The 57,647-nt window shown below is 38.0% G+C and overlaps 3 protein-coding genes across 6 annotated transcripts; 2 read left to right on the forward strand and 1 right to left on the reverse strand.

Annotated features, from left to right (window-relative positions):
- Positions 1–10,221: 10,221 nt before the first annotated feature.
- On the reverse strand, positions 10,222–34,432 carry RAD1 (RAD1 checkpoint DNA exonuclease). Of its 3 annotated transcripts, XM_063086505.1 has the most exons (7): positions 34,210–34,432; positions 22,378–22,425; positions 17,195–17,472; positions 15,773–15,881; positions 13,815–14,073; positions 11,633–11,731; positions 10,222–11,293 (listed from the first exon to the last, which is right to left on the reverse strand). In XM_063086505.1, exons 3-7 carry the CDS (start codon positions 17,390–17,392, stop codon positions 11,116–11,118), a joined length of 843 nt encoding a protein of 280 aa, XP_062942575.1. In that variant the 5' UTR covers positions 17,393–17,472; positions 22,378–22,425; positions 34,210–34,432; the 3' UTR covers positions 10,222–11,115. The 3 variants fall into 3 exon arrangements, with proteins under 3 accessions (XP_062942575.1, XP_062942573.1, XP_062942574.1); XM_063086503.1 differs by lacking the exons at positions 22,378–22,425; positions 34,210–34,432 and adding an exon at positions 17,877–17,990; XM_063086504.1 differs by lacking the exons at positions 22,378–22,425; positions 34,210–34,432 and adding an exon at positions 17,847–17,990.
- On the forward strand, positions 18,111–29,411 carry BRIX1 (biogenesis of ribosomes BRX1). The gene is made up of 10 exons (XM_063086502.1): positions 18,111–18,298; positions 22,877–22,988; positions 24,269–24,312; positions 25,996–26,066; positions 26,335–26,384; positions 26,487–26,560; positions 26,722–26,772; positions 26,919–27,020; positions 28,287–28,415; positions 28,957–29,411. The coding sequence occupies exons 1-10, from the start codon at positions 18,140–18,142 to the stop codon at positions 29,224–29,226; spliced, it is 1,062 nt and encodes a 353-aa protein (XP_062942572.1). The 5' UTR covers positions 18,111–18,139; the 3' UTR covers positions 29,227–29,411.
- Positions 34,210–56,077, forward strand: DNAJC21 (DnaJ heat shock protein family (Hsp40) member C21). 2 transcript variants are annotated; one of them, XM_063086499.1, is made up of 12 exons: positions 34,210–34,469; positions 39,177–39,270; positions 40,691–40,814; positions 41,127–41,249; positions 41,684–41,988; positions 42,918–43,069; positions 44,919–45,006; positions 47,965–48,123; positions 48,553–48,592; positions 52,169–52,335; positions 54,949–55,024; positions 55,594–56,077. In XM_063086499.1, exons 1-12 carry the CDS (start codon positions 34,373–34,375, stop codon positions 55,756–55,758), a joined length of 1,590 nt encoding a protein of 529 aa, XP_062942569.1. In that variant the 5' UTR covers positions 34,210–34,372; the 3' UTR covers positions 55,759–56,077. The 2 variants fall into 2 exon arrangements, with proteins under 2 accessions (XP_062942569.1, XP_062942570.1); XM_063086500.1 differs by lacking the exon at positions 54,949–55,024 and having other exon boundaries at positions 55,594–55,759.
- The last annotated feature ends 1,570 nt before the right edge of the window (positions 56,078–57,647 follow it).

Consider the following 57,647-nt stretch of genomic DNA (forward strand, 5'->3'; position numbering starts at 1 on the left):
GGAAAGAATTTTTTGGAGAACACTTATACTTATTTTGGAGAGAATATAATGTGGTGATTTAATACCAGAACAGCTGGGGTTCAAATTTGAGTTTTCTCACTTACAGTGAGACTTCCTAAGTCTGGCTTTCTTCATCTGTAAGAGTGCAAATAAGAAGAGCACTCTATTTTAAGTTCTTTACTTGATGTATGGCACGTAGTAAGCTTCTGTGAAATGGTAAAATTATTGTAATTATTATTATTGTGTTATTTAGGGGTCATGCAGAAAGAAGAACTGAGGAGACTCAGAAAGAGTCCTTAGAGAATTAGGAGAGGAAGGAAAGAATAGAAAGGAAATCAAGAGAGGAGAAAGTTTCGGAGAAGGAGAGTCATTATCATTGTCACAAAAGACATGAAGGGACAGTTCAAAGAAGAGACAATGCAAATGGCCAATAAATACAAAAACAGATTTCTAGTTTCACACAGAATTAACAAATTGAAACATGAAATACCACTTTTAACCTGTCATGTTTGTGGTAATGAAAAGTATAGGTAATACAAACTCAGTTCTGTCAAAGGTATTAAGATCAGTCCTCTCAGTCCTCTGCAGACTGTTGCTTCTACCATTTTGGTGGACATTTGGGAAAAGTTAATAGAATGTTTAAAGCATTTATACTTTGACTCTAAAATACTGCTTCTAGGAGCTGTCTTTTGAAATCCTTGCACAAATGCACAGAATATATTATATACTATACATATATTTTATATATATATATATAAACATATATATATATATGTTTCTGCCTTCCTTGTAGGTTTGCTTATGATAACAAAAGGATGGGAGAAACTCAAATATCTACCAGTAGAAACACTGATACATGGTTATAGCCCTATAATATGGTCATTCAAAAGCATGAAGTAGAGCTTTGAAGAGTCATGAAAAAATATCCTAGATATATTGTTAGGGGTGAAAACATGAAAAAATGCGTATTAGTGAGCGATATACATAGTGTAACCCATAACAGTAATTATCTCTGGGATATAGGATTATGAGGGACTTTCAAATTCTGTTATATATTCTGTGTAACTTTACTTTTATTTTTACGACAAATCTATATTTTTTATAATAAAAATGATAATTTTTTAAAGACTATGTTATATGTGTCAAATATTAAGAGACAGTGCAATATAGTGGTAAGAGAATGGAGTAGAACCAGATGACCTGGGTTATAGTTACAGCTCTGTTGTGTATTAATTGTGTGACCCTGAACAAATCACTTTACTTCTCAGTTTCCTCATCCATAAAATGGGGATAATAGCATAATACCTACTTCGTAGGGTTGCTGTGAGTAAAAGAGTTAAATAAAACTGTTCAGAAAGATACCTGGCATGTATATGCTAATTGGAGGTGATGACTGCAGATGCGAAGACACTGATGACAAATAAGATGTCATTATATTGGCAAATAGAAAGTCATCACTGATGTCACTGACATAAGCATAACCTGTATTGGCAGAGCAGATTTTTGAGATGACTGTTTTTCCGGTAACTGATTAAACAGCTGCTATAATCAGAAATTCACTTATTACCTCTCAAAGTGGCCACTTCCATTACTGGACAGTGCTAATGGTTGGAAGAATGTAGTAGGTGAGGTTACAGACTAAATTTAGAGTCAGACTGATCTGTGCTTGAATCCAGGCTTCACCACTTTTTATGTGCCATTAAGCAAGTTCCCCTAAGCCTCAGTTTTCTCTAATGAGCATCGTAGTAATATCTATAATATGGAAACATAATCCTGAGTAAATGAGTTATTTACATAAAGCACTTAGCACAGTATCTGGTATATATAAGTGCTCGGTAAATATTAGCTATTTTTTACACTAGCTAGTTATCCACACTTATTGGTGGTATGAAAGCACAGAACATTAACTTCGTCTTTGTCCCTGTCAGATGTCTCTGGGACAGCTGCGTACTGAAGTTGTTTCGATCTAACTTTTGATGGGTCTTAAGCTGTAGAAGCCAAAAAGACCAAGGAGAACCATCCTTTTCTCTTCACTAGAAGGGAAAGAGGGAAGGTGTCTCGATGCCCATTACCACTACCATTAGCAGTGATCTACTGTCCTCTTGGTCATATGAACAAACTGGAACAGCCTCTTCTGGGCTGAGCGGCTAGGAAGGGAAAGCCAAAGGAAGGCAGGGTGGAAGTGGGGATTGGGAGCGGTTATCTCCAGAGAGAACTGCAGCAAGGAAAAAGAAAATAGGTGATATGTTCAGGGAGTTTTGGGTAGGCCAAATCGGTCTCGGGCAAGACTGTACTGATGAAATGTATGCTCCTAAGCTGGATTGTTTCCAGGCTGCTGCCTTCATATTCTTATCATTTATTAGTGAAATTCCAACACTGCCTGTAGGAAATGAAAAGAGAAAATAGTTGCCAAACCTTGGTATGAATGAATGAGGAACATAATCTGCTCCAGCATCCAGGTGCTAAGGGCAGCAGTTTTTCCAGCTCGAGATTCTAGGGGTAGCTGGAGGCACAGGGGACAGATGGAGAAGTGAAGACTCAGGAGCCTTTAGTCTGCTGCCTTAGGTTTCCCTTGTGGGGAACAGGGGCTGCTAAGCCACAAAGAGCCAGCCCAGGGTACCTTGTCTTTAGCAGAGAGTGGGGAGATCTACAGTCACCAGCCACTCTGCCATGCCCACAACATGGACTGACAGGAGGGTATATAGCATGCAACAGGGCAAGGAGAGCAAAAACAACTTTAGCTCATGGGCCTGTTCTGTTACTGGCTTCCTGGAGTGATGCTCGAGGTTCCAGAGCAAAAGGCTGGGTTTGGTGGAGCCTGATTTCTTAGTGTTCTCTGCCATGGGGTATGTGGGGGGGAATAACTGAACTTCTACCACAGACTCGCCATTCAAGTATAGAGAAGAGGGCACTGTACTCCAAGTTGAGGCACCTCCTGTGTGAATCCCAACTCTGCTATGAAATAGCTATGTGACCTTAAGTTGCTTAAACATTCTGAGCCTCAGTTTCCTCCTCATCATTCATTCCTTCAGCAAACATCTGTTGAGCACCTACTAAGTGCCAAGTGCAGTTAGAGTGGTAATAAAGATAAATAAAACATGGTCATTAATCTTAAGGGGACAGCAATCTAGTGCAAGAGACAACCATGAAGAAATAATGAAAACATGAAATGTAAGTTCTGGAATAGAGGCGTCAGTGTGATGACAGGAGAAAGGAGAGAGAATCTATGTGAGCTGGAAAAGACTTCCTAGGGTGACATTTGACCTGTTTCTTGAAGCGCGAGTGACAGTTCATCCAGATGGAGAAGAGAAGCCATTCAAGGAAGAAGAAACTCCATATGCAAAGGCACAGAGGCATGACGGAGGGCAGTGTACCGAAAGAATGGTAAGCACTTCATGGCTGTCGGACAGGGCAGCATTTCCTAAGGGGATCACAAGGAATGCTGATTCCAAGGGATGTGCACTGCTTATGATGGAGGGAGAAAGGCTCTGTAGCAGAAATCAGTTTAGAAAAAAAAAAAAAAGGGTAATACCAAGTGACACAAGTTACTCTCCTAAAGGACTTCTCAGGACTTTTAATATATTAAATTCCCTATTGGCATGTTGAGAACAAATTAATTTTTAAAAAACCACTATTTTTATATACTTGAATTCTTTTTGAAATGGTTACTGATTTAAATTTTGCCAAATAAAACCTTACACTGTCCTTACAACCAAAGTAGAGAAGCTATCTAAGGTTTGGTTTTGTTTAAACCAAAGGTTATAGCTTATGCTTGAATTAAAGGTACGTGAATGCTTTTGTAGTTTGGTAAAGAGTTTAGGCCCCACTTCAGGACATCATAAAGTCTTTACAAATAATGACTATCTTACCAATAAACAATTTTATCTGATCATGAAAACATGACTTCAACACATCTCCATGAATTAATTTTTCTTTATGATTCATGATGGTTAAGAGATGTGGTTCTGGAGACCGGCAAACCTGGGTTCAAACCCCAGAAGTACCACTTTCTAGCTGCATGTAATTCTGGTTTCCTCATCTGTAAAATGCGGATGGAAGTAGCACGTGTCTCTTAGTACTGCTGTGAGGATAAATGAGATAAGGTATGTAAAGTGAGTGTGCCTGGCCCCACAGTAATCATGTACTATGTAACAGCTATTTTTATTTTTACTGAAATCTGGGCTTTGACTTTGTTACCTTCTACTTACACCATTGGTGCGTGAAGCAAATGGAGATAGGGGCTGGTTACTTTGAAAAACTACCACCACGGGCCGGCCCGTGGCTCACTCGGGAGAGTGTGGTGCTGATAACACCAAGGCTGTGGGATCGGATCCCATATAGGGATGGCTGGTTAGCTCACTGGGTGAGTGTGGTGCTGACAACACCAACTCAAGGGTTAAGATCCCCTTACCGGTCATCTTAAAAAAAAAAGAAAAAAGAAAAACTACCACCATGCTGGTGTGGAAAACATTTTGCTGGTTAACATCTCAAACAGTTTATAAGCTCCTGGAAACTTAGACAATATTATAGACAAAGCAGTCTAGCACAGTCACTTAAATTGAAAGAAGATAACATATATGCTATGGAAATCAGTTCTTTTAGCAAAACTAAAGATTTCAGGCAGGGGGAATCCTGCCACCTTGTGGTGAGAGAGCAGTAGGCCTGTGGCGGATACTAAGTACTATCTCTAGCAGAGTTTCAGCCCGCTCCAATCTTTGCCCACCTCTGATTTTAGGAGACCCTGGGCAATTGACTTAATCTGTGTCTGTGTCTGAAGTTACAGTGCCAGATAGCTTTCTGTATTTTATAGTCCAGTGGTAGAAAGAGAATGAACCAGTCTCTAATGGGCTTTGCCTATTTAAAAACCCCCCAGTTACTCATAAAATTTTCTATCTCATATTTCTAGGGAACAAATATTTTGTTCGAATAATTAAGGGCTATGGAAACCACACTTTTTGTGGGCTTTAGGTATCAATAGGAGGCGACTGAGGAGTACTTAATGTAAAGTGTGTTTCTGGATCAGTCTTTTGGGCCACAGAACTTCTAACTCCTGCTCAAGTACCCCAGTATTAGAAATTCAGAGTATGGAAATCCTAATGGCTGGAAACGGGGAAGATAGGTCCCCTTTTTTGCACTAATAGGGCCTCTGGCCTTTTCAGAAGAAATCGCCTGAAAATCATGAAGTATATATATATATATATGGCCCTAAATTAGATTTTTCAGCTTGATTGAAAGTGATCCAGGTAGCTCGGATATCCTTGGTTTGCCATCGGAATCAAGGAAAGAGCTCTCTGCTGTTGAGAGAGAAAATCCAAGAATCTAGTCCCATTTTGGAGACCGATTAGAAGAGTCAGCATTTTGAGGGTATGGTGGTATGGTGAAATGACGAGGACACAGTCAGTTGCCAGTGCCAGAAGGTGCAGGGCCAGTCCTGGAGGAAGAGAAGGCAAGAACCAAGAAAAGTGCACAAATAGTTTTCTCCTTTCCTCTAGGTCTTCTGTTATCAGTAAAGGAAAACCTCTGTACAAGACAGCCAACAATAAAGGCAGCCTGCTGATAATAACAATTCTGGACCATAAAACAAAATGTTTATCAGCACTGATAGCAGTGGCAGATCAAAAGCAGAACAGTTTTTCCTTGAGACTCTGGAAAAAAAAAAAAGAGCCACTTAGCAGCAGCATTCCAGGTAAAATACCTAAGAGCAGTTAGAAACCAGGATCCTGATCTACAACTCGGGGGAAAGACATTTTCTTTTAGATACGTGCTTTGTTTAAGTTATCGTTTATGTCATGCAGATTTCATTACTTTCCATTTCCCTTTGTCTAACTCTCATTTCTTTCAGTTCTAGCTTTTGTTTTGTTTTTTTTTCCTGCAATACCTAAGCAATTATTGGTGAACATTTTCATACTCTGGAAATGTTTTTAGTCACAATCTATTTGAGGTCACTGAAACTGCTTTGTGAGGAATTTTTGATCCTTCTGAAACATTTGCCCTGATCTGATTTACTGAAGTCATAACACGCTAACATATTTGGACCTTTTTGTTTTACAAATGAAGAAACCAGGGACAAGAGAGATTAAGTAACTTGTTCAAGGTTAGCCTGGTAAGTATAGAGCAGCTTCCTGAATCACAGATGATTACCCTTTCCATCCTGCTACGCTGCCCCCACCAAACTGGATTTAAAAAGGCTTGTTTTAGGAAAGAAATTTTCACTGAGGTTGTTTAAGAAAATCCATAGCCCCTGAATAAGTGTATATCTAGGAAAAGAAATTGGCAATCTTGAGTTATATTCCTTACTTTCTCCTTCGTGTATTTAGGGACGAAGGAGAAATCTCATTCAAGTTTACAATATAAAAAAAACTTTTATTTTTTTCTCTCCATCCTCTCTTGGTTACCTGAGCTGATTTAATAGAGCTCAATGACCCCATGTCTTTGGAGATCCAAGTATCTCATTACCCACATCTGTATCACTCATTCACTGCTTATAGAACCACATTTTGGTTCTGCATTCAAGAATTATTTTATTCCAGTCATTTTTTCAGCTTGTAAAATCTAATCGTCAAGTAGTACCCAAGGTATAGTAGTGAAGAGTGTTCTGCTGTGGCAGAAGCACACACATACCAATTAATCCAAAGGCTTGTCCATAGACTGGTGGGCTTTCTCCAGGCAGCTGTCAGCTGACTCCCAGAATGCTTGAGGTTTGGCACTCAGAATGAAGGTCGCAAGGTGCACCCCTGGCTAAAGGCAGCTAACCTTCCATTGCCCTTCTCTGCGGTACTTATTAACTGGTCACTCAGCCTGTCATTGTTAATTTTAGCCCTGTCTGGAGATGGTTCTTATCCACAATATTCTGAATTGACCCAAGCAGCCTCAGAAGAGTTGTTTCCATTTTCACATTTCTTGTTGAAAATGTATTTTCAATAATGTGATGAAAACAAAGCACCAGAAAGAATGGCCATTCAGACTCCATTTTGGGTGGCACAAAAACTTTTTGAATTTTAAAAATTTTTACTATTTCAGGAGACCCCAAAATCTTAAGAACTCCAAACTGACCAACCTGTATCAATAAACAATAGCCTAAAGTGTACATTGTAGAATAAAATTTTACGGTGTTCCTGTTCTTGTATTTGCAATTTTTTTTAATATTTCTAGTTTTTCTTTGTTGTCAGTGTAAAGTTGCTATCTTCTGAGATTTTAATGTTAAAATGCTTTATGAAATGGTGGTGATAATGAATGGTAGTTATAGTTTTAATATTCCTTAATTCCTTATACCTGACAAAATACATTGGCATCTATGTTGCTCCCCCCGCCTTTTTTTTCAAAGAGTTTGTATTTTTAGAGCAGTTTTAGGTTCACAGCAAAATTGAAAAGTGATAGGTACAGAGATTTTCCATATGCTCCCTGCCTATGCATAGAACCCCCGCCACATCAACGTTCCTCACCAGAGTGGTTCATTTTTTACAATCAGTGAAGCTAAATCGATATATCATTACCACCAAAGTCCATAGTTTACGTTAGGGTTCACTGTAAGGTGCTGTACATTCTATGGGTCTGGACAAATATATGACGTGTCCATCATTACAGTATCATACAGAGTTGTTTCACTGCTTTAAAAATCCTCTGTGCTCTGCCTAAAAGTTTTTAAATTTTACTATTTTGGTGAAATCCCAGAGTCTTAAGAAACCACATTAGAAATGTTCAGCACAGTACAACTTAACATAAAGTTGCATTCGCACTTGAAAACTGTAGATATAGAAAGTAGAACCAAGCTACTTTCTAAGTTCAGTCAGTGAGCACCGGCAACCTAGATAACCCAAACCAGTCAAACATCTGATATTTCTAAAGGACCTGAGCTAATACACACAGCTCTTAAAATTCTTTTAATTTAGTACCTGGCACTGACGTTTTTGATATGGGTGAGGGTTAACTATTTCCCTACAATCTCTGTACCAAGTTGGGGGGGGGGGGAAATCAGGCCCCGATCAAACTGTCTCCCATACATATTTCAATAGACACTTATTAGGAAGCATGAAAAAAAGTTTATGCAACCTGTTTGGTAAGCCAAATGAAGCCCTACTTCTCTATTTTGGTAGTTCACTCACCTCTTTTGCATGAAAGGTCCACTTAAGGCAGGCTTGCCCATATTCCAGAGATAGGATTGTCCTAATCCTGCCAGCAACAGCAACCAGAAATCCTGCCACCATGCGTAAGGTACAGGCCACAGGACTTACTAGATTCTTATTTTTCATGCAAGGATGAAGAACTACTCTGAAATGATTTAGTCAATTCATATCCTGAATACCTCTAGTTTTACCAGTAAGAGCTATTATTAGTACATATTGATCAACAAGCTGTGATTTCAAAAAGAAAACCTACTTCAAACATTTACTCTGCAATATATCAAAACGTCTGGCAGTGACTGAGATACCAGAAGCAGTTACCTGTGGCATTTCTGATTAGAACACTAGCTGTCCACTCCTGGGGTGGGAAATGCATTAAAGCTACCCGCTGCTGGGGTGCACGTAACCTGACACATGAATGAATGCAACACTGACTAGTCTGAAGACAATGAAAGTAAATTACAAACAAAAAATAGAAAAAATACCACACAACTTCTCAAATTTCTCAGGCCCCAATAAATCTTATTTCAGGTGAGAATAAGGGACAGGCAATGTGAAGACAGAGAAGAGGAGGTGGGAGTCTACTTTGTTCTGAGAAACTCCCCACCCCAAACTGCTGAGAATGCCACACACTGCCCTTTCAGCAAGTGTAACTAAGTTTTACTAGGATTCCTTCATAACACCACAGAAATTCTGTGGCTTTGTAAAAGTGATTGTGTTACAAGCCTTATTTTATTAGAAAAATAAAATTTAAAATTTTATTTTGAAGCACTCTATCAACTCTAGGTAAAAAAATTACATCATCAAAAAATGGGAAAAAAATATTCCTACCCATTCATGGTAAGAAAAATTTCACTGAAAAGAAAATGAGATAAACTTTAAAAAGGTAAAACTAAAACTCTTAAAAATAAGGTTGTATACTTCTATATGCTACATATGAACTTGTGGTGGCAGCAAAGCATCGTCTGCTTTGCCTGAAAAAGCACTCCCCCTACTGGCCCTTCATAGGAGCTACAACAAAGTTAAAACAAGGAAAAACTCCTAGATCAAAAGGCACACGCATGAAGAGGAAACTGATGTCAGAATGATTTAGAAAGAATTCATTAGTTTCTGAATTCTACATAGCTGAAGATGTGTAGCTAAAATGGCCATTTTAAATGTGCAAAAAAATCCATCTTTATTAAATCAATTTATATTTTAAATTCTTCATGGGTTCAACTTTTTAAAATATTAGATCAAAATAAATTTAGAGCTAAATAATCAGAATTAAAGTGACTAATAAGATGCTGAAAGATAATTTGAAAGTGGATATCCTTTCACTTAACGGATTTACTGAATGCCTATTATATTCTAGGCAGTGTTCTAGGTATTAGACACACCAATGAACAAAAAACTACCTATTTTAAACTTAAAGAAAAATTGTAGTCCCTGAAATGTTGACGTTATTTCATAATTATCTTTTAGACTTGTTCTGTTCTTGGTGTTTATCTAAGCAAAAAGTATTTTGATTTAGTAGGTTTATCCATTTCTTTCTTAAACACATACTACACTTTCCAATATTCCAACTTCTGTCGCAGCTGAGCATCCTCAAATTGCTCAGGGGGTTTCTAGTTACCAAGTACTGACCCTGGGCTACATCCCAGAATTGCGCATGTGCCTGGGAACAGTGCCTACAGTTGACTAGAGAAGCCTCTCCCCTGAGGTGCTTTGCTCTCCAAACCAATGTCCTCTCATGCCATGTGGCCTATTTTAAGGTAGGGAATTCCAAATATACCCTCAAATGTTGGTGAATATCATTAAACGGTTCTCAACCATCGATACTTTGGGGCACTTTTACTTGGGGGAGGGGGTGATCACAATGACTGTTATTAGTAGGTAAGAACTAAATGAATCCTGCAATGGGATGACAATGTTTTCCCATGAAGAACTGTCCCACCCAAAAGCCCAGTAGTGCTCGTCATAGAGAGACACCAAGTTGTTGTCACCTGGTGCAGTAACAAAACAGAAACTTTTAGCCATATATTTCTTTCTACTAGAGAACAAGTCAGACAATTTAAGTATTATATTTTATTAAATACAAAAAAATATTTACATGCCACAAAATTATTTCAGTGAAAACTACTCAGGAAAGTACAAAATCATTTAATAACTGGTTTTCTACACTTTGATTTCATCAAGAAACTCTTATAGGCAAATGGAAGGTATCTAATAAGTACTTACTTAATTGAACAGTTTTGAGTACAAGAAAGAAATCTGTAACTCTGATGACTGTTCTATATCCTGTTTACAGATGTCTTTAAAAAGTATACTTTAAAAATAAATCATATAAAGAATTGTTCACAGTTATTTGGTGATACCTCAACTTCAGAGTGTTTGCAAAGAAGTCACATGTAAAAGCAATCACTTCAATGCAAGTAAATGCTATTTAAAAACAAACAAACAAAAAAAATGGTATCCTTTAAAACAATAGTTCCCAAACTTTAGCATACATAAGAAATTACTGGTGGAAGCTTGTTAAAATACAGGTTGCTGGACTCATTCCCAGAGCTTCTGACAACCCAGGTGATTCTAATGCTGTTGGTCTGGGCACGACACTAAACTAATAAGCAATGCCCATATGCCTTTGCTTTTTCTAATAGGAAATAAATAAAAGAATATTTCAGATATGGCTTCATCAAACTTTAAATCTTTAGACTCTTGAAATGTTCTCCTTAAACAGAATAGAACTTACAGTTTATTCATCTTGGCTCACAATGATTCCCATGAATTCAAGAGACAGAACCACAGGACAGTCCAATACTGGATAATCTCTGACTGCATGAAAACATATATTTACAAAGTACATAGCAACTATTAAGGTACAGGGACCTTGCTCCTAACTTCTCCATACTTCTTTATAGAAAATCCACTAAAAAATTATGAAGAGTACAGTACTCAGAATGAGAACTTAGCCTATCATAAATGTACATATAAATATCACAGTGAATTGTCACACTCAAGACTCAGAAACTTCTTCGTCAGGGCAGCAGTAATATTCCACAAAACATATTTGTCCATCTTCATTTCTAATCATGTACTGTAATGAGAGAAATCCTCGGTTATCCGTCCGAATCGATACCTTACAAGATAGGATTAATGCCTTTGTAGAGGGTTTTAGTAAAGAAATCTTGTATCTGTAGAAGAGTAAATAAAAAGCTGTTATTTCAATACACTTAATATACATAACTTAATGCTCATAACTCCAGGTAAAGGACAAAACTTAGCCAAGAACTACTAAGTAGCAAGTATAAGAATAAAATCAAATACTCATCCAATTTTCTAATATTTCCTCTTGATTCTTCTTATTCATCCACTATTACAAACCCAAATCCCCAAGTAAATCCAGCAACCTACTATTCATTCTTTAATAATACTATGCATTTTTATTAACAGATTGAAAATTTTATTTAATAGAAATCTGGTATTTAACCTCAACTTCATCACCAGTGGCAACCTTTATATTAAGAACTGACCTGTTGACCTGGGTTTGATTACAATGAAATGCTTCCATCAAATCAGAATCTTTAGGATAGTCAAGGTGGGAACTTCCTGCATTTCCAAAAGTAGATAACCTATAGTAGAAAATGAGCAATTCATTTATTCATTGGTCCAAAAATAAGCCACATTAGGATCCAAATAAAGAAAGCACTTCCTTAAGAAGCTCATTCTGGTGAGTGAAACAGATACGTAAAAAAATGTTTATAACAACATGATAACAAGCACCATAATAAAGGTTCCCAAGAGATGCTGTGGGAGTACAGGGCAACTAGCAACTAATCAACAGCTCTGCAGAAAATCAGTCACAAAAGGAGTGAGGGAGCTTGCCTCAATTTCATTACCGTACTTACTCTGATAACGATGCTTCCTCATCCTTAAGTTAGAAATATATAACAGGAAAGAGAATTAAGAAGCGATGGAAGACCCTGATCTAAGTCATATGCAAGTCTTAGGTCCTGTTCCCAATCTCTACTGCCAGATCAGGCAATTATGGCTTTTCTGTATCTTAGTTGGTCTGCTCTTAAAGCTGTTTTATGGTTTTTCTCACGAAGTAATATCAGCAGTTGTGTGGAGACAAATTTATAAATGTTGATGTGTTTGTTTAATCTGCAAGAACTTATTGAGCATTTGCTATGGGGTTAGCATGTTGACAAGTACTACATGAGCACAGTGATAAGAGCAGGTGTTGGTTTTTCCCAAGCTCCATCTCCATGCTCCATTTTCCATGTGTTGGTTTCCACAGGGTCTGCCATTTCTTCTTCTTCTAACATAACTCTTCTCTGAGCCATCTCATCCATGCCTAGCCATGGTGATGGTTCCCAAATCTAAATTTCCAGTCCAGAATGATCTTCTGAGTGCTATAACTATATATTCAATTTCTCCTCAGTGTCACAGTGACCTCAAATTTAATATATCCAGAAAAAGATTTCAACGCTCACCTCCCCACCACCAAATCATTCCCATCCTGGAATGAAAGACAGCATGACCCACCTAGTTACACATGCTGAGAGAGATCATTTAGGAGACCTTCTGAAATACCGCTTATGTGCCTGGAATTTTAATTCGCACCAGTGCTTAAGTAGAGTTTCATTGATTTCCATTTTGGTTAACATTTTAACAAACCTTGAGCTAAATTTTTAACTGCTTAATGCCATGAGAAGGGTCTGCAATTCTTTTAAGGTAGGAATAAAAAGAGCAACTTATACCTCTTATTTCCTATGTATTTAGCTCCTTTGCTCTTTAATATTCTGAAATATTTCAAAAGGCAATATGTAAATGTTTTCTCTTAATTGTTAGTATCAATAACTGATTCTAATCCTGAAAACAGATTTGCCATTTTATAATTTGTTGGGTCAAAATTGGAGCAGCTTGATAGTTTTTGACACTGGATTTCTGATGAAAATTGCCTACCAGTCTTCCCTAAGTACTCATGTACTGTTTCCAAAGTATCTATGTGTATTATTTTGGTACTTAATGGCTAGCAATTTTGTTCCTTCTCTGATTTTCACATAGCTCTTCATCTTGATTTTAAGCTGTTGCTCCCATGGTTCTTAATAAGATGGACATGCACTCAGTAGGTGATCAATAGATACTGAGTGAACGAACTACATAGAGCAAACATCTACTTCCTTTTGCTTCCTGAACTAACCTGAAAAAAATGAGAAAAAGATATCATATAATACAAACACCTTTTCCAAATATTTAAACCCAATTTTCCTCATGACGTAACCTGCTCTACAACAGTAAGTAGTACAACAATGAAAAGACCACTAGTTTATGAATTAGGAGACTGGGCTTCTCATCTAGAAACCAACACTACCTAACTATGAAATCCTATAGTTAATCTTCCTGGGTCTTAAGTTTCTTATAAGGTAAGAGTAAAAGCTCTGTCAAGTTCTGAAAATTCTAGGAACCTGAATAATAAAAATTCCACATCATAAGCAAATGTATAAGTGAGGAAATGGAGTACAAACCACATTAATATATATTAACATATATAAAAAATATTATATATATGTTAATATATTATAATATGTAATATATTAATATAATTAACATATTATATTATATATAATATATAATATGTTGATCATAATATATATTATAGATAATATATAATTAATTTATATTAACTGTAAATGCACTGCTCTCAGGTACCTGAAATAAGGCTTGTCAGGAGACATGGTAATCTGGAGGATCTCACTTGTCATATCCAACTCGGAAAATGCTTCACGGAGCCCCTCTGACTGCAGAATAATTTTATTAATTACATTGGTGCTGCAGAAATCAAAATCCAGAGTCTCCTCAGGCTCCTGAGTATTGATTTTGCAGACAGTCACCACTCCTCCTTCTTCCAGAAACAGCATCAAAGGGTAACCATAGCCTTGGTAACACATCCGAAGTGCAGTTAAAGTCCCTGCAATGGAAAGAAATCATACTTTGGGCTTAGACTTACAGCTCTGGGTTCAGCTTCTCCTCAAAATGGTAAATAAAATTCCTCAAGAATAATTCATCCTGCCCAATTTCTAGCATATATGTATCTCCTCAGAAGAACGTATTACATCTTCTCTGATAATGGTTGTGTGTAGATAATTCCAAAAATAAGTATAAGAAAATTGGGAACCAGAACAAAATGTAACTCTCTGAAATCATTTTCATCCTGCCAAAAACACCCCAGAAATAGCTTATTGATTTTATATACATGCAATTTCAGGATGGAGAATCTACATGAACCAACATGGCAAGTAAGAGAATTGTTGCAGAACAGGATATGCTATTTCTTAAAGATTCAATTTGTGCAACAGTGCATTGCTTTGATATTGTCTGTACTATAATCAGTGTATTTATTCACCGTGATCCTTCCAACCTTTCCTAATGGGAGATATTCTTTATATTTCCTCAAATTTTAAGATCAAAATGGGAGAAAAAGAGAGGGTGGTTAATGGTGGTGTGAATTTTAACACTGCAAACCACTAGAGGGAAGGAGGAACATGATAATATTCTAGCTCCTTCCACTTATGGGATAGAGAACCACAGTGAGGAATGGGGAAGGCATGCTTTCATCAAAAACCAGCTGGGGAACAGCACATTAGAAAATGTGTAATTAACTATAGTGGAATTGTCAGCGCAAAACTAAAATATATATTCTGGAGAACTGTACCTGAATTTTCCCTAGCTAATCTCCAGGTTACTTTCCTATGAACTAAAATCATTCTTCTGGGGATCCCCTGTAGTTTTATATCCACTGCAACTGAATTTCACCATTCTAAAAATTAACTCCCTAAAAATTTTTTAAAAATATTTTAAAGGAAGGTATTTTGGCAAATAGACATACAGTCATGTGTCGCTTAACGAAGGGGATATGTTATGAGTAATGCATCGTTAGGTGATTTTGTTGTGTGAACATCACAGAGTGTACTTACACAAACCTAGATGGTAAAGCCTAGTACATACCTAGGCTATAAGGTATAGCCTATTGCTTCTAGGCTACAAACCTATACAGCATGTTACTGTACTGAATACTACAGGCAACTGTAACACAATGGAGTATTTATGTATCTAAATATATCTGTTCATAGAGAAAGTACAATAAAAATACTGTATTATAATCTTATGAGACGAACTTCACATATATAATCCATTGCTGACTGAAAGTCCTTATATAGCACGACTGTAACTTATAAATGGGGCTTTAAAAAAAAAAGCAAACATTTTGAACACAATAAACTGGGAATCAGGAGAATTGGTTTCTGTTTTTCTCTGCCACTAACTAGCTGCATAATTCTGGACAAGTTAGGAAAAGAAGCAAGTAAAACATATTTCACAATGTTAAAGATGTTTAAGACATATTCAAAGTATTCTTTTGGCCAGTTCAAATTTAAAATCCCCAAAGCCTTGTAAACTAAAAAAAGATGAATGTAAATACTTTTACAAATATGACAATAACTGTAACTTTCTATTGACCTTGTGAAGTCAGAATCCATGGCTGTGACCATTAAAAAATGAACTGCCAATTAATATTCTAAAGAAATATTTATATTCTAAATAATTTTCTGTATTTTTCCGATCATTCTGTATAATGTTTTTGTCTTTATAATGATAATAAAATGGTTTACCTGGCATAGGATTTGATCCAAAAATAGATAAACAGTCTAGAAGGACAGTTAAATTAATTCGAAAAGTAACAGACTCTTCCTGAACCCTAAATTCTTGAAATATCCCAGCCTACAAAAAAATTAAACATGAAAATGTGATTATATAAAAGGAGGAAAACTCACATATAAAGTTCCAGATTCCACTCTATATGTTTTAAAAATAACAATACTGTGCAAACCCCATGAGAATAATTTCCGACTACCAATCAAACAGTTTTTTCAACCATTACCCATTAGAACAATATTACTGAATAGTTAAAAGTGTAACATTGATTTTGGCCCCATGTAAAACATTGTGGAGGATCCTTCTCTCCACTCCCAGATCTAAAGCTATCCCCCAAGTGACTCTCCCTTGTCTTCTTTTTGTGCCCATCAGTACTGCTAAAATCACTTGGAAAATAGGCAATCTGATAATACAAATTATCCATTTATTTTGAGGACAAGAACCATGTCTTATTTATACCTTCATCCCTGAGATCATACTGTGCACTTAGCTGTTAAAAAGGTGTTGAATTGAATTTGAAATACTATCCAAACCATACAAATATTACTTTGTAAGAGAATCTATTACAACCAAGAAAAGGAAATAATAGAATGGTAGTAATATTGTAGTAGTAAAGGGCATATACTCTGGAAACAAACATTCTGAGTTCTCATCCCAAGTCAGCCACTTCCCACCTGTGGGACTGTTAGCAAATCACTTAAGTTGTGCCTCAGTCCTGCATGTTGAATGGGAATAATAGCACAACCCACCTCAAAGGACTACTGTAAGAATTAAATATGTTAATTCTTACACAGAAGAGTGCCTGGCCTGTTACTCAAGCTTTTTTTAATTTTATTTTTTATTGATACTCAATAGCTGTACATATTTATGGGGTACAGAGTAATATTTAAATACATGTATACTATGTGATGATCAAATCCTGCTAATTAGTATATCCATCACCGAAAACATGTATTTCTTTGTGGAGAACATTTGAACTCCTTTCATGTACTGTATACTTGAAAATATACAATAAATGATTGTTAGTTATAGACACCTGGGACTACTATAAAATACTTGAACTTATTCTTCCTATCTAGTTGTAATTCTGTACCTACTAACCAACTTCTTCGTATCCCTTCCCAGCCTCTAGTAACCACGATTTCGCTCTCTACTTCTGTGAACCTATACGTTTAGCTTAATAAACTTTAGTCATTATTATGATTAATCATTATCTCTATAAAACAATATGGGAAACGAATTTGTTACCGGGAGAGAAACAGAATGCAAATAATGACATTTCGTTTTCTAATTTAAATCATGTCTGTTAAGAACGTTGAAATTAATTGAACTGGGTGAAGAATATCATGTCACAGGATGAAAGGTGCCTAATTCCATACCTGAATAAAAGCATTCGCTTGCACACACTTTGCGTTTTCCACTGTAACCTTGATTCCATTTTTAGTAGCGAAACACGTGGCATGATCTCGGAAATGAATGGCTTTCAGGACAGTGGAGAGATTCCTAACGTTGTCCAGGCTGGCCACTAAGCTGTACTGATCATTCTCATCTTGGAAGTGCTGGGTGAGAAGGGGCATCGTCCACCGCACGTCCGGTCCCGAGGGATGCTCCAGGGGCCAGCGCCTGCTCCCGCGGAACACGACACACCTGACGGGATCTGACAATAAAAAGTCCCATCAACGCTCCGGAGACCCCAACCAGCGCTGAGGAGGAGTGCAAGGGGCCTGACCGTTGACCTCGGCTGACCAGGCCGAACCCCGCCTCTACCACTGAACGACCTCTCTAAGCTACGGTTTCCCCGCCTTCCCTGTGAGAACAGCAATACGTGAAAATTCGTGAAGAATGAAAATACGTAACTGACACCGCAGTTCCCTTTAGGGCCAGGTTCGCCATTCCAAACTGGGGCTACGTCTCCCCACACAGTCGGTATGCGCGGCTCCGCGCCACCAACCTTGCCTATAAGAGAACAGGCGATGGGGGCGGGCCCGAGTCCTCAAAGATCTTCCAGGAGTCCCAGAAAACCTCATTCACCTGCCCGCCCGCGGGTCAGCCTCCGCTTACTAGTCTCGGGATCCTGGGGCGCGGAAACCCGACCTCTGCGGCGGAGTCCGGACGTCGGAGAGCCCTTCCCAGCCAACCCCCGGGAAACTGGGCAGGTAGCGCAGCCGCTCCCGCCACTCTTCAGAACGGCCTCCCACGTCGGCCACCGTCACCACAGAGTTGGAGGAGGCCTAGAGCGCCGTGCGTGCGGCGCCACCGAGACCGGAAAGAGGAGCGAGCGGCAGGACCGGAAGAACGGCGGAGAGCGAAGGTGGGGAAGCAAGATGGCTGCAACTAAGAGGAAACGGCGTGGAGGCTCGGCGGTTCAGGCGAAGAAGCCAAAAAGAAACGGGAAAGATGCCGGGCCGTCAGCTAAGCCGCGCGTCATGGTAGAGGAAGTGGAGGAGGAAGAGAGAGACCGTATCCCAGGCCCCGTTTGCAAGGTAGAAGGGCATACTCTCGGGCTCCATCCGCGGTGGCGGCTCCACGCGCCTTCCCTGGGTCTACCGACCCACTACAGCTCTGCTAATTTCGGGGTATTCTGGGTGTCACCGGAGATCTGTCTCAGCAGTCTTCCCGGCCGGACTGGGCACAGTGTTTACATCTAATCCTCGTGCACGTGGCCACCCTCCTGGAGGCGGCGGGCGTTAGAACCTTCACCCGGCTCACAGGAAGCGCCTTAGGGGTTACTCAGCTCCAGTGTCCCGTCTTCCAGATATTAATGGGCTTTTTTGTTTGTTTTCTGTTGGGGCGGGGAGGTTACGGCTAGTGAGTATATCTCTTCAGTTATTCAGCCATAGTCAGCCACTGACAGGGATCTTGAAGCTTATTATGCGAGCCTTTAAAAAGTTGCTGTGCTGGGGACTGTCACTCTGACGTGATGGGTCAGATCTTTAACTCAAGGGATAATGATGTGCTGGGGACTTTCACTCTGACGTGATGGGTCAGATCTTTAACTCAAGGGATAATGAAAACTAGACTAAATAGTATGAGCTTTACCTGTATGTACTCAACAGACTTTCAATGTGCTATACACTGTACCAAGTTAGGCTTCCTCTGGCTTTGGGATTGCAAAAGTGACTAGAACGTGACCTCTTTTTCCTGAAATGTTGGCGTTTAGAAGGAAGCTAAGAATTCATATATGTTGGTTTTTATTTACAAGAAGGTGAACACAAGTTGTTGGAGTTAATTTTCATTCAACTAAGAGGTGCTTAGGTTAGACAGAGTACTGTGGAGACAAAGATTGCTGTTGATTTATTAATTTCTATGTCCATTGCCCTTGGCAGTACTCTAGCGCGTTGTAAGCGATGAGTAAATGACCCTCTGTGGTGCGATGGCAAGCTCTAAGAAAGGAATGAGCGCTGAAGAATGAAAGATAAATGTAAATTCTAGCCCTGCTATTAACAGTGACATTCCGTGCTTTTTTTTCTCATCTGCAGATTAAGAGGAAGAAAATATATACTTTTTGTGAAAAAAAATCTGAACTTCTATTAGATTCTTAGTAAATGTTAGTGCTTTCTCTTCCTTTAAACAGCTAGAAAGAAGTATAGTATCTATAATGAGTCACACTATGATACTGTACATTCTGTAGAAGTGCAGGAAATAATTACTTTTACTCTAGAATAATAATTTAAGGAATTATGAAGGATTTAGCCTTTCAGCTGGATCTCACAGGGAACAGTCCGAGGGAGAGAAAAAAACGACTGATCAAAGGTGTCAAAGTGGAGAAATACTGAAAGTCTAAAAAGTGTAAAGTGTAGGGTTGGTTTGGGGCAATAGTGATGTAAAAATGAAAGTGTATTTTAGAATCCAACATTAAAGCCATGTCATTTCGGACTTTGCTCAGAACACCCTGGGAGGTAAAGTTGTGACTGGAGCAGTGCTTTAAAAAGATTAGATTGGTGCTGGTGTGCCATTGGGGCTGTTGGAGGACTTCATGTCTGGAGGTGGTAGCCATTTAGGAGATTTGCAGTTGATATAAGGTAAAAAATAAGGGAATGTGAATAAGGAAGGATTAAGAATTGTTGCAAAGAGTTCCAGTCAACATGGCGGAATAGACGGTTCCTAGTGTCACTCTCTCCCACAAATCAACCAATTTACAACTATAAAAATGTAACATCAGCCAAGCTGGGGCCGCTGGAGCTCACGGGAAGAGGAGGAGAGAGCTACAGAGTTCATGAAGGTGGGAGAAACCATGATGAGAGAGAGAAAAAACTGCTCTGAGTATTTTGGGCCACAGCCCCTTTAATGCTGAAACTGATGAGCACATGGAGCTCATCCATGGAGCTGGCAGAAGCTGCAGCTGTGCCCTTCAGATGGAGTTACTTGGAGGTGGCAGGGGAGAAGGGGGCCTTGGCAGCCCCCAGTATAGCAAGACCACTAATAGGTTTCCTAAAGACCCACGCAGGAGCAAGGAGCCAGAACAAATGAAAAAAGGGAGCCATTCAGAGGCCAGTGAGTCATCGCAAGGGACAGGACCTCTCAGAGGAGATTGGTCAGGAATGCAGAATTGCATGGGGTGCAATTTGATGAAAAAACTCAGGCCCAGATAGAGTTTCTACACAAACCAGATCCACCAGGTCTCTGGAGAGCCGGAAGTACGGATGAGGTTAACCATTAAACCCTAAGCTGCACAAAAAGCCTTCCCTAGGGAAACTGCAGCAAAGCGCAATTTAGCTCAAGCACACAGCTCAAGTACTGGTTCCCACAGGAAGTTCCCCCATTTTAGAAGTAAGCAAAGGGGCCGGCCCTGTGGTGCACTCAGGAGAGTGCAGCGCTTGGGAGCGCAGCGGCACTCCCGCTGTGGGTTCGGATCCTATATAGGAATGGCTGGTGCGCTCACTGGCTGAGCGCGGTGCGGGCGACACCACGCCAAGGGTTGCGATCCCCTTACCGGTCACAAAACGGCAAAAAAGAAAAGAAAAAGAAGTAAGCAAAGGACAAAAAATTAGTTCCGGCCCAGGCACACCACCAGCACCTTGGGGCCTGCCTGGGAACTGGAGGCTTGGAGCTGGGGACCAGACCCCCCTCCCACAACCAGGCACACCACGCCAGCACTTTGGAGTCCCTCTGGTGACCTGGGGCATGGAGAAGGGGACCAGACCCCCCTCCCACACCCAGGCATACCATGCCAGTGCCTCGGGGCCCACTCAGGACCCCCTCCCACAACCAGGCACACCACACCAGTGCCTCAGGGCCCTCTCACGCACACCGCACCAGTGCCTCGGGGCCCGCCTGGGGACCTGAGGCATGGGGAAGGGGACTGGAACCCCCACCCACAATCAGGCACACCACACCAGCACATGGGGCTCGCCCTGTGACTGGAGGCATGGAGTCAGAGACTGGACCTCCATTCTACAACCAGGCACACCATGCCAGCACCTCAGGGCCCGCCCAGGGACCCAAGTCATGAAGAAGGGGACCGGACCCCCCTCCCACAATGAGGCACATCGTGCCAGTGCCTCGGTGCCTGTCTAGGAACCCAAGGCATGGAGAAAGGGACTGGACCCCCTTCCCACAACCAGGCACACCATACCAGCACCTTGGGACCCACCTGGGTACCCAAGAAATGGAGAAGGCGACCAGACCCCCTTCCCACAACCAGGTACACCCTGCCAGTGCCTTGGGGCCTTCTGGTGACCCTAGTCATAGAGCTGGGGAGTGGTTCCCCCTCCCACAACCAGGCACACCACGCCAGTATTTCGGGGCCTGCCAAAAACATCACTATCATGTGGGTGGCCCACCACAGCCACCACAATAACCATGGCTGCTGTGAAAGCAGCTAGATGCCATAGCTACCACGCAGATGGTCTGCCAACCACTGCAGTGCATTCACACAGGAAGAGTCACCAGTGCATTCACACAAGAAGAGTCACCAGCAGAGACTAAGAAAAGAAGAGGATGTCTCTTTCCACAAAACACTCCAGAGTGACAGAAGCAGCATCTGCTCTATGATAATATTGGGGGACCTTATCACACCTCTCAGCATTGGACAGATCATCTAGGCAACAAATCAACAGAGTAACCATTATTCTTTCAGAAGGAGAGAAGAAATCTAGGGTAATTAGAGGGGGGAGGGGGAGGAACGGGGATGAGAAGAGATGGGACAAAGGGCATAAAGAATAATTATGATCTGTAACAATATATCTCCTAGTAATGTTGATCAACATATCTCAATGTTGAACCCCCAAAATATGTATAATCAATTTTGATTCAATTAAATAAAATTTTTAAAAAAAAGTCAGCTCATTAAAAAAAAGAATTGTTGCGAAGAGAAAATGAGAGTTATTGTAAAGGGAAATTGATAGCATTTAGTAGTGTTTATAATAAGGGCAAATGGAAGATCCAAAGCCTGGGAGACTGAAACAATGGTGACAGCATCAAAAAAAGGAAAATTGTCAGATATAAGGTGTAAGATAATGTTTAGTATTATGGAGTTGGGTTATGGAGTTGGAGTTTAGTATTATGGAGTTGAGGTGTTAGTCAAATACTTAGATTATTAGGGCCGGAGAGAATTCCTTACCTTTCTGTAGAGTTGACAGTTGAAGCTGTGGGAATGATAATGAGATCTCTGAAGTGGAGAGAACAGAAATAAAATTAGAAGGGTGAGAAAGAACTTTCAGGATTAGGAGGAGGAATTGGAGAGATTGCACATGAAAAACAAAAAAGGAAATCAAGAAGGGCATTTCTCGGTGGCAGATATGGTCTGTGAATGTTACTGAAGGATTGAATAAAAGGGATCAGAATTGTTTGACTTGCTACCTGGAAGCTTTGTAAACTATTTCTAAAAAAAATAAGGGCCAGCCCGTGGCTCACTTGGGAGAATGTGGTGCTGATAGCACCAGGGCCGTGGGTTCGGATCCCTGTGTAGGGATGGCTGGTTTGCTCACTTGGGAGAGCGTGGTGCTGACAACACCAAGTCAGGGGTTAAGATCCCCTTACTGGTCATCTTTTAAAAAACAAAAAAAAAACAAGATAGGCTTAATATGAGACTTAAAATTTTAATATTTTGTTTGTTTTAGGGCAAGTGGATAAATAAGGAACGGATTCTTATCTTTTCTTCCAGAGGAATAAATTTCAGAACAAGACATTTAATGCAGGACTTGAGAATGCTGATGCCTCATTCTAAAGCAGGTACCTTTATATTGTGTACTTTAAAAATTTGTGTTTATTAGAACTTGCCTATTTATATATTAATACTTATTCATATATTTACTCTTCATTGGTCAGTCTGTGATACCTTAGAAGTTTATCCTTTCAAGTGCCACTTGAAATTTCCAATTAGCATTTTGTTAGAAATTCTTTATAGAATTCATTAGACATTTTCTGTACTTTCTTAAACAGATATCCTAAATTATTGAAAAATTTCTCGAAGGTCCAGGAGTGACTTCATTATAATGCTTCCAGAAGTCATGAGATAGGTGGGACAGTTTATTTTTTTAAATGATTCAGAGCTGCTATGTGTTGCTCTCTAAGTTGTTTTTTTGTTTGTTTGTTTTTAACTGTTTTTATTAGAAAGTTAATGGACCTGGGGTAGGATTTGAAGCACCTTTAAGCCAAATTTTTTGGGTTTTTTTTAGCATTGGGGTGGCTTACCGGCAAGTGAAGAACACCTAGTCTTAGGTTTAGAGCCATGGCAGTTGCCATGTTTTTGTGCCTGTATTACAGGTACTTTTGGTTTTAATTTTAGGTAACTAGTTTTTTACACCAGTGCTTCTCAAACTGGGATCTTCTGTAATATCTTCAGATCTCTGAAAATAATAAGAGAAATTATAACTTATGTTTTCTTTTTTCATGATAATCCACAACCAATTTTTTAAATCAGTTGTCTTTGACAACTATGATTCAAAATTAAAAGATGTTTTTATTGATTAAGATTTTAGTTTCTTAGGGCTGGCTGGTAGCTCAAGTTCAAGGTTTCAGAGCCCCATACTGGCCAACCACCCCAAAAAAAGATTTTAGGTTCTTAAGTGAATGTTTTTTTAAACTGGGCTCCTTGAGAAATAGTCTTTGATTTGGAGAATTTTTCCATTTTTGAAAGGGATTTATAGATTACCTAGAATCTGAGAAACATTTACTTAAACCATAATTTACATTTCTTGAAGACTATTTTTTAATTATTCATTTTTTTCCATTTAAAAAATATCAAGGGTCGACCCATGGCTCACTTGGGAGAGTGTGGTGCTGACACCACCAAGTCAAGGGTTAAGATCTCCTTACTAGTTATCTTTAAAAAAAGAATCAAGTTTTTTGAAAAGATTGGGTGTTTTCAGGTCTCATCATTTTGAAAATTAATAAAATCTTTAAACTGTAGAGTAATAATACTTAATTTTCTAGATAGCATGTGTGATTTATTTGATTGAAGTAGCTTTGAAATCTGTTGTTTATTTGCTTTTTCTTTTTTCTCTTTATAGATACTAAAATGGATCGTAAAGATAAATTATTTGTGATTAATGAGGTAATTTTAGAGAGTAATTACAGTAAAATATTTTAAGAACACTAGAATTGCTCATTTAAAAAATCAGTCAGATATTAAGTGATTTTTAAAAATTGTTTTGTGACTTATTAACTCTTCAATAACCTATCTTCTAAGTTTTTGTAGTAGTAACTATATCAGTTTAGTGCTTTAGTATGCAATATTTCTAAATTATTTGTCTTGTCTCAAAATGCATATTGAAATTTCCTGAGGACAAGGATTATATCTCATTTTTTTCTCCCATGTTTCATATAGTGATAAATTCATATTAGGTACTCATATAGAACTATCAATTAGCATATATAAAATAAAATTTAAAACCTTTTAAATGTTTATAGGAAAACCACATTGTAAAATGCATTTTGCCAGTATTAACAGTGATGCATGTGGAATTTGCTCTTAAGGTATTAAAAACTAGTTATAGGTTAAATTTTCAAAGATACTAAACTTACATTCTAAACAAATTTTTCAAAATTTAGACAATTGTTTTAAGATAATTCTCTTTCACTACTAGAAATGCTTCTTATTCATTCAGCACAGATTTTTTAACTTCTGCTATAATATGGCATTAGAATACAGGCTGTGGAAAATGCATTTAACAGAACAATGACCCTGTTGTCATAGAGCTTATTTTCTAATGAGGGAGATGGGTCATAAACAAGATTTATAATTTCAAGTGAAGATAGGAGAAATAAAGCAGGGTAAGGGTTTCGACAACTGATTCTGGACTAGAAAGGCCTTTCCAAAGGGATGATGTTCAACTTAATATTTGAGCAGGGACTTAAGGAAGTGGAAGACCATTCTAGGTAGAGAAAACAGCAAGTATGAAGGTCCAGAACTTCATACAAATAGAAGTATGAACTTGCTATTCTCATGTTTATTTTACGAACAAAGAAACAAAAACATTGGACCTAAGATTTTTGTAAGTTGTTAGGTTTAAAGTCTCAAGTAGTTTAAAGTTTAGGAATACTTTATTAGGTAGTTTGAGTTATTGAATACTACAATGATACAAGCCTTCAGTCCTGTAGTTTCCATATATTTCTCAAGAATGACTTTGTAAATGTTCAAGACATTGAAGTTCAATTCAACTTGAAATATGTTTTGTGTACTTCTGCTTTTACCAATCCCTTAGTGATTTTACGGAACCATATCACCAGAAATGACAGTATAAATGAGGAAAAAAACTTAAATTTTGTGATTTTTAAAATCAAAAAGCTAAAAAGTTAAAAATCAAAATAACCATTACGAAGGATGGTTTTGGTTCTGTAAGGACTGTATTTTCATAAGATTGGTAAGGTTAATTATGGTATGACTTATTTCTAGGGCATCTGTTTTCAGTCTTTGTACACAGGACTATGGTCAGAAGAAGAGGTTCTTAAGTAATCAGAAGTGAGACCCATTACTTTAAAATGCTAGGCCAAGAAGAATAGGATAGATACTTCCACCAAAGAAGTAGGCAGAGCATCTAGTTTACCTTGGGTAGAATGTCAAAGAGGAACTTTAAATGTTTCTTTCTGTGATTAAGTAATTTACCTAGATTTAGACCTTTGTAGCCTATTAACCTGCATAAATATTTTTGGAGGAATTTAGATATTAATTACATTGAATTACTTTAGTTCTCATTTGTGTTACCTACTTCATGTTTCTCTATTTTGTTTTATTTAGGTCTGTGAAATGAAAAACTGCAATAAATGCATCTATTTTGAAGCCAAGAAAAAACAGGATCTGTATATGTGGTAAGAGAGTGTATTAAGATTTGGTTGAACCTCTTTGTTTAAATGGATTTATTTTTCGTTCTTGGGTTATAGACTTCTTTTGGTATTTTATATAAAGTGGGGAGAATAAAGCAAACTCATTTGATTTCACCAAGCTTGAAACCTTTAAAGAAAATTAAGTATATAACTATTATAACTATTTTATTTTTCCTTTTTACTTTGAATAGGTGGTAAGCTTTATTACATTCTAAGTTCTGATTAGTTGAAAAGCTTCCTTTGTATGTTTCAGGCTTTCAAATTCACCTCATGGGCCATCTGCCAAATTTCTTGTTCAAAATAGTAAGTTGACTCCACTTAAAATTTTTTTATGAGAAAATTTAGTCTTGCAGAATAATTGTGCTGAAGTTATAGCTATTTTTGTTTTTGTTATAATTTTTCTAGTTCATACCCTAGCTGAACTAAAGATGACTGGAAACTGTTTGAAAGGTTCTCGGCCACTTTTGTCTTTTGACCCTGTAAGTTTCTCATTCGGTGTATGAGGTCTAATTTTCTTATTCTGCATGGTTATGTTCTAGTGGATATAGTTCTGTACTTCAATTTAGTTAACATTAAGAAAACCAACAATTTTAAACATAGCATTCCACTGTTAAATAATATGTTTGCTTTATTTTTATAGGCTTTTGATGAATTACCACATTATGCTTTGTTAAAAGAACTCTTAATTCAGGTAAATATCTTTTCTAGAAAGTATTTTTAGTAATACATTATAAACGAGTGTCTTCCATTGGACTTTTTGTTAAAAGCTATCCAAAACATACACGATATGTCTTGGAATAAGGAACTAACATACCTTTTTTTTTTTTTTTAAACTAGATATTTAGCACGCCACGGTATCATCCCAAAAGCCAGCCATTTGTGGACCATGTGTTTACTTTTACCATTTTGGATAATAGGATATGGTTTCGGAACTTTCAGGTTAGCTTTACTTACTTTTTAATCATACTTTTAGATAAATTAGGATATACAGGGTTTGTAGACACAGAAAGTTCAGGTAATAAATCCTTTTGTTTTAAATAGTTCCTTTTTCCTGCAGAGATTTGCTGCAAATAACTACTATCTCATACCTTAAGTGATCTCTACCTAATTTTCGTGGCTATCAGTTAATAGGGAATATGGATTTTGTAACAAGCCACTTTATATTTCATTTTATAAAAAGGGAATAGTCAGAAGATCCACAAAGTAATTGGGAATAAGTGCTGTAAAAGACACAGTAAAACATAAATCTCTCTCCCAAGAGATTAGAATCTACCTGGGGGATTAAGACTTAGAAACACGTAACTGCTATAGAAAGCATTCACTGCATTATTAGATGAGTCATACACTGACTCATTCAGAGCAGGCGATTCTAGAAATCTTGAAACAGGAGTTCAGCAGGATAAGTCTATAGAAAGATGAAGAGGTGAAGAGAACAGGAAGAACAAAATTTCAGACAGCAGATGACACAACCTGGGCTCTTCTCTACATGTTTTATACTGGATTCTTTGCAGCATGAATTAAACATATCCCCTTCTTCACTTCTGAGGGCAGACATACCTGATCCAATAAACAGTGTTAATATTTGTAGTCCAGAGTTGTTGTTCCCTCCACCCCCCCCCCCCCCACACACACAATCAGTAGCTATTAAATGGAAAAAAAAAAAAAAAAACTTTTGGGCAGCTGGCCGATATGAGGGTCCAAACCCTTGACACCTTGACACCTCACTCTAACCAACTGAGCTAACTGGCCAGCCTTGCTTTTAAATAAATTTGGCCATTTATCCTTTTATATGCCTTTTAATCTAATTCAATTAGATTTATAAAAACAGTTCAGAGGTTGATTTAAGTTTCAGAGTTTTTCCTCAATAGTGTGCTTTAATACATTTTGTTAATAGTGGTCATAATTTTAAAAATTCATTTTAACCACAGTTTTTCAAAAATGCATGTGTTGTGAGAAGCAGGATATGAACTAAATTCAAATTACTCAATTTTAAAAGAACACACTGAAAAAACACTAATATTTTCCCATGACAACTTCGTATAATAGATTTCAGAAAATACGGATGATTTGGCATGTGCCAGGTTTCACTTCTACCTTAATTTTACTGATTATCAATTCTTTTTGGCACATTTGTAATAAGGTTATAGCCAGTATACCTTTTAGGAATATTATATCCAAACCAAAATGAAATGTTTCCTTTTAAAGATCATAGAAGAAGATGCTGCTCTTGTAGAAATAGGACCTCGTTTTGTCTTAAATCTCATAAAGATTTTCCAGGGAAGTTTTGGAGGACCAACTTTATATGAGAATCCTCACTACCAGTCGCCAAACATGGTAAGTTAATTTTATTGGTCTTTGGCCAGAATAATTCTGTGAAGTAAGTACTGTTATATTACCTGTGAAACTGAATTTAGTGTTTGCTACCTACAGACTTGCACATTACTGTAGTAGTCTCCCTCATCTGCAGTTTCGCTTTTCATGGTTTCAGTTACCCATGGTCAACTGCACTCTGAAAATATTACGTAAAGATATTTTGAGAGAGACCACATTCATATAACTTTATTATTACAGTGTATTGTTATTTTTCTATTTTATTATTGGTTATTGTTGTTAATTTCTTACTGTTCCTAATTTATAAATTAAACTTTATCATAGTATATATGTGGAGAGAAAAAACCTACTATATAGAGTTTGTACTATCCGAGCTTTCAGGGATCCACTGGGGGTCTTGGACCATACTCCCTACAGATAAGAGGGGAACCTATTGTACTTTTTTCATATACTGGGTGAAGGGAAATAGGGTTCATAAGTGAATGTCTTTGCCTTACATAAAATTTATGTTTACTCCAGAATCATCTAGTTTTTTTGTTTCTAGCATCGGCGTATCATAAGATCTATCACAGCTGCAAAATATAGAGAGAAACAGCAAGTGAAAGATGTGCAGAAATTGAGAAAGAAGGAGCCAAAGACAATTCTTCCACATGACCCCACTGAAGATGTTTTTGCTATACCAGCTGAGGAAAAGCCAATAGAAATACAGTGGGTAAAACCAGAGCCAAAAGTCGATTTGAAAGCTAGAAAGAAAAGGATTTACAAAAGGCAAAGAAAAATGAAACAGAAGATGGGTGCTAGGAATGCAAAATGAATCAATGCATAACTAACTTGCTTTTCAGTTATCTTATATTTATTTTGTATTCATTGTGTAAATACTTCTTTTATCCAGGATGATCTTATGTCTAATTAGTGGATCATTTAAAAGAAAGAAAAATTAAAATTCTTAAATCAGTGATGTATACCTTTTTCTAAATAAAGTATCACCAGAATCAATCAGTTAATTTGTTTTTCTTGTCATTTGGTATTACTAAAAATTTGGCACACTTAAAGTTAAGGACTGCTCTCTTGGATTAGAATATTTGGCTTAGCAAAGCTGGAATTCAAACAAATTTATTAGGTCATTATTACTTGTGAAACAGAATGAGGCACTTTGAGAGAATAGTTTGTGGATGATTAAGTGGGGGTAGACTGGTAGAAAAGAAAGCATCTTACTGAGGTTTGACTCCCTGTATCACCAGTTAATGAAACCTTAGAAAAGCCAACGTCTAATCTTTTCTCAGCTGAAAGAAGAGTACATCATTAATATTTTTAGGTTTTGAGAATCGAATGAGTTAATACCTGTGTTAAAAGCATTTTGTAAATGACAAATTTCTTTAGAAGCAGTGGGTATAGATTATGTATTTAAAAATCTAAAAGTAAAAGGAGGAAAAATAGGACAGTTTTTACAGGGGATACCAGAACATTTGAATTTCTCCCCTCAAGAAAGAGAACTGCTTGTTTAAAGCAATGGAAGCATTGATCCTAGAGGTAGAGTAGTAACGGGAAGAAAAGATCCTGGGTACGGTGACCATGGAGGTAGATGGCTGCTGAGATGGCCAGATATAAGTACAGTATATATAAAATATGCTAAATAAAGATAAAACAATCATGATGATTCATTGACCTTTCAAAAGGAGAACAGAACTGAGGCCACCAGAGATGGGAAAAGGAGAGGAGGGAGGTTAGCAAGAAATTAGTAAAAGGGCCACAAAAAATGGTTACACTGTATAATGTTGAATATACTAATTAACCTGACTTGAGCATCCCGTATTGCACACAGGTATTGATATTCACTGCTGCACCCACAGATATGTACAATCATCTGTTTCAATAAAAGTATGTATAATATATATATAATATATAATAAAATGAGATCATGCATATGTTGTTTTGTCACCTTTTTTGACTTCACATTGATCATTTTCCCATGTCATTGCTCTAAAACATGTTTACTAACTGCGCAGTATTCCACTTTGTACCATAGCTGTATAATCAATATAAGTCCCTTGTTGGATATTTCAGTTTTATCTTTTTTTTTTGCTCGTTATAGGTATATTTCTATACATAAACTTTTTGTTGTTTTTTTATTTCTAATGAAAGATTTTATTGAGTTGGTTGTATTAAAACAATTTTTTTATTAAAACGTGATTGTGCTTTTCAGTAGGGTATAGCATTGAATATCAATACTTGTGTACAGTACGTGATGCTCAAATCAGGATAATTAGTATATTCAGCATTATACAATGTAATCATTTTTTGTGGCCCTTTATCAATTTCTCAGTAACCTTCCTCCTCCCTCTTTCCCACTTCTGGTGGCCTCAGTTCTGTTTCCTACCTTTGAAAGTTCAACAGATTATTGTGATAGTTGCATCTCTGTTTATTCGTTTATTTTTTAGCTCCTACTTACAAGTGAGGACATGCAATATTTTTGTGACTGGCCTATTTCACTTAACATAATTTTCTCTAAGTTCATTCATGTTGCTGTGAATGGCAGAATTTAATTCTTTTTTTTTATGGCAGAGTAGTACTCCCTTGTGCATATTTTCTTTATTCAGTCATCCGCCGATGGACATTTAGGTTGGTTCCAACTCTTGGCTATTGTAAATAGAGCTGCAATAAACATGGGAGTGCAGGTATCCTTTCAACATGATGATTTCCATTCCCTTGAGTATATATAACCAGCAGTTCTATCTGTAGTTGAGGAACTTCCGTACTGCAGATCTTGTAAAACACTTGTGGATTCCTAGAAGTGGAACTCAGGTCAAAGGTTATGGACATTAAGAGGGCTGACCTGTTAGCTCAGTTGGTTAGAGCACAGCCTTGTAACACCAAGGTCAAGGGTTCAGATCCTGGTACTGGCCAGTCCAAGAAAAAAAAATTATTTTGAAGCAGGTCTGCAGGGGGCCTGCAAATGTACATTTCTGACAAGCTCCTGGGTGATGCTGATGCTGCTGGCACAAGGACCAAGATCAGTGTTTCTCAAACTGTGGCTCATCAGACTTACTGAGCCAGATATCCTGAGAATGGACTCAACAGTTTTGTGTTTAACAAGCCTCCAAGTGATTCTGATGCCTACTAAAAAAAAAAGGTTATAAACATTAAGGCTTTGTGCTTGCTCCCCCTAAAACTGTTCCTCACCAGAGGTTACAGTATTAATTTCCTTGTACCCTTGCCAATGGTTAAATAATCTGTTGATTTAGTAGGTAAAAAAAGGATACTTTTTTTTGGTTAGGTATTGGCTTTTCTTTTGTGACTGGACTAATCTTGTTTTTCTGCGGTAGAGTTATCTTCTACCGATTTGTAGGAGCTCTTCTATGTAGTAAAGTTATTCTAGATGTCTTTCCTAGGTCATTTACATTTTTATGTCTTTATTACTTTAAATCTTAATGTAGGCAGAACTATTGGTCTTTCATTATGATTTTTGCCCCACCCCCACCCCGCCCCACAATTTTTTATTAAGGAAGACTTCTGAGTGTATATTTAGTTAGGCTATTGTCTTGAAATAGTCTAAATTAGGATATTTGGGGGCTGGCCCATGGCTCACTTGGGAGAGCGTGGTGCTGACAACACCAAGTCAAGGGTTAAGATACCCTTACCGATCATCTTTAAAAAAAAAAATTAAGATATTTGAAATCTTGAAGTCATTTAAATTATGCAGGTAATTCAAGTCAGAGGTTCACTTGAAATACTTGCATGTGGCTAATTAGGACCAGATCTAGTTAAATGCAAAAAACAAAATGGCCCTTATTTGAACATAGCCTTGGATGAAAATAAGCCATATTCAGGATTTGTTTTTAAACATTCACATCTCAGGAAGAAGTTAGTTATAGGTAATAAACATAAACTGGATCAACAATTAAGTTGTAAGGTTGAGTGAAGACACAAACTTAACAATACTTTTTAATGTGTGCATTGTGGAGTTTTGGTAGAATTTACAAATTTATCGATTTCCATAGATAATTTTATGTCCCAAATTGCTTTCCTTTTACAAACATTTATATGGATACGTTATATGAATGAGAATTCCTCTGGAATGGGTTATCTCCCAAGTCCATATTCATTCAGAAGCCAACTTATTTAATAAAGATGTTCCTTGAGACTGAAATTTATAATCAGCATAATTATCTTTCTGTTTCTATGGAATGTAATAGAGAAAAATAGATCCCTCTTAGAAGGGAAAAGAGGCAGGTGACTCCCTGAGGTTGTAAACAAAACCAGATATAATTGGAGGAAGAAAACAGTACTTTGGTCACTTTTTGTCCCCCCTCCCAATTCTGTTCTCAGGAGGGGAAAGTTCCCGTTTTCCCCAAACCCAAATTTCTCAGTCTCTATCACCAATTTACCACCTAACTGAGGCCATATAGAACCTTTCTCTGGAAAAGGGGGAAGTATGAATTTTGAGTAGCAAGTTGGACAGTGGTGGGTGGAGAAACCTCATGAGGCTTGGAGTTGGTTTGTTTTGATTGTGCTGGCGGCAGGATATTAGGGAAGAGAGTGACAACCTTCCTGAACTGTTTGGGTACTTCAACCCTGTACAATAGGTGTTTGTTAGCAACAAAGCTAATAACCCTTCTCTCTTTAACCATACACGGTAGACAAATATAATCAACATCTAACTGACGTATGTAAACATTGCGCATTACAGTGAATAAATTGGTATATCAATGCATTTTAATGACAGTTAAGATACTATTTTGACACTTTATTGAATTATTTGATCTTCCATCCTATAATGATAGATCAACCAAAACCTACTGGTTAAATACTCTCCTGTAAATGCTTTATTAACCTAAGCAAATCTTGGAAAGGTAGGATAAGATCCCAGAAAGTTAGGATTAAAGAGTGATGGATGGATGGACAGTACAATTTCATCCATATTGGTGATAAAGCTTTTGGTATATTATTTTATTTTGTTTTATCTATGTATCTATGTATCTATGTATCTATGTATCTATGTATCTATGTATCTATGTATCTATGTATCTATCTATCTATCTATCTATCTATCTATCTATCTATCTATCTATCTATCTATCTATCTATCTATCTATCTATCTAATCTATCTATCTATCATTTTAAAAGATGACCGGTAAGGGGATCTTAACCCTTGACTTGGTGTTGTCAGCACCACGCTCTCCCAAGTGAGTCACGGGCCGGCCCTGGTATATTATTTTAAAACATGTTGGTTTTTCCCTCTTAAATTGTTTCAGTTTAAATCATCTTATTTACCGTCATTTCCCTTGCATATTGGTCAAGATGAGCAATATCAGAGATCTTAAGTCACAGCCGAAGAGAACAGAAGAGAAAAAGTCTGGTGTTGAGTCCATCTGAATCCTGCTACCTATTAGTTGAGGAGGCTTGAGCCAACCACTTGACTACTTGGAACCTGAGCTCAGCTGAGAACTTACAATCAAAACCCCAGAGATATTTTCCAGAATCCTCCCCACGCCAGCGCCTATCTTCCCCTTCAGCCCTCAGATCGGCTACCCAGTCGTTGCCACACACACCGACCGCCGTCTGTGGCCCTCACAATGACACCGTCGAGGCCCCGCCTCCAGCCCGCCCACCTCCCTGAGGAGGCCCCGCCTCCCGCCCGTGCGGCTCCGCCTCCCACCCTGTCGAGGCCCCGCCTCCCTCCCGCTGCTCTTTCCGGAGCAGGGCCCACCCCCAGCCCATGCGGAGCCGCCGCCGCTGGCGCCACCCCCTGAGCGCGTCCGCGTGCCGCAGCCCGCGTCGCCTGCCGCCGCCGCGCACCTCTGCCTCTCCGCGCCGCCGCAGCCGCCGGGGCCGCGCTCGCTGGCTGGCCCGGTGCGGGCGCCGGGCTCCCGCCGGAGGAGAGGACCACCAGCGCCGCCGCCGCGGCTTCGGCCCGGGCCTGGGCCCCGGCCCCAGTCCCAGCCCTCCGCCCGGCCCGGCGATGAAGTGTCACTACGAGGCGCTGGGGGTGCGGCGCGATGCCAGCGAGGAGGAGCTCAAGAAGGCCTATAGGAGGCTGGCCCTGAAGTGGCACCCGGGTAGGTCACCACCGCGCCGGCTCTCTGCCGCCTTTCTCATCCCTTCTCCTCGGACCACTCCTGGAAGCCGGCCGAGCCGTGGCCTGCCCGCCCTGTGGCTCCCGTCGCCTGGCCCGTGGCCCCCGCGCCGCCCTGCCCTCCTTCCACTGGGGGGATGCAGCCCTGCGCCCCAGGCTCCGCTCAAGCTTAGCACCCCACCTCTTTCCAGACGCGCCCCGCCCCCGGTTCCCCCATTTCCACTTTACGGGGCTTCACCTGCTCCTCTTACCCGGTCGCAGACACCACCGAGGGAGGACTCGGGGACTCGGAACTCACTTGCCCGAGCCCCCTGCCGCTCAGCTCCCCCGTGTTTTTCCTCGGCTACCCTTAACTTCATCGTGGAATCCCAGCTACTTAAACCCAATTTGTGACTCCTTTCTTATTGAGATTAAGATAAGGGAGCTAGTAAAATGTCTTTTAAATGGGGATGCCTTTTTTTTTTTTTTTTGCTTTTAGTAGGCTGGTTAAGCAGACCCTGTACTTCACTTTGGACTGATTCTGCAGATTAAATTTTAATTATATGACTTCCCTAGTGAGGGAGATGTTTACTTAACAGTGTGCTTCTTTTGGATGTTTCTTTTAGTTGTAATCAAGGCCTGTGTGACTTTTATGTAGTAATCTGATCTTCCAAACGGAGAAACTAAGACAGTAGTTGAATCTCAGCTTTTGAGGTTTTGTAGTAAGAGGCTTTCATATTGGCATTAATCAGTTAGCACGTCACTCCATGAGATGCAAGTCACTACACTGTACCGCTGTGTAGCTGCCGAAATGCTAAGACAGCGACCTCAGAGTTTTGTTGGAAAAACGCCTTCCACATACGAATACAAGTGCAAACAAAATAGCACAACATACACAGTTGGTAGTTGGATTAATAGAACAACTAATAAACGCCCCAGGAACTCAGGAAGGGAGTTATCACTGAGTACTGGGAGATGGTGACGCTTCCCTTCACAGAGGAGCTCGGATTGAATCCTCGAGGAATGGAATTTGGAGAAGTGAACTTAATAGTGTGGGGACAAGCACTGTGGTGGACAGAAGGTGTCCCAGGGGACAGTTTGACTGAAGGCAGTGTTTACTGGAAGTGTGAAAAATATGGGTTGGGAGAAGAGTTGAAGGAAAGGGCAGGGACCCAGAGTCAGAAGAGAATGTCTGTACTTGGTGGAACAAGAAATAGAGGTATGGGTCTGTTACTTCAAGTGGTAATAATTGCCAACAGAGGAACTAAAAAATGTGATTTAAATATGTTGGAAGTGCAGAGACAGATGAGCTAAATGTTCATCATAGCAGGAAGTCAGTGGATACAGCTAAAATGAGTAAATTTAGAAATAGTGTAAAAATAGTGTACAAGCGCATTCTTAGAGTAATAGGGGTAATTACCACTAGAAATTGAGTTAGGAATTAGAAGGAAGCTTGGAATTCCTTGACTTTCTGGATGGGAAAGGGCAAAGCAGAAGATTTCATTCTGTGCTTATGCAGTTTTGATAACAGTATTAAAATCTTTTCGAAAAGTAGTTTGAAATCATGTTGTAGAGAGCCTTGAGTGTTAGGCTGAGGACTGTGAAATTTGTATTGCCAATAATGGAGAATCATGGTTGGCTTTATTAAGCTGTCTTGGGAGAGTGCTGAGAAAGCAACTTCGTGGCTTGGAGACGGCTAGAGACAGAATTTGGGAAGAGTCCACAGTGAACAGGGAAGGGTCCAAGCCAGGCTTGGGGTCAGTAGGAGGCCGAGAGCCCAGGTGGAAGAGACATTGCAGAGGAAAAATTACCAGATTTGGTGGTTAATTGGATATCAGCACGAGGAAGAAAGGAAGAAGTATACAAATTCTATTAAAATATCAGTTACCTACTTTGAAACCAAATCTTGTCAGGAACCGAATGCAAATTTCTTCTCTAAATATCATCATAATTTATGGTATCCTAAATATCTTCTGGTTTGAAAATGCCTGTGTATTTCTACTCTCCCCGGAGACACATGATTTTGGTTTGCTTTGCTGTCTTATTAATTTGTTAATGTCTAATTTCATTCTATTTGCAAGGCATTGTGTTAGATATTTCTGGGGTTAAGCTTTGCTTCAAAGAATGTGTCCCTTAAATTAGAAAGGCTGTCTTTTTATGGTATTAACAAAAAAGGAAAAAGGAAATAAATTATTTTTATTTCTTTTATTGAGGAACTGAGAATAATTTCCAGTAGGGTCAACAGTCCTGCCTAGGGAGATCACTCCTCGTTAAGTGCAGGCCTTTAATAATTCATCCGATGGCTATTCCTTGAGCACTTTGCTATGAGAACAAGGTAGGAATAGTTCCTGTCCTGTTGGCTTGCGCAAGTCTGCAGAGAGAGACACATAGGAAAACGTGCAGTTTCAGTCTGCTGAGACAAGGGCTGTACGAGAGCAGATGCTAGGTGCCTATGAACTCATGTCCCAACCTGGTCTAGTTTATGTATGGGTGGGAGAGATGGGGAGAGCCGACCAGGAAATGAATCTCTGAAGTGACATCTAGATTAAGACCTAAAGTGGGAATGTAAGGAGTACAGGTAGAGGGAGGCAGGAGAAAATATGGCAAAGAAGGTGAGCATCACCAGGTAAGCAGGGGCCAGGTCAGGAAGGTGTGGTAAGCTGGGTTAGGATGCTAGCCTAAGCACATTGGGAAACATTGAGGAGCTGGAAGCAGGGAGTGGTAGATTTGTGTTTGTCATGGATCTCTCTAGCTATAGTGGGGAAAATGGATAGGAAAGAGCAAGAGTGGAAGTAGGGAGGCCAGGAGGACAAAGAACATTGAAGTCACCCTCGATGATGGATAGGACTTGGGGATGGAAACTGTGAGCCAAGTGCCAACATTTCCAGTGAGTCAGAGGGAGTGGCAGGGAGAGGAGTAGACATTGAGGAGGAGGAGAAGAAGGTGGTATTGCCACATGATCTGAATCTCGAAGGAATGTGTGGGTGAGTAAAGGATCAGTGACCAGAGAGATGCCAGCTCCACTTCCAGAACTGCAGTATGGAGTGGCAAGAGGAGCCAAGAGGCCTGCAGGGAAGTGGTCTTTTTAGGGAGCCTGGCTTCAGTTGAGCCCAGAGCTTGACAGGTTGATCCATGACATTTCAGGAAGCACTATAGAAAGGTTCAGGAGGCAGCAGGAGAGTGCGGGAGCATGTCAAGAGACAAGCACAAAGAGTAGTTGGAGGATGCGTTTTCAGCTTTTACTATTGGATTTGCAGTACCTGAGGCTTTTGCATTTGGCTAATGATAAATGTGGACTTTCCCTTTTTTTAAAAAAAATTATTGCTTTTTAACTTATTACACTTATACTTGTAGATCTCAGTTCAACCTTATAGTCAAATAGTTCAGGTGCATTTAGATGAAATAAAAAGCCATATGACAGGTCGAAAAGTTATTTAAGAAAGCAGCTCTAGTGAGAGATTAGATCTTATTTTCAGATGGTGCTTTAATGGGTTTGTGTGTCTAAAAGCTTTAGCTTTCTCCAAACTACTCCTTTGGGGGAGGAAAGAAGGGATTGGGAAGAAGCAGGACCACAAGGTACACTACTGCTTAAAAGGAAGAAAGACTATCCCCGCCCCCCCCAACTCCCAAACGGTCACCTTTTTTTGTTTTATGTAGGAAGTTTCAGTTGCTAGCTTTTTCTACTTCTAGGTCATTTAATTTAGACTATAGTTTTTATTATCTATCTGGCAAAAATTTTTGAAACATAATAGTTTCTCCCATTTTCCTAGGAGGCAAGAGAAGAAGTGTAGGCTGGTTGGGTTGATGACGCCACAGTTTCTGAGGATCAGAATCTGGGAATGGCTTAGCTGGGTGGTTTTGGCTCAAGGTTTCTTGCATGGTATATCATCACTGTCTGGGAGAACCACTTCCAGGCTCACTCACGTGGTGCTGGCAGGCCTCAGTTCTCTACCTCCTGTGAGCTGGGGCCTCCATTCTTCACCAGGTGAGCTTCTCCATAGGCTGTGTGAGTCCTCATGCTATGGCAGCTAGCTAATCCCAGAGTGATCTGAGAGAGAGCGAGAGCCGAAGATAGAAGCTGTGCATCTCAGAAGTGGTGTACCATTACTTCTGTGTTTGCTCTTGGTCACACAGACCAACCTTGCTGATATGGGAGGGGACCTCACGAAGGCACAAATGCAAGGGGGTGGGGATCATTGGGTACCATTTTGGAAGCTGGCTGTCACTCTGAGGCAAAGATGCTTTTTGAATTCCATGGTTAAGGAAGCACAGATAAGGAAACAATAATTAGTATATATTTTTTAAACTTTATGAGAATTATTTTAATATGTATCGATAAGAAAGAAAAACTTAAAGGCAATGTGAGCACTAAACATAATCTAGCACTAAATAAATAACTGATTTGATATATTTATTTTACTCCTCCTAAAAATAAAGTATATAGGACTCAGGATTTTCCATTTGTGCATATCCAGATTGAATGTTCAGTGATACACCAAGGCTTAGGGAAAAACCTGAAAGTTCCACTTAAGTAAATGCTTATAACAAATTCTAATGATCATCTGTCATCTGAGGTGTCTATTTTTCCCTGGTTGCTTTTCTTTATTTTGTACTCTCCTCATCTATTTATGGTACTTATGATGGAAGAGGTCTCATTTAGATTCTGTCCTCTACTTTTTTTATGACTAAATTTCTGTGATTATTTTAACAGATAAAAATCTGGATAATGCTGCAGAAGCAGCTGAACAATTTAAACTAATCCAAGCGGCATATGATGTGTTGAGTGACCCACAGGAAAGAGCATGGTGAGCATCACGCTGTCCTTCCCATCCCAGTTAATTTTGGGTGGGAGGAATTGTCAATATAGGGTCATTGGTTTTTTAAAATTTAATACAACTGTCTGATTTTATGAAACTGAAAGTTTGGTGATGTTATATAGTTTCAATTTTGATACTTCAGTTGACTTCCTCATTAAATGTGGTCCCTTTGGTGTATGATAAATTTACTGATATCAGACAGGAAGACTACTGACTTGTCTTTAAAAACAAGTACAGTGTTTTAATACAAGAATTGTAATGTTTTCCAAAGAACTACTTTATATGAAGAAACCGAGTTAAGCTTCTGCATCTATGATAGCTACTTTTACTAATGATAATCTGATAATTCAATGCCATTTCCAAAACAAAAATTTCTGTGTTTGAAGTAAGTTTTCAGATTCTCAGTTAACTTTTTGCTACAAAGGAACGTGTTTTAAGCCCTGACATAACAGTGCAAGATCATGCTGTTACAAGGAGTAGGCAAGTGCTCAGTGCTACCATGCAAGTTGTCTGTGTGTTAAACAGTGTACAGCACAGCTGGCTGTCAAGAGAAAGGCTGTAAAGAAAATTCCTATACAGTTATCTTCCATAGAAAATCAGAGAGAGAATGCTAAACTTTTTTCTCCCTGAGGAATTTGCAGATCTGGCCTTAGATATTCTTTTGCCTTCCTCTCAGAACTTTGAAATTCTTCCCTGACTTATTTTTGTCCAGCCTTTTCTCTTGATCGTAGGTTGTTTTCTTGTCTTGAGGATTCCCTTGTCTTTTTATTTAAAGCTCCTGCCTGGTAACTCTCCTGTTACCTGGAGGCAGTACCATGTGGCTCGGAGCCTGGTCATTCCAGTGCAGGATATCTGGTTTGGGATTCTGGCCTTGCTGTTTACTGGTGTATGATTATGGACAACAGGTTATTCAACATCGCTGAGCTTCAATTTCCTGTTATATCAAACAGGGATAATAGTAACCTTTACAGAGTTATTATGAAGAGTAATTGTGTGTGTGAAGCTCCTAGATTGTTCACATAAACATAGAAAGAGTCTTACTCTGGTGCATGTAAGTAAACTCCCAGATCACCAATGTATAATTAGTCTATGGACCAGATTATGTCCAGCATTGTCCATTTAGTAATGCAGCTACCTTTCCAGGAGAGTCATGGAAATTCCCTTGCTTTTTTAATTCCTGTGTTTATATGGGTTGGTACTGGATAATGTATTAGAAGTTGCAGGCATAGTTTTAATCAGCAGTTCCGTGAAAGATTATTAAGTGTTTTCATGTTGATATTTCTTTAAAATTTTTTGGTTGTAGATTGGACACATTGAAATGTACAATAATATTTTGGCTGATTCAGAGTAGGGAGTCCTTTTGAATTCTTATTTATTCTTTCTTCTCTGATGATGCTTTTTTTTTAAGGTATGATAATCATAGAGAGGCCCTGCTGAAAGGTGGGCTCGATGGTGAATATCAAGATGACAGCTTAGATTTGCTTCGTTATTTCACTGTTACCTGTTACTCTGGGTATGGAGATGATGAAAAGGTAAGATAAATGAACTCTTAATTCCTTACCAAGCACTTAAGGCTCAAATACAAAGAGAATTCTTAAAAATTGTTCTATAATAGAAAGTGAAGCAATGTTCATTTTGAAAACTGAAAATCTGTTGCCTTCATATGTAAACCATTGACACATAAAAACCATCAATTGAAACCTAAATGTACTTTCAGTGATAGAATTTGGTCCTGTAATTCTTCTATGTTAAAGTTTTCTCATTTTACATTTTTAAGTCTTATTTTGTGATTAAGCTACAAAAGTATTAATGATTTGTATTTCTGTTTTTTTTTTTTTTTTCAGGGCTTTTATACAGTGTATCGTAATGTTTTTGAAATGATTGCAAAAGAAGAACTAGAATCTGTATTAGAGGAGGATGTTGAAGATTTCCCAACTTTTGGAGACTCACATAGTGACTATGATACGGTAAAAGAAAAAATGCATTGCATTTTATAGTTAGCATTTATCACTGTGTCTTTTCCCCGTTTATTCATTTTTTAAAAAGTTGGTTCTGGTTTTCCCTCTATCCTGTGACCTCTCTTCCTCTCTCTCCCTTCCTGAAGGGGCATTCAGCTCTTTTGCAGCCTCCCCTCTTTACTTTTCCCTATTTATTGACTATGGTCGCATTCAGTGGTCAGTAAGGCTGTTTTTCTTTTTTTATTAAATTCATTTTGATGACTGTCTTAGTCTGGAAAGCCTTCAAAGGGCTGTCTTCTTCATTGGGTAAGAGGAATGTTATATATATGAAAAAAGAAAGTTAGAAGAAGTTTTGCATCACTAGCATATGCTGTCTTTCAAAAATAAATAAACAAATAAATAAATAAATAACCCAGAATTTTACTTACTTTTGTTGTCACTAGGTAGTCCACCCTTTCTACGCTTACTGGCAGAGTTTTTGCACTCAAAAGAATTTTGCTTGGAAGGAAGAATATGATACACGGCAAGCTTCAAACCGCTGGGAAAAACGAGCCATGGAGAAGGAAAACAGGAAGATTCGGGACAAAGCAAGGAAAGAGAAGAATGAGCTTGTCCGTCAGCTGGTAGCTTTCATTCGTAAACGAGACAGAAGAGTGCAGGCGCATCGGAAACTTCTGGAAGAACAGAATGCAGAGAAGGCGAGGAAAGCTGAAGAGATGAGGCGACAGCAGAAGCTAAAGCAGGCAAAGTACGTGATGTGGGGCCAGACCCTTTTCTCAGTGTAGGTGGGCTCAGAGGAAGCGTCAGGAGACACCTGATGGGAGCTTACATGCTGGGTTCAAGCATCTCATCAGCCTGGCTTCATCTTTTTTTTTTTTTTTAATTCTGGCATTAGATAGTATTTTTTCATCTACTGCATAAAAATTTTTATTAGGAATTGGATGTTTTCCTTTAGGGGCTTTTATACTTGAGACCCTTTACATATTCTTGTAAAATTTAATAACTAATGTTCATTGAATTCTTATTCCGTGCAAGGCCTTGTTTTGAGCACTTCCCTCACAGTAATTCTCTGAAGTAACTTCTGTTTTTATTCTCCCCTTTCTTTTGAGGAAGTGAGGTAGGCAGGTGCAAGCTCCCATAGCTAGTAAACCGCAGGGCCAGAATGAGACCCAAGCAGTGTGACTCCAGAGCCCCTGCTTTTAACCACCAAGTAGTACTGTCTCTTCATCCCCATACTCTAAGATACTCAGTTCGTTTCGTTTCCTTTAAACTTGTTGTTAGGAGTTACTATAAAAGCATTGTGTCCAAAGCATTATAGCATTCTTTTAAAAAATTATTCACTTATTAAAAATTCTACACATTTTACTCCACATCTTTGGAAAATTAGCACTTGACACTTAGGACTTAAAATCATCTGAAGACTTTTAATAAGCTGCTAAGAGTTATATGTTTTAAAACCCATCATCTAGTAGAGCAGTTAAAATCAAACCACATTACAGGTGACAGGTTTAAGTGACTTTGCCCAATTTTAACTAAGCACATATTTTAAGTTTGTAAGTATTGACAGCTTGTGAGGAAGAAGCTCTCTAGGGGATGGATTTTAAGTCTGAGAATTCAGTAAAAGCCATGCAGAGACGTGTCTGTCAGTGTCAGTCAGAGTGTGCTGTGTGTGTCCAGACTGGCAGAGCAGTACCGAGAACAGAGCTGGATGACCATGGCCAATTTGGAAAAGGAGCTCCAGGAGATGGAGGCACGCTACGAAAAGGAGTTTGGAGATGGATCCGATGAAAATGAAGTGGAGGAGCATGAACTCAAAGATGGACAGGATGGTAACTTTCTCCATTCATTAAGAAATCCTAGAAAAGAACTGTTATTGTCACAGGGTTATGCACTCAGATGCTTACAGGTGCCAGCAGTAAAGGGTCCCAGATATAAGATAACAGGAAATGGGAGAGCAAATGAAAACCTGGAAAGCACCTGAGGTCCAGCCAGTTGATGGACCATGCCAGAGTTTTTGGTTTTTTTGCTTGTTTTTTAAGTAAAGCTGGAAATCTGGATTTTTATATGACATCTCCTGATTTTTAAATGTGGCATATAATTAAAATTAAAAACAATAATGTATGGGCCAAACAAAGGTAGTCTATTAAATTAGTCTAATTTAGGTAATTTGATTAACAAACTCTTTTCTGACCATGTTCTAAACAATTGGTGCTTCTGGCTGTATAAATGTGATGACAAGTGGTCATATTGACAGGTGGACTGACTGGCTATAAAAGAAATGCAGTTAAGCAGTAAGTCATGTTTTAATAGCAGCTGTTTCCAGAAAACAGGATATTGTGCAGGTGTCTGTGAGGTATATATAAATTCTTCCTCTCCTGAGTGGCTGCTGTTGGTATGACAAAATGTTTCTTTTCTCTGCCTCTGTCATTAGAGCACAGGCATGTGACTACCCTAAAAGGCGAGGATGAGGCATTGTTGAGAATAGCTGGGTACTTGATTTTCCCCACTGCCTCTAGCTATTCCATGAGGAATATAATTGAATGATCTAAATATCAGTTTATCAGTTTTTCCTCATCTACAAATGTATTTTTCAGACTAATAGCCTAAATGATAAAATTACAAACTTTTATTTATTCAAAGTGATTAAGAAATGAAATATTTTATTAATGAATCAGAAGTAGTGCTTGTAAAAGTGCTTCGAAATTATAAAGCACTCCATAAATGTGAGATGGCCTAATTATATATAGTTTTACAATTTATAAAGTGCTTTCACATATCAGATCTTGCTTGATCCTCATATGATACCGAAGTGTAGGTTTTGCTTATGAGATTATCTCCATTTTATTGATTAAGAAACTAAGACTGAGAAGCTATGGTATATGCATGAGAACATGACCATTTTTAGATCCAAGTTTTGACTTCAAATCCAGTGTTTATTAACTATTTGATTTAATGCATACAATATCTTGAAAGTATACACTAATTGGAAAATAACACCATATATTAAACATTAACAGTAGATAGGATGTATTTGATTATGATTTCAATGAGAATTTCCTTCAAAATCATATTACCATCACTTATTATGAAGAACTAAAATGTAGAATATGAAAAGAGTTCATTGGGATTTTTATTGTCCTAAAAATAAATCCCAAATGGCAGTCAATTTACTTATTTTTTATAAAGGTAGAATATGGGATTGTGCAAAGAATTTCAATTGAGCTTTTTAGTTGCTTGGATTTTGTGGATTATGTGGATAGTAATTATTCCATTGTAATAAATTTTCAAACTTATTTTTAAAAAGTTGAGAAAGATGCTAAATTTTTGCTGAAAAAACTGTTTCATGGTAGAACTATTAAAGTGGCATTTGGTTTTCTAAACTTATCTCATACCCAGGACTTTGAGAATTTAAAAAATCTTTTTCTAAGTAGACTAATAAACAGACTTGAAAGATAACGTGATTTATTTGGAAGCCTTTTCTTATAATTCAGTGCTTCTTTTAAAAGCCAACTCAAATCCTGATAGCATTATTTTTTTGTTTGTTTTTTGTAAAGACATAACAAAAATCTTAGTTTCTAATTTGTACGCCACTTTAGATCGTTATTTAAGAGGTATAATTTTTTAACAGTTTAGATTTCTAACCAAACAGGATTCTTACTGTAGGTTTGCCTCTCCTAGGTAAAGACAGTGATGAGGCTGAGGAGACTGAGCCTTACGATGACCTTTACTGCCCTGCATGTGACAAGTCTTTCAAGACAGAAAAGGCGTAAGTTTAATGTTTTTGAACTCATCTTTTCATCTGTGGTGAAATTCAACACTTTGAAGGTCCTAAAAAGAATATGCTTGTAGCTGTTGATCACTAGCCCCCAGGTGTCATTTTGGGGGATTCCTGTCCAGCAGGGGAGGGAGAAGTATTTGCAGCAGTACTTAAGCCTGTTGTACAGATTCTCATACATCTCAGTATTCCTGTGGAATAGTTGCTTTTTAAACACGTTCACTGTTTCCTGAAAGACATGTTGCAAGTTTTGGCGAAGAAAGCCTCACGCAAGTGAGGAGGCTCGACCACGTCTAATCATCTCTCTGTTGTTGGCATCAGACTCATTTCCAGCCATCGTTGTCCCATGCAGGCTGTTGCTGCCCACCTAGGAACTTTAAACTTGTCTGCCTGGAGTATATTTGCTGAAGTGGAAGCACTTTATCTTATGGGAACAATGACAAAGAGAGAAATATTAAAAAGGATATATGAAGGAGGGGGTAAAGAACATGGGAGAAAATGAGAGTAGAATCAGCAAGAGAAAAGAAGCGAAACACACGCAGTCAGGGAGAACAGAGACCAAAGGGTACAAACGAAGATATAGGAGTCATAAGTAGTCTTACCCTATAACCCAAGGGAGAAATAACAGAGTGGTAAGAGAAGTGACAAGAAGCAGAAAAGTTAGAAACAAGCAAGAAAACAAAAAGCAACAATGAAGGAGATTTTAAAAATTATTATTTTATTTGGAAATAATGTCACAGCTAAAGAAAAGTTGCAAGAATAGAATATAGTGCACCTGATTTACCTGTTGCTAAGGTTTTGACTATTGGCATGTGCTCGCTCGCTCTCCCTGCACGCGGGCGCGCGCACGCACACGCGCGCGCGCACACACACACACACACACACACACACACACTCTCTCTCTCTCTCTCTCTCTCTCTCTCCCCCTCCCCCTCCCCCTCCCCCTCCCTCTCTCTCTCTCTCTGTTTTTTTCCTGAATAATTTGAAAGTAATAGATATAATGCTCCTTTACCTCTGAATACTTCACTATATATTTCTTAAGAATAAAGACAGACTAACAGTACAGCTCTCAACTTTAGGAAATTTATAACATCGATACAGTAATTTTATCTGATTTATTGCCCCTATTTCAGTTTTGTCAGTTGATCCTTCATTAATGTCCTGTATAGCATTTTCCTCACTTCAGTGCAGAATCCAGTATAGGATCATATTTTGCATTTACTTGTTTATTTGGTCTTGTTTAATCTGGAACAGTTCCCTTGTTTGTTGTGCCGTTTATATTTGGAAGTATGCTTGTCCTTTACAGTATTTTTTCATAGACTGTTTGTCATTTTAGGTGTGCCCATTTCTTCACGATTAGATTCAGGTTAGGCATCCCCAGGTGGATACCACACAGACTGTGTTGTGGCACTCTCAGCAGTTCATATCTGGGGGCACGGAAAGTCCTTCTGCCCTATTAGTGGTGATCATTTCGATCACCCAATCAAGGTGTTGTCCAGTTTTTCTACTGCAGAGTTAGTGTTTTTTCCTTTGCAACCAGTTGTCGTTTTCGACATGTCTAATGTGTGAGGAGACACTTTAAAACTATGCAAGTATCTTGTTCCTCATTAAAATTTCCCTCCTAGGTTTAGCGGTCATTGATGATTTTAGCTTGTACCAGTCTTTACTGTGATAATTGCCAAGTGATGCTTTCCCAGGGCCAGTGCTCCTCCTCATTCATCAGTCAGCATTTGGCCTTCTCCTGTTTCCCCATGTATCTCTTTGTCTGTTATCAGTATGAGTTTATGATTCCTTTTAATCTTTTATAATTCCTTACTGCCCCTTTCATGCTCAAATGTTTCCAGATTTGATTAATGAGAATCCCTTCAAAGTAGTTCTTATGTCCTTTTGACATGTCCCCATCATTTTTGAGCATTTACTTTCTGACACAAGATGTTCCAATTTCTCTAAGGGATCTGGGTCAGAAGGAGAATTTTAGTGGAAAGGAACAGTAGCAACGAAAACTAGATACCAGAAATCTGAATGGATGAGATAAAGTAGATAGTGACACAAGTTTCCTACTTTCTAGTTTACCTGACTCTCACAGCTTATGTTGTCAACTGTTTTGTGAAATGTTTTTTTGTTGCCCATAGACATACTTAAATAGACATTGCTGTCTAAAGTAAAATTTATGGTGGTGGGAGTGGGAAGGGAGACCCTTCCCGAGAAGTGAAAAACAGCTGTTGAAAAAAGCAAATGGAGCTAAACTACTCTTGTACTTCAAGCCTTCACATCACCATTTCTCCAGTCCAGTGGGTCTTTCTTTTATTTATTTATTTAATTTAATTTTATTTATTTTTGAGGGGGCAGCTGGTAGGTACAGGGATGGAACCCTGGACCTTGTTATCGGCTCCATGCTCTAACCAGCTGAGCTACTTGACCAGCCCTCTTTTAAAGTTAGAGGGTGTGTCTGTAATTTCCCAGTGATCCCTTGAAGCCCATAGCGTGGTCTGGAACATAGAAGCACTTAGCAAACACTTAGTGATTAAAAGGAAATTATAGAGAAGGCTTTACTTTTAAGAAAATCAAAATAATGAATAGAGAATTTGGCCAAAAAAAGTTTTTTTAAAAAGGGAAGAAAATGTATGTAGATAAAAGGACAGACGGGCTGGCCGGTTAGCTCACTTGGGAGAATGTGGTGATGATAACACCAAGGTCAAGGGTACTGCCAAAAAAAAAAAAGGACAGAGAAAGTGGGGCATACTGGGACATAGCAAGAAAGAGCTTCCAGTGTGCTTAATGCCTGACAGATCCTGACAGTGTTCTGTTTCTCTTTGTAAAATCACCAACATTTTGCTTAGTTAATGGGGGAAAGAGTAAATTTCAACTTGGTTGCAAGCATTCAGCAAGGTATTGGGGCACATATGAATTAATCCAAGTGCAGCTACTTACATCAGATTGTTCTTTCAGCATGAAGAATCATGAAAAGTCAAAGAAGCATAGAGAAATGGTTGCCTTATTGAAACAACAGTTGGAGGAGGAGGAAGAAAATTTTTCAGGACCTCAAACTGATGAATATTCATTAAATGCCATTTCTGAGGAAGAAATGGAAGATGCACCAAAACAAAAGTATTTCTTAATATTAAATGTCATTAGACATACTTATCACATTCAGAGATTGCATTTAAATGCTGTTTTATCCCAAGGAAGTTATTCTGTTGTGGTAATATTTTCTGCATCTCTTCTAGTTAATGGAACTTTATAGTGCTGAGCTGGGTAAAGACATGATGTCAAGTATAATTTTTACAGAATATATTTTGACTATATTAAAAGCAGTTTTTTACACCTATGCAACTGATACGTTATTTTCTATCCATTGAACCACTTATTATTCTCTGAAATGACAATGTGAATATTTCCTTTTCCTTTTAATGCTTTGATATTAAATTTTTTAGTATTTTATTTTTCTCTGTATCACTGTTTCAGTATCTTTTCTTTTTACTTAGTAAGTTTTCACAAAGTCAAGTATTTAACATTTTGATTTATATTTGCTCTTAGGCTTTCTAAAAAACAGAAGAAAAAGAAACAGATACCACAGGTATGTCAAAAAGGTTTTATTTACATTAAATACCAACTATAAAGTGCATTGCTCTTGTTTACTCATTATAGTCTGTATTAAGGAGAGGTACTTTCACTTTATAATTTTATATAGATTGTAAAATTAATACTAAAAGGAATTGAAAATATATTCCTTTTTCAGCACTTCCACCTTTATGTGTATTTAACTAACTTAATTACTGTTGTCAGTGTGTTTAAAAAATTTGCATATTGAATTTCCCTGGTGCGAACTAGTTGAATAACCACATTAAAAAAAAAATCTAGGTTTATTCTGCCAACAACATAAACGAAATATTGCAGAGGGAACACTTGGTTAGAAATTTGTAGTGATTGTGAGTCTTGAAAAAGTGTTTCTATTACTCAGAACTTCAAGTAGTTTAAATATTTCTCAACTGCAGTCCAAATTCAATCTCTATTTAAAGGATTATTTTTAAATAAAATGGAGTAACGTTGTTACAAATGTGTGACACGGTCTCATGGATGTCTCTGAACCTGTAAAAACAAAGTGAGCATCCTATTACTGTGGATGTTTGGTGGTTATAAAGAGAGTGGAAATGATTTTGTGCCATTTGGATACAATCTAGTTATATTAACTTAAGTATGAAATATTTTTCAGAAAACTTAGGTAGCACATTAATGATTTTTCATAAAATTTTATATTTGGCTTATTTATTCAATAGTCATATTAATACACTGATAGTTTTTGTCAGTTACCTGTTCTAAGTGATACATGGCATATGAGTTAATCACTGTTAAAATGGTGATTTGGAACTTTTTGCTTCAGTTATAAGACCACATAACAAGTTGTATGTTCCTTTTATAGACTGACTTGTACCATCATTCATCTAAAGACCCTGTAATCAGGGCTGGCCCGTGGCTCACTCGGGAGAGTGTGGTGCTGATAACACCAAGGCTACGGGTTTGGATCCCTGTATAGGGATGGCTGGTTAGCTCACTTGGGAGAGTGTGGAGCTGACAACACCAAGTCAAGGGTTAAGATCCCATTACCGGTCACCTTTTTTAAAAAAAATAAATAAATACCCTGTAATCATTAGTTTAGAACACTTTCTTTTTCCTTTGTGTGTGTCAGTACCACTAGAATAAGGACAAAATAAATTGGAGGGATTTGTACTTAATCCAAGCCTGTCTTACCTCAATTCATGGAGGATAGGTTCTGCTGATTGCAATAATAAGCAAATATATTAGTATTTTTTTACTGATGAAAATGTTTCCAATGATCATCTCATTTTTTCCCCTGCAAGGCTATATTCCTTTATAACACCTCTTGTTTACAATTTCTGATTATATTAGGTTCAGACTTAGTTTTATGTAGCATTTTCTAAGCTGTTTGTGACAGAAGCTAACATCTTCTAAGCTGTTTGTGAAGGGGAAGGCAGTGTGGAGACAGGTACTGTGATAGAACAAAGAGCAGGAAGCAGCAAATACTGAGAATCTTGAAACTTCAGATGAGACAGTTTTCTGTGTGGTCGAAAAAATATTGTGTAAAACAATTGTAAAAGAAAACTCAAAAAAACTTTAACTGAATGTAAACTGAGACAGATGACTCTGACAGAAAATAATTAAGTAACTTTTGAACACATTACCCTGACTGAACATCCTTCATGGGGTATAGTCAAAAGATGAAATCAGCTGCAGAAAAAGTAAATCTTGAACTTTTACTTAGGTTTTTTGGTGGTGTTGGTGTGGTATTTCTGAAACTATTTTGTATATAGCATAAGACAGAGCAAATGAGTAGATATATTAATGTTTGGGAACCAGATTCTCTAGGAGAAGGGAAATGCAAATATAGATTGAGGGAAAGAGGAAGAGACGGTAGTGTTGGATTAGAATTGGAGACACTGGTATTGAGCTCATGACTTAAAGAAAGTAAGTATATTAGCAGTGCATGCTGTGAGGGCCTACAGGTGGTGACACCCCCTAGCAGTGAGCATACGTGGGACACACATCTTGGTTTCTAAGTTTCCTTTCCCACCAAAAGGAAGCAGGGTTTGCTCCTTGAAGAAATGGCTGATTTCAGATGTGCGACAGGGAAAGTGGAAGGTGAGTCCAGAACATCTTATGCTAGATACTAAGGAAGTGCCCCCAAACTGGGATACATCAGAAGTACTCAGGACCCAGCTTACAAGGCCTGCCAATATGGGAAAATTTGAATCATTAAAAGGAATAATGGCGATATATTTCCATACATTGATTTTGTTAAAAAAAAAAAAAATTCTCTATATTGAGTTTTAAAAAATGAGAAGGCTTTATTACAGAAGAATATGAGTTAGTACAAATGGAGATGGCACAAGTAATAGAGGCAGGAAATCACTGTTTTCCAACCAGCAGTGTAATACATGGTTCAGGCAGGAGTCATCAATTGATGCCAAATGCATTGGATGAATGGTTATTGGGACAGGATATTCACACAAAGCCACACTCTGCAGATAATTTATTAATTAAAAAAGGAAATCAGTACTTTACAGTAGAAAAATCAGGAAATAACCAAATGATGAAACATCAATATCACTGAAAAATGGGACAAACTGACATTTGGCTTCCTGATGAAATATACTGAGAAGGACACAGCATTGTCTTTATGGTATTGGCTAGAAATGTTTAACGTAAATCTAATCATTTGGAAACAATCAGACAAAGCCAAATTTTGGGACATTTTACAAAACAATCTTCAAATGTCAACATCATGAAATACCAAAAAAAAAAAAAAAAAAAAGGAACTGTTCTAGAATAAAGGAGATTAAAGAGATATAACTAAATGCAACATGTGATCCTTGGTTATATCCCTTATCAGGAGGGACTGATTGTGGATTTGAATGTGGACTGTGTAACAGATTATATTGGTGTTAAATTCTTTAGTATGATGAATATCGTGAATCTGTCAGAGAATGTTTTTGTTCTTAGGAGATACATGGCAAATACTCATATCTGCCTGCAGCTTACTTACATATAGTTCGGGGAGAAAGTGTGTGTGCAGAGAGAGAGAGGAAGAGTGTGTGCAGATGTGGTAGAATGTTACTGAAAACCAAGACATATAGTTGCATTTAGTGAAGATTTGTGTGCCAGACATTTTTCTTTTATAATGCCTGGTGGTGGTTGTTATTGTTTTTCCTGACTATAAAAATAATAGTTACTCATTGCTGATTTTGGAATTTGGAAAATATGAAAAGTATAAATAATATCCCTAATTCTATCAATAGAGATACTTAATTTTAAGTTAAATTGTGATTGGACTGAATAATTTTCTCTCTTCCATTTTTGCTAATATGTTGTAAGTATTTTTTCATATAATTGAATGAATGTCTTTGGAAACATGATTTTTGAGAACTTCATAATTTTCCTTTATATGTTAAACCATTCACTTACTGAACATTTGGAGTTTCACATTTTTTCCTAATCTGGTATGTCTGTAATGAGCATACATTTTCTTAACTTACCTACTTCTCCTTTTTATTTCCCAAAGATAAACTTCTTTTAGAGTTTGGGGGACATTGTTATAGTATTTATTTTGTAGTGGCGTATATGCTTTATTACCTAGAATTATGATGACAATTTCAATGAAAATGGAATTGAAGGAGTGAATGTTGATCCAGAAGATACTAACTTAAATCAAGACAATGCCAAAGAACTGGAATATAGTCTTCAAGAAAATGTCATTGTCACAGAGACCATTGAACCATGTGATCAAAAAAGTGAAGCTAAAAGGTAAGTTAAAAGTTGAACACGATTTTCTAATTACTAAATATTGATAGTAAGGGTAGCTTTTTATATATCAAATAAAATCCCCTTTCCCGTGACTCACTAAGTTAGGTATATCTGTGCCTATATACAGACCTGAACATATATGTACACACGTGTGTATATAGATGAAGCATGTTGGAAACAGAATGCTAGAGGAATGTACTCACAGACATTTCAGCAACGTGGCCCGAATCAGAAAGAAAGCATTTTGAGCCAGTTTTTCTTTCCTTTACCCTGCTGTGGTTCCTTCTGAGTCCTGGGTCAGGAATTCTTGACACTCACATGAGCACAAAGCTACTGCTGAGTCTGTTTTTCTGCCCCACTCCCCTGGAGCACCACTAACCAGATCTCCATGCTCATGGCAGTCACCCTGTGTTCAGCACCACTGCCTAGTCAGGACACGCAGCAGCAGCTGCAGGCCTTCTGCTGGAAGCAGCCCTGGGATCCTGGTGCTGCACAAGACCGTGGTGGAGGGCGAGGGGAAGGTCTCGCACAGGGGAGATAACCAGTCTTTTTTCTCTCCTTCCTCTCCTTGTAGATTTTCTTGTCCCCATCTTCCTTTCTTCCTCTAGAATAGAGAATCATTTCTTATTTCTTGAGGAAACGTTCGAATAGTAAGTGGGCTCAGCTTCCTTTCATTATAGGACCGTGAAGGAGAGTTAAAGTGACAGAGTGACGTGGGAGCATGAGTTAAAGTGCTTACGGCTGGGGCAGTGGAGTGTGCTTAGGACTGTAAGGCATCTGGTGCTGTGAGGGAGGGACATGGATGTGCCCAGGCCTGCAGTAGAGCTCTAGCTGGAGAAAAGGAAGTCAGGGAGCAGCACGAACTGGTGATGCCGAAGCGTTGAAGAACTTTGAAGAGTGGAAGCTTGAAAGGGAAATTAACATTTGTTTCACTCTAATGCTGGCATTTGTTCCCATTTTACAAATGGGGAAACCGACTTGACCAAGGACAGGAGCTGGTGAGTGGAAAAGCTGGTACTTTAACTTCTGTCTGCCTGCCTACTTGAAGGCACCCAGATTATCTAGCTACACAGGGCCTAAGTATCCTGTGAGGGTCCCTTGGGCTGCTTGGTGGGCATGAGGGGTGGGCCAAGAGGTGGGGCTGTAGGCCCCTGATCCCCTTGTTCATCTAGAGCTAAAATGTTTTCATTTGCTTTCCATGTTACTTCTCCATGAAAATTAGGGAGGAAAAGGGGTTACAGACTTGTCAATCACTGACATAGTTCAGCTTTCTCATTTTATTGATGTGAGAAAAGGATTCAGAGAATTCAGGTGATTTCTTCACTGCTGAGGAATGGCAGGGCTGATATAGACACGTCACCACGCACCCCCGTCCCTCTCCCACCGGCCTCCTGACATTCAGTGCCTTTCTGCTGCTCCGCTGTAGTGAAGAAGACACTGTGGCTGCCAAGTGGGAAGTGCTTTATCAAAAAATGTATGCGCGTATGTGTGTGGTGTTCTTAAAAAATAAAGGTTTCAGATGTTACCTTCGAAGATGTGGCTTTCTAACAATATGATATTTTTCACAATATTCCACCAGGAATATTATCCCAAATTTTCTTAAACATATTTCTGGCATATCTGTGATGATATTTTGTAAATTGGTGTTATCCGTTGCCTTTCATGCTATTGCATTCTGCTCTTGATGCTTTCGAAGATGGTAAGTACTATGTAATTGTATAATGTTATGTTATACTCCTAATGAGCGTCTTTTAAATGTGTGAACCATTTAACTTAATACAGACCCTTGGTTTCTACTTGTAGAACAGTATGTCCACGAAGTAATTGGAAACATGATCATAACTCATTCACTATAACCCATCCTATCTGTTCTGTAAATGTAACTGCACCCAGATTTTTATGCTAACAATTTGGTTAGCATAAATTAGGGAAAGTATAAAGTAACTAAGGAAAATTAAAATTCATATAGGAGCTTAATTGGAGGAATGTTCATAGTTTAAGCAGAATAGGAAGAAGCTGACTACACTGGCAGGAAGCTTCTGGTTTAAAGGGTTCAAGGGGGGAAACTCACCAGCTCAGCATAATGGACATAATTTTAATAGAAGTAAATTTCCTACGTTGAGTAAATTTAATTTTATGAGAAATTCATTACAAGATCTTTGTTTTTCTCATTTTGCCGTTGAAATGTTTGTCACAGACTGGATCAGATTCAAGAAGTTAATGTTTTGTGGGGACCACACTTAATGTCATGTATTGTTTGTGATTACTGCTGGTTGGTTCTGAAAATGGAGTGCTTCAACAAATAGAGTATTAAATGCTTTGCCTTTTATAAAAACACTGTAGAAATATTCAGAGATATTTTAGGGGTCTTGTTTTAGCTTTCGTTTCAACTATTTTAAATAAATTCCTTTATTTTTGTGCCAAATTTCGTATTTAATTTGATCTTTAAAACTGTTCATTTGACATGTGAAGATTAATTAAATTAGCCATTAAAATTAACGAATTAGCCTTTAAAGTACTTTTCATGCTTTTGAGTGTTCTTGAGACCAAAATGACAGTTAAAAGAGGCACATTATTTTTGGAGTGTACAGCATTCTTTAATTTATTTTCCAGTGTTCCTAAACCTAAAGGAAAGAAAACCAAAGATACGAAAAAATCTGTCAAAGTACCTACTGAAACAAAGCCAATGGTAGGAAAATCATATTCACATCTTTTCAGTGGACCTTGTTGGTTAAGCAGTATAATGCTCTAAAGATGTAAATGTGTTTGGTGAGCCCTTTCCCATATAGAACCTGCAAAGGTATGGATCCGTCAAGTTTTACTTGATGAATGTAGAATTTATATATATACTATTTTTTTTCCTCCCCTTTAAAGTAAAAAGAAGCACATTGGAAATACTAGATTGTACTAGAAGTTACTATTCTGTTTTCCATTACTTAGCAATCTAAGGCCTTGGTGATAAGAATTACATGTATCAAGTTCTGAAGATTAATTTTGAAGCAAAAACTATTCCTCTGTTCTAGTCCATGTGGTACATGCTCCTGAAAGTCTCAGGACCCTTAAAGTTGATGGTGTTGATTAATTAGATTTAACTTCCAAGAACACTTGCCTTTGTCAAATCTGTTTTGGTAGCTGTTCATTTTGTTAAAACATCTTTATTTTGCAATTGTTTGGTGTTTGATCTTGACATTAAAACAAAACATTACACTCAGATGCTAACACTTGCTACTGTTTATGATTATTTTTTCCCTTTCTCAGACCGATGTTCTTATCAGCTGTACAACCTGCCATAGTGAATTTCCCTCCAGGAATAAACTTTTTGACCATCTAAAGGCCACTGGTCATGCAAGAGCACCTTCATCGTCATCTTTAGACAGTATAACAAGCAGTCGGAGCAAGAAAGAGAGACGTAAAAACAGATAGAAATTCTGACAACACTTTTTTGTTGATTGTCTCTAGATTTTGAAACCAAAAACTGAACTGAAATCATCTAAAGAGTTAAAATTTCAGTGATCAGCAATTTATTGCATTGTGGAAGATTATTTTTTATCTTGTAAAAACTTTTTTTTTGTTTAATATATATTTTTAAACATTTCACTAGTGATTGAATTCTACTTTTGCCATCTGAATTGACTTGAATGTCTCAGAACAGGTAAATATTGTAAAGTGTGTATTTTTAATTTCTGTTGGCTTATATGGATAGAAATGTAGAGGGAGAATTAAATTATTTTAACACATACAAGTGTCCCTTTCTGCTTTATTTTGTGAATTTTACAATGCTTTTGTATTTTGTTTTGATTCATAATCTGTCAAAACTGATTTTTACAAATCATCATAGAATTTTTTTCACCTGACACCATGACTCCAGTTCTGTTTTAAAATTATTCTTAAGTAACTAATTATTGTTCAATGTATTTTTTTTTTTCCCTCAAGGACGGTGATAGGTAGAAACTAATTGAACATATGTGATTGTGGTTCAAGAATAATATCTCTCTAAGGCTTAACTATGGTGACTTAATTTGATATTTTACTGGTAATTATCAACAAGATACATCTTTTGGTTTTTCACTCTGATTTGAATTGTGGAGGTGGAAGCCAATTAATTGACATGGTGCTTCCTCCCTAGGCACGGTGACAGCTGTAAAGTATGATGGATCAAGGTAGCAGATGGCTCAGAATTTCTACTAACTCTTTAACAAAGGTGTTTTTTATTGGGCTTATTTCTTCACTATTTTCAGAAGTTTTTCTGTTTTTTTCCCAGCATCCAATGGAGAAAAACTTTCTTAATGAAAGATTTTTGGGGAGGGCTGGTACTTATGCCATCTATTACATAGCAACAATGAGTATTAAATCAAAAGAAATACGAAGAATCATAACTTGCTGGAGTCCAGCTCTGCAGGATTCGTTGGACCTGAATAGGTGGTGTGGATTTGGTGAAAAAAGAAAGACACGGACCACAGATGTCTAGTGCAAGTGTGGACAACAACCACATGAATCTTGCTTTATTTGTATTTTTTTACTTAATCCTCTACATAATGATTTATTTTTAATCAAAACATTTTTTATTTCATTTCTATTGAAAAGGAAAGGTCAAAATGTTCCAAAGCACTCATGCTCTGACAAGAATATCTACTCATGCATCAGTGTGTCAGGAAACTATACAATAGCAACATGCTTGGCTTTAAAACTTCAGACTTTTGGTCTGAATCATAAACCTTAACCTTCTTAGCTTACAATTTAACCCCTTTTTAATCTTACTTATACTTACTACTGTTAATTTTAATAACATTGATTAGTTATGGTTAACAATTTAATATTGCTTATACTCTATATTGATCATTTAAATTTATAATCAAAATAACAATGTTTATAACATGAATATTATAAAATTTAACTATAAATCTATTAAATTTCTGTTATTGTTACAAATTTTGTTACAAACTGATTTAAACAAAACCTATTAATATCAAAATTTGTTTGTGTTTCTCTACTATCTAACTTATTTATAACAAAATCTTTTATTTCCAATATTGCCAATAAACTCCGGGAACCGCACAGGGGACAAAGTGAGAAGTTAAATGACCCTTCTTAAGTTTGTTAAAATACACTGTGTCATGCCAATCTTGGAATGATATGTTCTTGGTGAGTCAAGTAAAGCAGTGGGAACAAAGAAATCAGTAATTGGTTGTGATCAATTAGTTGTAAACATCACTGCACTCAGACCCGTTGTCTCCCTAGGAGACGTGGATAGGATTTTTAACACAATAACTTCATTCCACACGCACAAGAGCATGATCACAACTATAGAGCTA

Source organism: Cynocephalus volans, chromosome 2, assembly GCF_027409185.1.
Source record: "Cynocephalus volans isolate mCynVol1 chromosome 2, mCynVol1.pri, whole genome shotgun sequence".
NCBI lineage: Eukaryota > Metazoa > Chordata > Mammalia > Dermoptera > Cynocephalidae > Cynocephalus > Cynocephalus volans.

Bases quoted from the DNA above. Each gene is read 5' to 3' on its own strand.
- BRIX1 (XM_063086502.1), top strand. From the start codon at position 18,140: ATGGCTGCAACTAAGAGGAAACGGCGTGGAGGCTCGGCGGTTCAGGCG. The intron at 24,313-25,995 runs GTAATTTTAGAG...TGTTTTATTTAG, and splicing joins AATTATTTGTGATTAATGAG to GTCTGTGAAATGAAAAACTG. The intron at 26,561-26,721 runs GTAAGTTTCTCA...TTATTTTTATAG, and splicing joins CACTTTTGTCTTTTGACCCT to GCTTTTGATGAATTACCACA.
- DNAJC21 (XM_063086499.1), top strand. From the start codon at position 34,373: ATGAAGTGTCACTACGAGGCGCTGGGGGTGCGGCGCGATGCCAGCGAG. The intron at 34,470-39,176 runs GTAGGTCACCAC...TTATTTTAACAG, and splicing joins GGCCCTGAAGTGGCACCCGG to ATAAAAATCTGGATAATGCT. The intron at 41,989-42,917 runs GTACGTGATGTG...GTGTGTGTCCAG, and splicing joins CAGAAGCTAAAGCAGGCAAA to ACTGGCAGAGCAGTACCGAG.
- RAD1 (XM_063086505.1), bottom strand. From the start codon at position 17,392: ATGCCCCTTCTCACCCAGCACTTCCAAGATGAGAATGATCAGTACAGC. The intron at 15,882-17,194 runs GTATGGAATTAG...ATTTTTTTGTAG, and splicing joins AAGCGAATGCTTTTATTCAG to GCTGGGATATTTCAAGAATT. The intron at 11,732-13,814 runs GTACCTGAGAGC...TTTCTACTATAG, and splicing joins CCTGACAAGCCTTATTTCAG to GTTATCTACTTTTGGAAATG.